Raw genomic sequence first — 71,348 nt, forward strand, 5'->3', positions numbered from 1 at the left:
CCGCTGTAACATTCACAAAATCGCTCCACTAAAACAAAATAATTCACCTGCGATCGTTCATATCAGCGCATGTTCTCTGGTATTCTGTACTTTTCTGACGTGCTTTGCCTCAGCTGAGTTAATCTGGGCTCCGGTGATTTCAACTCTGCTAGAGTACCGCACATGTGAAGATCCCTCTGGTTGATCGTTAGAAAGTAGGAAATCTAGGAAACAGTTTTTCTGGAAGACGGAGAAAACATGCAGCATGCAGGAAGGTTAGAGAGAGAAAGGGCAGGAAATTATTCAAATAAAATCAAGAAAACAAAACAAAGGGCTTGAAAAGAAAAAAAGCAGGTAGATTTATCCCCAACACACATTTTTACCAGTGAAAAGCAATCATATATAAGAATTTTAATATTTATACTAGTGATAGAATCAGATCACCCCAGAAGTCAGTCCCACATCCAGGGCCGTATTAAGGCATTTGGGGACCAAGACAAATAGGCTTGGAGCCCCCACCACCTTACTCGCCGCTCAGTTAATCTAAGATGGCAGCGTGCTGAGAGTACAGTTTGTTGTTGCATTTATTACATAAACAATCCTTCTAAAGAACTGTTTTTAACAGCAGTCCTAGCTCAGACACCACATCACCTTCCACCGGATGTGTCATGAGTTCACCAGGCATCAGATTACCAGATTCATACTGAAGTTGTTTTGTTGAAAGTAACTTAGAGTAATGCAAAAGTAGTGTAATGCCTTACATTTTAAAATCAGTAATATTGTAATGTAATGAATTACTTTAAAATGAGGGTAACAAGTAATAAATAATGCATTACAGTTTTGAAGTAACTTGCCCAACACTGGTCTTGTACCACATAATTTTTAATCTGAAGCTACATATTAAGCATTTTCAGGGCAGAGAGTTGTTCCTGTTGGTGTTTAGTGTGAGATGATAGTAAATATTCCCTTTCTTTCTCCAACAACTTTACCTGATAATCTAACTTTAGGCAAACCAGCAGCACAACAAATATTTTCAAATAAGACTCACAAACCTGAGTCAGCACCAGTCTCATCAAAGCTGGGGTTCTGTCGCCGTACTTTTGGTCTAAAAAACGTCCTTATGTCCATCTTCACTCATGCGTTTCAGGCAGAGAGTGTAGAAGAAGCCGGCTGCTGAAGGGCTTCTTCTTCAGTGGTGGAGGCTCAGGCAGGCTGTATACAAACTACTGCCAGCTGCTCCCTCTCTGTTGGACTTTGGTACTGCATGTTACTTCCGCGATTTAGATCCGGGGCTTTCCATGAAACATCCGGGGCTTCAGCCCAAGTAGCCGGGCCTAACGCCGCCCCTGCTGCTGATGCTCTTTGTTACTGAAGTCACCAGAGGAAACTAATGCATTGTTCAAGTTTTTTTTTTCTTTTTTCTTCATGCCCACAGGCAGATTTGCATGGGTGTTACAGGAAATAAGATTATTTGCTTCTAGAAACCTGCAGTGTCTGGCTACCTAATATTTATAGATTTTCTCCTAAGTATGTTTGATGTTGGAAGATAGATTGCCTTAATTTCAGCTGTAAGACATCCAGTCATCGAGAGGGTTTTCTGGTGGTTTTATTTGTAGTTCTGTGTTTGTGTTAGATGGATCTAGCACAGAGATTGGTGAGAACAAGTGAATGTATAGTTGGTCTGTGTGAGTTAGTTCTGCTCTTATTTCGCCTTTCCCGCGATCCACTGATTTCCCTCTTTCCTATTCATTTTCTCTCTGTCTTTACTTAAATTTTTATTTATTTATTTGAATCATAATTTAATACTTTTTTCTCATTTTGAAGATATTTAAAATTGTTTTTATTGAAATCGTTTTCATACGTAAACTTGTTTTTGTTTAGTTTTTGTGAAGCACCTCGTTATTTTTACCTTGAGAAAAGACTGAGACTGCACTTTTACACCACATTTGTCTCAAGCAGCACGGATTTCTCTCTCCTTTTCTGCGGGCTACCTTCTCAGTTCAGATCTTCCTTCTTAACATTTCGTTCGATAGGCACACCAATGGTGTGTTTGTTGAATGACAATAAAAACAAGTCTAAGACGTTTGTATCTTTTTATCAATCAAGTTTAGCCTGATTTTCAGCAAAACCCTTGGTTTTAGCATATGTTGACGTTTGTGTAGTTCCTCCTTTCTGCTCTGTGAGATATTTTGTCCTCATTCCTGATAAATCTTTCCATGCTGCCGTTTTACCATCAGCAAGTTTATTATGCAGCCTCTCTGGCTTATCACAGTCAACTGAGAAAGAGCAAAGGGTCAAGCATACATCCCTGTGGACCCCCTGTTTTTACAAGTTGTGACATTACATTGTCTGTTGTCTCTGACAGGAAACCTCAGATCCAGTTATAAACTTAGGTTTCCAGTCTGACCAGAGAGCAGACTCACTCCGTGATCTTTACCCAACATAGAAGTAGCACAAAGTGATCTGTATGTCACACAGAAACACAACACAGCACAACAATATTGGTGATGCTGAACGTTTCTGCTCAGTCTCTGGCTTTTTGTCAGACTCTGAACCAGGAAACTGCGGAAGGCAGAAAGTTCCTCGGCAACCAGTGACTCTGCCCCCCTAGCCAATTAGTGGCTGAAAGTTGCTGATGTTGCATTTTCTGAATGGCTCAGTATGCTACAAACCAAAGTGATGCAGGTACTGAAAAGTTGGGGAGAAAATACTGACCTGTGCTGTTGAAAAACGCTGTCCAATCAGACTGAACCCATCCAAGTCATGTTGAGTAGTGCTGTTAGAAAAGGGACTTTAGGTATTTCTACACGAGTCAGAAATTAGGAGCATTTCCAAAGTGTCTTTTGCACAAGCAGTGATGAGAATGACGGTGTTTAAAACAACAGTGTTACTAATGGAAGTTAGTTTTTTCAGTAATGATTCCGTGTGCCCCAGGACCACTGTGGCTACATTAGGGCTGCAACAACGAATCGATAAAATCGATGAAAATCGATTATTAAAAGTGTTGGCAACGAATTGCCTCATCGATTCGTTGTGTTACACAACTCTTCCAACCCCCCCACCACCACACACACACACACACACACACGCGCCTCCCGCCCACCGTTGCGCGAAGACCGGAGCAAGTCAGATCAGCGCGAGGGAGAGCCGGCAGGTGTTTGGAAGAGGAACATGGCAGAAGCAGCAAGACCCAAAAAAAGTTAAAACTTCTGAAGTTTGGGAGCATTTTCAGTTAAATCAGGCGAAGAAATTCGTTGCCTGCAACGTTTGTAGGTCAGACTTAGCATGGCATGGGAGTACTACGGTGATGATGCAGCATCTTAAACGCAAGCATGTCAGAATCATCAGCGAGGAAGGAGAGAGCTCTGTGTCCGAGTAAGTTAAAAACTTGTCAAAAGTGATTCACCCAAGCCCCGGATTATTACACAGGCTAGACATGCCCTAAGCTAGTAAAAAAAAAAAGGTCTATAAAATGGTAAGTGCGACGCTTATTAGATAAACAGGGGGGTGTCTTCCCGTAGACTCGCACTGCTGTGAACCGGTTCCGCCGTCACATTCCCGCAGAAACTGGTTGATCACACCGGGGCCAGACTACTAAAATGTGGCTTTACAACCACGATGTCCTCAGAAGCGAAAACACTTTTAAAAGGGAGGAGGGTTTCCTAACTGTTGCTGCAGGCGTGTTGTGTGAGAGTGCAGTTATATGCTGGTTAATTTATTTTTGGGTTCAGTTGCTTTCATGTGGCCTAATGTGAGTCTATTTAAAATATTCAGTTGTTGGTGTTGTTTTGGAAATGGAATTTGGGATCATTGGAATGATCAGCAGCATTTCTTGATGTGACTTTATGGCGGTTGCCCAGGGCGTCATCACAAGGAGGGCGGCATCCATTATTTTTTTGTTGAATTTGGTATTTTTTCAGTCATTTTTGGAAATAGTGATTAATTTTGATTAATTCACAGCCTATGTTTAATTACATTTAAAAATTAGTTGTTTGACACCCCCAATTATAATAAATGTCTACAGATGAGATCAAACAAGACAGATGAGAATTGCCTGAAGCTGTCTAATTTGGACCAAGCATTTTAGGTCACACATAAGTGTAGCTTAGGGTCTCTGTCTATACACCTTATCCTCCCTTGCTCATCCCCTTTCCAAGTATTCTGAAGGCTTCATTTCTGGTTTTTCATCTTTTGAAAAATAAGGCAGAAAGAGGTGTTGTCTGGCGAACCGCATGGTACAAGGTGGAGTCAACACTTTCTTACTTGCTATGCTAAAAGTTCATGTTGTGTCATAATAGGCTAACTTTATTCTTTATGATCTCCAGGGCAAAACAACAAACACTGAGCAGCTTATTATTGTCAAGCAAATCATGCACACCTCAACAAGCAGCAGTCGTCACAAATAGCAGCTGTAAGACATTTTAGGTGATAGCATGTTGTTTTTCTGCTATTGAACTATTTTATAATAACGTTGTGTTTAATAAAGTGAAGGAAGGAGAGGAAAAAAGTTTCCCTAGCAGTTTAAAAAAAATTTCCCCATGTAATCCGATTAATCGATTAATCGTGTCGAGACCCCATCCGATTCATCGATTATCCAAATAATCGTTTGTTGCAGCCCTAGGCTACATTTTAGCTCATCACCATCAGTGTGTGAATGTGTGTGTGTGAATGGGTGAATAACTGATTGTGTTGTAAAGTGCCTTGGGGGGTTATAGGACTCTAAAGGGGCTATATCCATGCCATTTACAATGTGAACCTGTGCTTGTCGTTTGAGCTTTTCTATTATGCATTTTGCAATGTTCTCATTGCAGACCTGCTGCCTGTGTTCTCTAAGGGGTGGAGCCTTGCATAAAACAACCAATGACAAGTAAGTACCAGTATCATCGATGAAATCATACAGAGCAGGCCTACTTTTTTTGTCCCAGAATGAATTTATTGTAAACATATCTGATGGTAGAAACTAAAACTCTGGACTTCCGGTGGAGCGTTCGAGAGCAATGGTAGCATAGGCTGGAGCTCCCACTAGTCCAAGGATTAAAATAACCCCCCACAACTCGCAAACCAAGAATACAAGTATAAATGAAGAAAACCACAAGAGGGGAACAATTCGAAGAGGACAAAGAGCCACCAAACCTTCTGGAGGAGCGAGTCATATAAACACTGAAAAACACAGATTGGTCTCTCTCCAGGATTATAACAACAGCTGGTCTCAACTGCTAGTAGAGAGGGCCACATTGAAGATTTCCTAAAAGCTCGAGGGCCGGTTCAGGGCGTGTCCTGCTGCTGTTCAGAGATGACATGACAGTTATGTAGTGTTGCTATTGTAGCTCAGTGAAAGGTCTGAGTGGACCAGTCCAGGGGGGTGAGGGAGGGAGGGAGCTGAGTAAGTGGGGCTCACAGTATGGCAGTGCTCTTGTATTTAAAGATCTGGTCCGGTCTGGTCCGGTGGCCCACGGGCCTCCTATTGAGTACCACTTGTAGGTTAACAATTGGATAAAAGCGTCTGCCAAATAAATAAACATAAACACTTTATCACACCCAGAATATTTTGATGGTGATGAGGATTATGACAATTTAAACAATGTTGTGTCAGTTTGTAGAAACTAGCTTTGATTAGTGTGTGTGTGTGTGTGTCTGTGTGTGCGCACGTGCGTGTGTGTGTGTGTGTGTGTGCGCGCATGCATGCATGTGCGTGTGTGTTTGTGTGTGTGTGTGTGAGTGCGTGCGTGCATGCGTGTGTGTGTGTGTGTGTGTGTACGTACATGTATGTGTGTGCATGTGTGTGCGTGTGTGTGTGCACGCGTGCATGCGTGTGCATGTGTATTTGTGTGTGTGTGTGTGTGTGTGTGTACGTACGTGTATGAATGTGTGTGTGTACGTACGTGTATGCGTGTGCATGTGTGTGTGTACGTACTTGTATGCGTGTGCATGTGTGTGTGTTCCAGGTGGGTACACGTGCTGTGTGCAGTGGCTGTACTGGAGGCGCGGTTTGTTAACATCACTAAAAGGAGTCCTGTGGATCTGAGTGGAATTCCTCTGCAGAGATTTAAATTGGTGAGCTCACACACACTACCATCAGAGGGGACTACGGTAAGCAGTTGGGTGCAATAAAACAAAAACAGGACTTGAAGGCAATTTGAAATAAGCGCCGCTCAGCATTAGCCAATAGCGTTAGACATCTGCTTACATACAGCTGTCAGTCACAGAGTGTGAGCGACTGTTTGCCGACGTATCTAAACTGATGCAGAGTTGGCGACATTTCTTTTGGACAAGTATGTCTGTATAAATAAACAGCATGGAATGAAAATTGTTTAACAGTTTATTTAGCTCAGTTGCCCAGCTAGTGGTGCACGTTCACGAACAAGAGGCTTTGCTTCCAACCAAAATAGTAAGGAGAGGTGTACATTTTTCTGCCACTACACTGACAAACACCTCCAGATTTCTGCTTTCATTTGTAATCAAACATAAATCAGCCAATGACGAGAGTAGAATAGTTCACATAATCATCACTCAGCCTTTATTTGTTATTTATAATCATGAACTAGTATGGGTTAATTTTATTATTAGTAACTGTCCAGAATGTCCCAAACTTCCCAGTGAAACCACAGATGAGTGCTGCATTTTGTTAGAGAAGAATTATTGCTGCTGTGTTTCATTCCACAGAAATGTTACTATTGTAAAAAGCGGATGAAGAAGGCCTCTGGCTGCTGTGTGCAGTGCTCTCACGGCCGCTGCCCCACTGCCTATCACCCCACCTGCGCCCAGGCTGCTGGAGTGCTGATGCAGCCAGACGAGTGGCCCTTTGTCGTCCATGTCACCTGCTGTCGACACAAAGGCCCCACTCAGACTGAGGTATGGGCCTTCTCCACCTCTGGAAACACTAAAGCTTGGTTTATGCTTGACGCATTCACTTTCCGCGCGGTGATGCGGCTCGCGGATGGAACGCGCTTCACAACTCGCAGCGTTTATGGTTCGTGCGGCTCGTCTCTGCGGTGAGCCAATATTCTCCCAAACTGTAGGGGGCAGCATGGAGCTCTACGGCAAGCATCCAACACTACACCATAGTAGAAGTAGAAATTACTGTTTACAACATGGCATTCCAGCATTTTTAACAGCGTTCTCGTCTTTTCCGACAGTGCGAGCTATTTCTCTCCAAGAATTATTAACAACATGTTGATCACGGTGATCTCTGTGAGCTGAATCATACAAATGTCTGTATTTACGAACCTCTGCCGTACTAGTTGTTGCCGGTCCGCCATGTTTTTCCGCGTCCGTCCGTCCGCGTGGTTAGAAATTTTCTGAGGTGCGCGTTGCGGAAATTCTAGGCCGTGCGGGGGCGCGGTGGAGGGGCGTGGTTGTTAAAATGACGCAAAATGACGCAACTTTTCCGCGCGGAGCCGTGCGGACCTCGCGGACGCGTCAAGCATAAACCAACCTTAAATGTCCTACTTGCAGATTTAGTTTTATTATCAAACCTGCTACTCGGAGAAGCTCTGTTTTCCTCGAAGAGCAACTGTGTTTTCTCGTACCGCAGCGTAATAAAGCAGCCATGCATGAGCTGACTGTGGGACAGAAAGTCATATGCAAGCACAAGAACGGCCGCTACTATCAGTGTGATGTGGTGCAGCTGTCTAAAGAGACCTTCTATGAAGTGAACTTTGACGATGGGTCCTTCAGTGATAACCTTTTCCCAGAAGACATTGTGGTACGTTTAACTTTTTGTCCTGAAGCAATAATGCAGTGTTACCTTTGAACAAAGACCACCAGCAAGTGTCTCAATAACCCTTTCATACTGATGCCTGACATGCTTCACTACGCATGTTCTGACAAAAAGAGGAGGAGTCACAAAGTCTTTTTCTTCTAAATCTTCTGTTAATGACTCATCCAGATGGAGACTTTTTATTCTGGTTCTGTTCTGGAGTCAGACCTGCTCCGTAGTCCATAGAAGAATGTGCTGACAGGAGAAAGGTCATTTATATTTGTGTCTTTATTAAGAATTAATACAACTGCTCTTCCACCAACGTTATCACTAGAATTCGGTGCGTGCTTTTAGTGTTTAGGACATAATGAGTGCTTGTCAGACCCATTTCTGGAGTCATGTCAGACTGTGTGGATGGGATTTTTCTGTGTTCTGCTGCCCAGAGTCGGGACTGCACCCAGCTCGGACCTCCTCCCCAGGGAGACGAGGTTCAGGTGCGGTGGACAGACGGACTGGTGTATGGGGCCAAATTTGTAGCAGCTCATGTTATTCAGATGTACCTGGTAAGTTTTGTCTCACCTTTATTAATTTAAATTGTTTTGTCCGTTGTAAATAATTTTTCCTTTATTAATCTTTCTATTTAAAGAGCAAGTCACCCCCAAATCAACTATTTTTTTCTGATAAACTATATAAATGCGTGTCTAATCATGCTGCAGACAAGTGTAGTCAACAGTTTTGCACTTTAGTGCATTTTAGTTATAATTTAAATTTTCTGCCTGAAACTGGCAGTGTTGTGCCGTTGTCAGGTAAAAACTCTTCACTGCATTTGAATTTAAATCTGCCACCGCTATTGGCTAAGAGGTATGCTATGATGTAAACTGGTACATTATGATGTCACAATGTCGTGAGTGTGTGTATTTGTTAGTGGCTCCACCCTCTCGGTCTGCTAGGCAACAGCATTTGTTGCATTTTTCAAACATGAAGTAGGAGTGGAGTATGCTTCTTGTAAGGGTTGACTTGCTCTTTAAAGTCAGCATATTATAAAACGGGGCTGCGTGATGGAGCAGTGGTTGCACTGTTGCCTAGCAGCAAGACCGCTACAGTTCCAGCTGTGTACTAACTGCATGGAGTTGGCATGTTCTCCCATGCATGGATAGGTTTTCTCTGAGCACTCAGGTTTCTTCCCACACACCAAAAATATGCATGCCTTGCTGGTTGGAGACTCTAGACTGTCTCTAGTGGTGCATTCACATCTGGGTCAGCCCGATCCGGTCTTGGTTAGGTCTGGCCGTCTCCGTGGGGCCAGGTTTTGTTCACACAGCCTTCTCAGGAACCCAGGTGGGTGGGGCACAGATGCACAGAGAAGTTCGTAGTGACCTCCTTAAATTAGTAAACAAAGGTGGCTGTGAACAGTGCTGCTTTTGCAGACTCTGACATGAAGCACACAGCTTCTCTCTCACTGAGGATGGGTTTTGCTCTCACAGCCGTCTATCCTCATGCTCCCCTTTATGGAGCTGCAGATCTGAGCTGCAGTCAGAGAAGATGTTTACCCCACTGCATCCAGACTGATAATTACTCATGCATGCAGGAAGCTGCTGCTGGCTGATTCTACCCACCAATAAGAGGCTCCCACTAGTAGGTAGGCATAAACTTCAGCCAGCTAATCGGTCTGTGGTGAGCATGTTGGGTCTGTTCCAGGCCAAGCTGACCATCAGAGAGCACAGATTACCCAGATGTCAACTCGGTTATCCTACCAGATCTAGACCAGGCTGACTCAGATTTGAACGCGCCATAGGTGTGAAGGGTTGTTTGTCCCTGTTACGGACTGGAGACCTGTCCCCCACCTCTCGCTTGAAGACCGCTGGAGTTAGAAATCAGCTCCCCGTGACACTACTGAGGAATAAGCCTAATAAATGATGGGTGGGTGGATATTTTACACCCTTTAAAGAGCAAGTCACCCCCAAATCAACTTTTATTTATACATACATGAATGTCTAATCATGCTGTAGACACGTGTAGTCAATAATTTGGCATTTTAGTGCATCATAGTTCAAACTTTAAATATTCTGCCTAAAACTGTCAGTGTTGTGCCCTCTTCAGGTAAAAACTCTACACTGCATTTGAATTTAAATCTGCCATCGCTATTGGCTTAGAGGTAGGGATGGGTACCAAATTCAGTACTTTTTAAGGTACCGACCGAATTCCACAGTACCGACCGAGCACAGATTCACTTCATTTGAAACGGTGCCTCGTTTCGGTACCCGTCCTTCATAACGAGAACTTGCCTAGACAGCTGCGCATGCGCAAGAGCGTGGTAGAAAGAACAAACGCTAAAGCTTGGGTCCACTTCACTAAATGTGATGGGTAACTAACCAGCGACAACGATCTAAGTGAGACATCCTCATCTTAATCTGCTCCGGTAGGTAAATAAAATGTTTAAGATAACGTTAGCTTGATTTGTTAGCTTCCGTTTCACTAATGGTGCGTTCGCTTTCTCCTCGGAACTCCGAAATTCCAACTGGAAGAACACGAACGCGCTCTTAAGTTTGGCTTCACTTTACTAAATGCGACAGGTGATTGAGTGAAGTTGAAACCAGTGACAACGATTTAAGTGTGAGGCATCATCGTTTAAATCTGCTCCAGCAGTTAAATAAACTGTTTAAGATAACGTTAGCTTGATATGTTAGCTTCCTATGCCACCATTGTTATCATCTAATGGTGCATTTGCTTTCTCCTCGGAAATTCTAACTTCCCAGTAAGAAAAATCAAATGAAAAGAGACGGCAAAACGAATGAAGATACACAGTAAATTTAGTTCACAGTAAAGATGTTTGCTTCAGTTTAATTATCAGCTTATAAAACTACAAGGACGATGTTAAAATACAAACAGTTGAATGTTATTTATCGTGATATATATCAAATATGGTTATATATTGAGAAAAATATATATTTAATTATAAAAGAGAATTAAAAATATTAAACACTCAAAAGTATCGAAAATTGGTACCGTTAAGTACCGGTATCGATTCGTAGGTACCGGGAATTAGTACCGGATCGATTCAAATGTCAAAGGTACCCATCCCTACTTAGAGGTACATTATGTTGTCACAATGTTGCTGTGAACCTGTGTATGTGTGTGTATTTGTTAGCGGCTCCACCCTCTCCGTCTGCCAGACAATAGCATTTGTTAGATTTTTCAAACAGGAAGTGGGAGTGGAGTAAGACTCTGCTAGGGGGTGACTTGCTCTTTAAGGTTTGCTGTGGACAGTTAAATGTTCCTTCAAATAATCCTTTACTCAACAGCTGACCTCAGACACTAAACCGTTCTCATTTTGTTTGAGTCTATCTAGGTGTCTTTGATTTATATACATTTAGACTTTCCTTCTGCAAATGTTTCACCAGAGAAACAGTAATGCTTAATGGTTGTTTACAGTTTATGCTTTTTTACTTTACAATGACCCCTGTTCAGACCAGCGGTCTTTGAACCAGGAATCCGGAGTTTTTTGTCAGCGTCAGAAAAATGTATGGCACCTTAAGCCACTCTCCCTACTTTGTTACTATGGCTGGAAGTTTGCCATTCATTCGTTAATGGGCACCTCCTGCTGGGCAACAGAGCTAAAACACAAAAGCCCTTTTTACAAGACACACCATGCCGGCAAATCAGCGTAGTACTACTGCAACGGTATGTCTATAAACGCGCCATGCCGGCATTGCGTTGCGCGAAATTTGCAGCATTCGTTCCGCCTCGCTTGGTAGTAATATTGCGGTATCGGTCTGTCGTGTGCGCCCTGGCGCAACAGAGGCAGATGCCATGATGACCTGGGGAGTTATTGCTGAGCTTCGGCTGGCAAATTGATTGAAAATGAAAGTAAACACAGGCAATGAGGTTTGCTTTTTGAACAAAATCAGCTGAGATGGCAAACTGGAGCACCGCAGCTCTCCATGAGCCTTAGAGCTGAAGCTCAGATCACCAGAGACTGCACAGGGACTGATGGGGACAGACACCTTTAGGAGCGGCTTGTTAAAAAAAACTTAACGATCACGGCTTCTATCGCAATAAAAGCAAGTTATGTCTAAGATAAACGGAAGTCTGCGGCAGCGCAGAGACCGCCCCCATACCCCCTTTATGCCGCCATCACCTAATCTTTTATAAAATTGCCACGATTGCGCCACATCACCGCCACGGTCTGATCTTATAAACGACCTTTATCCTCCCCAGGGAGCCGCGGCAAATCCCGTTTTGCAAACGCTCTGGTCCTGTAAAAACAGCTTTAGTTATACAGTTATTATTTTCACATTATGCTTTTTATTCATATACATTCTCAATACTTGTCCATAAGAAATGTTGCCAGCTCTGCGTCATCAGGTACTTCTGCAAACGCACGTGTGCGCTGTGATTGACATCTGTACGTAAGCCGTACGTCTTGTCTAACCCTACTGGCTAATGCTGTGTGGCACACAATTCAAACTGCATGGGGCTCTATGGGATAGGGGGTGGGCTTACCAAAATAAAAAGATAGTTTTATTCCAATTTGTCAACAGCACCAACATTCACCTCTAAGCAAAATAAAAGGAGTGCAAAAAATATTTAGCAGATTTTGTGGAAAAAGTCAGACAATATGAGCGTTTACATTGTTGACTGAGAGAGTACAAAGACGCTTAGAAAACTTTATTTGTGGACGGAAATGACAGTAAACGTGGGTCTGGAGGTGGCGACTGTATGAAGAGGTGGAGGAGAATGAGGGAGTCTCTGAACTACATAAACACAATTTAAACACCCAGTAATAAAAACTATTATTGACCAGAGACGTGACTGCAGTGGTGGCCCCCAGAACAATGCTCTGCCCTTTGTGGTCCTCCTGCAGTGAGTTGCTTTGTAACACGCCCCAGGCAACAGTGAGGTCTGAAAAGACAACATCTCCCATCAACCTGCAGATGGAGATGCATAAATCAAACTATCACTCTTACAGAACTCTAAAGAAATCATACACTATTCCGTCGAGGGCAAAACTCCGGATTGCTGCTTTAATTGAAGTTCCTACAGTCACACAACTAGCACTGGGGTCATGTTGGAAGTCTGTGGTGACTAGAGGTGGGAAAAATGATCGATTCTAAGATGCATCGCGATTCAGCCGTGCATGATTCCGCATCGATGCAGCAACGTGACATAATGAGATTTTCTCCCTATGTCTATGTCTATGCGAGGACAATAAAGTTTTGAGGTTTTATAATTACTTCTGGAGGCAGAGTTGCAATGACATGCGCACTGCATTGTCCTAGCAGCAATTTAAAACAGAAATGGCGGACAGGGATACAGGGCCAACATTACCAGTAATCAAAGATTTACCCGTTACATTTAAATCGGTTGTCTGGGCTAATTTCAGTTTTGGGATCCTGGATGTGAAAGAATCACTTAACACAGTATTTGTTTACTGTTTTTAAGTTCAGTAATATTCTATCTTAAAGCTGCTCTACCGAAAACATTATTTCTTATTTTATTTAAAGAGCACGTCACCCCCAAATAAACTTTTTTTTGCTGATAAACTAAATAAACGAGTGTCTAATCGTGCTGCAGACACGTGTCGTCAATAATTTGGCACTTCAGTGCATCTTAGTTAAAATTTAAATATTCTGCCTTAAAACTGGCAGTGTTGTGCCGTTGTCAGGTAAAAACTCTGCACTGTATTTTAATTTAAATCTGCCACCACTATTGGCTAAGAAGTATGCTATGATGTAAACTGGTACATTATGATGTCACAATGCTGTCATGAGCCTGAGTGTGTGTGTATTTGTTAGCGGCTCCGCCCTCTCGGTCTGCCAGGCAACAGCATGTGTTGCATTTTTCAAACATGGAGTGGAGTTAGACTCTGGTAGGGGTTGACTTGCTCTTTAAGTAATTATAGGCGGCACACTTTAAAAATGATTGCTCATTATAGTGAATAGATGAATGTTCTGTTTTTCAGGGATATCGAAATCAAAAAGAAATTGAAAACTATTCTGCTTTTATTAAGTAATGAAAAGTTTTGTGTGAAGAATCGTGATGCATTTCAGACTCAAATCGAATCTTTAGGCAGATAATCGGAATCGGATCGAATCGTGAGGCAGGTAGAGATGCACACCACTAGTGGTGACTGAACCATTTCTAACAGTAAATGCTGCTTTTATATCAGTTAACTATTCAAAAGGTGATGCACACATTATAACTCAGCTTAGCAGATGCACAGATCATCTCTGTTTATGTGTTACTCCTGTTCGTTGCTAAAATGCAGGTGGAATTTGAAGATGGGTCACAGCTAACTACCAAGAGAGATGATGTCTACACTCTGGATGAAGAACTCCCCAAGAGAGTCAAATCCAGACTGGTGTGTGCATCCTAACTTCCCACTCCCTCCTAAACACTCTGTTTAACCTGACCTTCATCTAACAAGCTTCATCAGCTGTGTAAATGCTGTTATTGTGTCTCACCTATAAACACTCATCTTGTCTCCACAGTCCAAAGCGTCAGACATGAGATTTGATGGGATTTTTGAAGAAAACGAGATTATCCAGGAGTCTAAGAGACAAAGAGTGATCAACTCGCGTTACAGGGGGGATTACATTGAGCCTGTGATTTACAGAGCCATCATGGAGTGAACACTCTGTCTCCGCACTAGCAGCACTGATAGACTGAACTGTGCTACAGCACCTTAACTGAGCAGCCAGCCTCAGAGTGTAGCGCCACAGGACTTCTTAAAGGAACAGCAGTGGGCTCTTCTCCTTTTTACTTTCACACGTCTCTCCATCAAAAGGAGTCCATTAGCCTTTCTTTTTGTTTTGTCGGTAAAACATTTTCTATGTAGTTTGCTTCAAATGACTCAGCAGAATTTATGGTAGCCGACTCCCAGCCCCCTCAGCGCCCCCATCCTCTAAAAGGATGCACTGGTCCAGGTGAAACGTTGCCTGTCACCATGGAGATCAGCATCAGCTGCCCCGTGACCCTGAACAGGAACCGGAGGATGAAGAAGGTGGTAGAGTGGATGGATGGAATCGACTGAACTATATTCTCCGGTTGTCTGAAACCAGTGTCTCTTCACTAAACATTTCCAGATCTTAGCCTAACTTTAAATAATTGATCAGCTTTATTTTAGCTGCATTGCTCCAGGTGTTTTGCTGCTGATCTCTGATACCTAAATTGAAGTTTCCCCCCCTATCTTTAATTCAGACCTAAGTTTTATGTTGCTGTTTTTAGCAAAGGTGTTGGGTTTGGTTATAGACTCTGTCAGCCATGCATCTAACATTGTTTACCTGTGTTTTTATATTGTCATGAAGGAACATGCTTAGTTTCATATTTATTCAGCTGCAGAAATCCTCAGCCTCTCTGAACAGAATGAAACATCTGGTTCCACAAGAGTTTTCTCATATGACTTTAATTATTCACATTGTGTGTGCATGCATGCGTGAGTGTGCGAGAGAGATAAAGAGGAGGCAATGCTCCATTCGTGATTAGCTCAGTTAGCACATCCAACATGTTCCAGGAGAGAAAAAGGCAGAAAAGCTAAAATGATACAACCGAGCTCCGTCTCTGTGGCTCAGTGGGCCTTCCGTTTATCGGCTGACGTTTGCCTGCCTCTCTCTCGGTGTGTTGCACTTACTTTACCTCTCAGTTGTTTTTCCTTTTAAAATCAAACATGTTAAATAGCTTCCATGTTAACCACCGCCAGCAATAACATTTTTCTCAAACAAGCTGAGCGAGCAGACGGCCACTCTAGCTGCACATTAACACGAAAACACATGTTTATATGTATGAAACCTGATTTATGTAAACATCTGGCTGCTGGCCTTGACCCAGAATAGTCCAGCATTAATGTTGGATTGGAGTGCGTCCAACTGTTCTGTCCTATTTTTAGATAAAGCTTGGCCTGTAATAAAGTATATTGTTAATGTAGTTTTAGATTTTGCTAAATGTTTATATGATTTTTTCGTGTCCGACATTTTATTCTTGTCCATTTTCTTCCTCTGCACTCTTGTAAGTTATTTTTGGAGACCAGTTTAGTTGAACTCATTCCAGCATTAAGTGGAATATTGAAGTTTCTTGTTTGTTTTTTCTTTAAACAAAGGAGCGATCCAGTTGGATCCAGTGAATATTTTAAACATTTTGCCTGAACATGATGTGTTACTTCAGTCAAATCTTCTAATTTGGTTAAAAAAAACAGAGTTTTCTGTAAAAGTGTTGGGTTGGATGTGCTTTAGAGAACAAAAACAAGGATATTTTGTTGATTTGGTGTCTTTAAGTTTACCCTGTGAAGCACGCGCGCACACATGTGTATGCTGCCTGATAAATCAGGCTTCAGAGCTGATTTGTAGTTTTTTTCTTTAATAGTTCTGTACAGATTCTGGATGCTAAATTAGAAAAACCTTCCAGAACATAAAAATGCTTCCCAGAAACATTTATCATTGTGCTGATGCTGATGAAGCTCCGTTTGTTGGATTGTTGATGCTCAGAAGGACACTAAGATAAATAAAGGAAGACATCTGTAGGGAGCTACCAGCCTCCGATTGTCTCTTGTTTTGTGTAAATTAAAAAATGAAAACACTGGCAGCTATTTTTCTAAACAAAGCAACTGGTAGATTTTTTTTTACACTGCAATTTTTCTTCTGTAACGCAGCTTCGGTACCTGAGGATCTGTGCTTTATCTAACCAGGATGTTTTTGTTACCTTTAAAATGTATTCGTTTTTCAAGCCGTTTTAAATGTTTTCCCAGTTTTTATGTAAAAAGGGGTCATTTTTAGCAATTACTGAAAAACAGCAGAAACGTTTAGATTTAATTGAACCATGAATGAGATGAGAAAACTCCGCGGACATTCTGCCTTTTCCTAACTTAAATGCAGCAGTAAAGAGTTATTTGTGAGGATGGCATTTTAACGTTTGTATGAATATTTTTGAAGGCTGCTGGGAATTTTTACACAAAATTCTTTACCAAGGTTTAGTTGAACTGAACGGACTGGAGCTTTACCAGTGGTGGATGAACAAGCTGAAGCTTATTTTATTAGCTTTTTGTGCTTTAAGTGAATGTTAATCTATGCTGGAGAAATTAAACATTATTTTCTTTTTAAATAATCTCTCATCCCTGCTCGTAGACTCCGCTTCAGTCTGTCCAGAGGCTCATGGGTTCTACCGGTGGATATAATCTACACTTTAAGGAAGGCTGTGCCATTTGTTGCTTTTATGAACCAGATCCCTTCACTGACCTGAGTGAGTCCTTTACATGTTCCTGTTTAATCCGTCCTACCCAGCAGTGCTGTAAGACCTGAAAGTCTGCAGTGTCATAATGACTCAGATTTTAATTTTCTTACCAGCTGTCAGTCGTCTAAATTAGCTTGCTGCACTTTTATTTAGACAAAAGTAGTGGTAGTGATGTTTATTTGACATGGACACAGCAATTACATTGTACGAACCAGATGCATTGTTTAGTGTGTTAGCACACGTGCTAATTTGCAACACTTATCCATAGAACCTTTCTAAAAAGTAGAGTACATTTAAATAAAATACAAAGAGACCAACAATAAATCAAACAGAAAACAGATTAAAATTGCAAACAATTTTCAATAAAAAAGAATAAAAAGAATAAAACAAGGCAATTTGAGCAGCAATGTAAGACTTTAAAACTATTAAAGTAATGTTTGACGTCTTCTGTGCTGCGGTTGGTAATTTGTAAAGAAACTAACAGAATATCTAAAGTTCAGAAGCCCTGCTTTCATGATTTGGTTTCATCATAAGACTAACAGACCTGTGAAGGGACGGGGTATTTTTCTATTTGGTTTTTTTCTGTTTTGTAAATGATGTTTGGCGTATCTTTACAGAACCCTATGTAATGTAAATGTCCTGTAGTCTAATGTAAACTGTTGATCTTGTACTGGCATCCTGAAACAAATAAAATAATTTTTAGCTTATTTGTTTTTCATTGAGTTTGTGTTGATTTTTTTCTCCCAGAAAGTGTCAAACTAACCATCCCGTACATGTAGCTACGTCTTTAGCTACTGTTGCGGTTTGTCTAGATTGCTAGAACACTGCTGCTAGCATACCTAACATTTGGAAAATAAAGATCGTAATTTTATCTCTGAGCTTTCTTTTTTCATTGTTAGCACAACATCATTTTGTTTGTGTATTTTAAACTAGATTTTAAAATCTGTTCTGTGTTGGCACATTGATTTTATTGTTTTATGTTCTTGCTGATCTTGCTCCTGTAAAGCACATTGATTTGCTTCTGTGTATGATTTGTGCTATCTAAATAAAGCTGTCTTGCCTAGATTTCTAGGTTCTAAAACTGCTGAGCAGCTCAGTAAATGATTGATGGTTTGATCTGCACAAAACGTGATTCTGTATTGTGTCTAGAAGATATTTGCAAATCCATCCATTTTCATCCGCTTATCCAGAGTCGGGTCGCGGGGGCAGTAGCTTAAGTCGAGAGGCCCAGACTTCCCTCTCCCCAGTGTAGAGGATAAATGTTGTGCTTTTAAGCTTAAATTACCTCTACTTATGACCCATAAGCTGTGATATTCTTTATAAATGTAGAATATCAACCTGCTTGGTATTTGGATGTTTAATCAGAAGATTCTAGGATTCTTTGCTTTTTCAGGGATCAAACACTTATTCTCAATTCAGACAGAGTCAGGTTTATAAAAGAAATGAAATGTATTCTCTAAACAAATAAAAACATGACAAGTTAAATAAGGCATCTGTGATGGATGAATCTTAAGTGGATGTGATGTCATGTATGGTGATTTAATGGTGTGTGTTTATCAGAACCTTGTATCTGGAAGAAATGAGTTCTGGGTGTTCAAAGAATACCCAACATGGGGGAGGGGGGGTGACCGTAAGGTACCGAAGTTGTAGAAAAGACCGCAGTACAACTAGGTCAGACCAGACTCGTCTCCCGGATCACACCAGATAGATTAAATCGTTTGCGTCTAGAACAGCTGTTTCTGAATAGCTGAAGGAACTGTTTTGCAGTGTCAGCTGTAGACAGCTTTTAGCTTGTCGAAAGCTGTGTGTTAAAGAGGGTTCGCTCCGGACGGCCTGTCCGTAGTTTTCTCTAGAACTGACTCACCGTCCAGTGAGCTCTGTTTTATTATTTTCATATTATGATTTCTTGGCCAACCGGGACGTGCCATGTTAAGGGGTGTTCACAAGCAAACCTCAGAAAGTCACGCCTCTTTCAGATACAGGATGTTCTGATTTGTGGCTAAGAAAATATCTATGTGTCATGACATTTAACTTAACGTAAATTTATCTCTAATGAACCTTGTGTCTGAGTGTGGATTATGATTCACTTGTTACATCTAAAATTACTGATCATAATATCAAAATGTTTCATTTCAACCACAGTAATTTAAGCACAGATTAATCAAAACATTATTGATCATTTCATATGGCATTTGTTTATTTCATTTCACGCTTGATTGACCCATATGAGCTGAAAATAGTCACTTTATTCAGAGGCATGAGGAATCCTGTTGAAGTGATTAGGGAAGCTTAGGCCTTGAAACGGGAACAATTTGATGACACTATGTTATCATGTGTTCCGAGCTGCAGAGAGGCCAGGACTCCAGCTGATGGAATGGCAGGATCCGGCAGATTAAAGGCAATAAATGTAGACTCCTGTCTCCATATGACCAGATACTGAAGGGGTCAAACTGTACATGAAAAACTGACCATTTGTGGACGTTACGCCAGCCACTTGGGCCAACTTCTCCGGGGAAATCCTAAGGTATTCCCTGGCCAGGTGAGAACCATAGTCCCTCCACCGTGTCCTGGGTCTAACTTTAGGCCTCTTCCCAGTTGGACGTGCCCAGAAAACCTCACCAGGGAGGCATCCTGACCAGATGCCCGAGCCACCTCAACTGGCTCCTCTCGATGTGGAGGACCAGCAAATCTACTCCGTGCCCCTCCCGGATGACCGAGCTTCTCACCCTATCTCTAAGGGAGAGCCCAGCCACTCTGTGGAGAAAACTCATTTCGGGCACTTGTATCTATGATCTCGTTCTTTCTGTTACTAGCCAAAGCTCATGATCATAGGTGAGGGCAGGAACGTAGATCGACCGGTAAATTGAGAGCTTCACCTTCTGATTCAGCTCTCTCATCACCATGACAGACCGGTACAACGCTTGCATCACTGCAGACGCAGCACCAATCCGCCTATCGATCTCACGCTCCAGTTTTCCCTCACTTGTGAACAAGGTCCCGACACACTTAAACTCCTCCACTTGGGGCAGGACCTCATCCCTGACACGGAGAAGGCATTCTACCCTTCTCTGAATCAAGACCATGGTCTCAGATTTAGAGGAGCTGATTCTCATCCCAGCTGCTTCACACTCGGCTGCGAACCGCTCCAGCGAAAGCTGAAGATCACGTTCTGATGAAGCCAACAGGACCACATCATCTGCAAAAAGCAGAGACCTGATCCTCAGGCCACCAAAACGGATGCCTTCCACACCTTGGCAGGGCCTAGAAATCCTGTCCATAAAGGTTATGAACAGAATCGGTGACAAAGGGCAGCCTTGGCGGAGTCCAACTCTCACTGGGAACGAGCCCGACTTACTGCCGGCAGTGCGGACCAAGCTCTGACACTGGTCATACAGGGACCTAACAGCCCGTATCAGAGGGCCTGGTACCCCATAGTCCCGGAGTACCCCCCACAGGGCCCCCCGAGGGACGCGGTCAAATGCCTTCTCCAAATCCACAAAACACATGTAGACTGGTTGGGCAAATTCCCACGCTCCCTCCAGGATCCCCCTAAGGGTATAGAACTGGTCCAGTGTTCCATGGCTAGGACGAAAACCACATTGTTCCTCCTGGATCTGAGGTTCAATGATCTGACAGACCCTCCTCTCCAGAACCCCTGAATAGACCTTACCAGGAATGCTCAGGAGTGTGATCCCCTGTAGTTGGAACACACCCTGCGGTCCCCATTTTTAAATAAGGGGACAATCACCCCGGTCTGCCAGTCCAGTGGGACTGCCCCCGATGTCCACGTGATATTGCAGAGCTGCATCAGCCAACACAGCCCCACAACATCCAGAGGAACTCCGAGCGGATCTCATCCACCCCTGGAACCTTGCTACAGAGGAGCTTTTTAATCACCTCAGTGACCTCAGCACCAGAGATTTGAGAGGCCAAGTCAAAGCCCCCAGACTCTGCTTCCTCACTGGAAGATATGACGGTGGAATTGAGGAGGTCTTCGAAGTATTCTGCCCACCGATCCACAACGTCCTGAGTGGAGGTCAGCAGCACACCGTCCCCACTATAAATAGTGTTGGTAGCGCACTGCTTCCCCCCCCCCCCCCCCCCCCCCCCCCGAGGCGCCGGATGGTGGACCAGAATGTCCTCAAAGCCATACGGAAGTCTTGCTCCATGGTCTCACCGAACTCCTCCCAAGCCCGGGTTTTTGCCACGGCGACCACCCGAGCCGTGTTCCGCTTGGACTGCCGGTACCCGTCAGCTGCCTCTTGAGTCCCACAGACCAAAAAGACCTGATAGGACTCTTTCTTCAGCTTGACAGCATCCCTAACCACCAGTGTCCACCAGCGGGTTCGGGGGTTGCCACCACGACAGGCACCAACGATCCTGCGACCACAGCTCCGGTCGGCCGCCTCAACAATGGAGGCATGGAACAGGGTCCATTCAGACTCAATGTCCCCTGTCTCCCCGGAACATTTTGGAAGTTCTGTCGGAGGTGGGAATTGAAGCTCCTTCTGACAGGAGACTCTGCCAGACATTCCCAGTAGACCCTCGCGATATGTTTGGGCCTGCCTGGCCTGACCAGCATCCTCCCCAGCATCTGAGCCAACTCACCACCAGGTAGTGGTCAGTTGACAGCTCTGCCCCCTCTTCACCCGAGTGTCCAAGACATGCGCCCGCCGGTCAGATGAAACAACAACAAAGTCGATCATTGAGCTGCAGCCTAAGGTATCCTGGTGCCAGGAGCACATGTGGACACATTTATGTCTGAACATGGTGTTCATTATGGACAATCCATGACTGGCACAGAAGTCCAGTAACAAAACACCACTCGAATTCAGATCGGGGGACCGTTCCTCCCAACCACACCTCTCCGGGTCTCACTGTCGTTGCACGTGAGCGTTAAATTCCCCCCCGCAGAACGAGGGACTCACCGGAAGGAGAGCTCTCCAGCACCCCCTCCGAGGTCTCCAAAAAGGGTGAGTAGTCTGAACTGTAGTTTGGTGAACAAGCACAGACCACAGTCAGAACCCGTCCCCCCACACGTAGGCAGAGGGAGGCTACCCTCTCATTCACCTGAGTAGAGACCTTAACATCAATACAACTCCCACACGGCCAATAACTCATCGGGGGGGGGGGGGGGGGGGGGTGTATTCATAGATAGGTTCTGCTCGTTAAGTAACAATGCCCAGCAACAGATCATAAGATGGAACCTCTCCTATTCCACTAAGATTTTCATCAAATGAGAAGCAAAACGTCTTCAAGAAACCAAACAAGTCCAGTTACCTTCATTCGACCCCCTTTGGATTACCATGACCTGGACTGAGAACCTTCACCAGCACACGAGACCTTAACTTGTTCAAGTCGGTCAGAATCAATCCGGCAGGTTTTAGTCTAATTTTTTGGTATTTATTTTTCCAAATGAAACTGAAATTATTTCTAGTCATTTCTTATTTTTTTTAAATAAATAGCGGAGTAATTGAACAGATATTGGAAAAGCAACTGATAATCAATTTATTGATTTCTCCAAAGCCAGCTATTTAGAATTAGAATGACTTGACTGCTTTCTATAAATCTGAATAACACCTAATAAACCAACCTGTTATTTGAGTGTTCCATAAAAAATCCAAAGGTGTGTGTGTGTGTGTGTGTGTGTGTGTGTGTGTGTGTGTGTGTGTGTGTGTGTGTGTGTGTGTGTGTGTGTGTGTGTGTGTTATACAAATGTAGATCAGAAGCTGTATAGAGGTAAAAATATAATTTTTAATAATAGTTTATCTCACAGACGTATATTGGCTAACATTTTTAGTGTACAGTGCCTTGTTTGGTTGTAATGCCTTGTGAATGCGCTTTATAAATAAAATTGGATTGGATTGGATATTGGTTTATCTTCTTATGCTGTGATAGACTTTTTGAGCTCACACTCCAGCACAGTAGGTGGCGGAAACGCACCTAGAAGTTAGATGCCACCCGCCAATAAACACGAAGAAGAAGAAGCAGAAGAAGACTTTTTGAGCTTCCGGACTTGCCGTAGTGTTGTTCGCGCGAGTTTTGGATTTGGTCTCCTGAAGCTTGAAGCTTCAAGATGCTTCTAACCCCGGAGAGAGCTTGCTGAGATTCGTTCCTGGATGTCTTTCAGTGCTCGTCGTCAACACTTTTCCTGGAATTTCGACTAGGAAACGTTTGGCGAACGGGTGTTCTTTCAGACAAGTTGCTAAAGCCAGCGATTGATTAGCAACATGTGAAACCTTTACAGCTTAGAAAATTCCAGAAAATGGTAAAAACTCACACAACTAACTCACGTGGTTTTAGGTTTTAGGGGTTAAACGTTAGTCTACTGAAAGCGTTTTAACTGAATGTCTGTTTGCAGAGGAGGAGTTTTGCTCCCAGTCAGGTTGCTAAACGGAAGCTAACAGGAGACTCTAGTGAGAACGATGATTGGACTACAACAGCTGTAAGTACCGACCTGTTTGTTCGGTGCTGGTTCGGCGGAGTTACTCTGAGACCCGTTTGTCTCACACCACAGCACCAATTTATTGACGAGAACGTTGAGAGTCTTTGTGGTTTTAATGCTGTTTTAATCAGGAGAAGAGGAGAAAAGGAGATGAGAAGGGGGGAAGCCAGAGTTTGCCCTGCAGGACGCCTCTGGCCCAGTTGAACACCTGTGCAGGTGTTCTGGATGTCAACAGACATGTGAGTACTGCTGATCTCCTGACCATCTTGTTCCCGAATGTCGTATTAAACCACACTCACCTGCTAAAATCTTTCCTGCAGGAGGCCTTTATTAGAAGTATTCTGTCCAAGCCTTTTAAAGTTCCTATCCCCAACTACACAGGTAGGTTTTCCTCTCAGTGAGGCCTTTGTTTCCTGTTCCTGACCTTAACCTCTTGACATCCTTTGTTCCCAGGCTCTCTGGGAATCAGAGCTCTTGGTCTGAAACGAGCAGGCGTCAGGAAAGCTCTCCATGATCCATTTGCAGAAGATGCGTTGGTTCTTTATGAACCTCCAGTTCTGAGCACCCACGAACTGATCAAAGCTGAAAAGTAGGTTAAAAAAACTAATTTCTTGTTCTAAACAGAGATACAAAACACAAGCTCAACAGTGAAAAGCATATCAGCTTTCAGAAATATGCATCTATTTAAAAAATGTGTTTTTCTGTTGTCTTTTGCAGAGAAAAGCTTCCAGTTCATGTTGTTGTGGATCCAGTTTTAGGAAAAGTGCTCAGACCCCATCAGAGAGAGGTACTTACAAATGTGTTTTCATACTAGCTCAAAAGAATAAAAAAAACAGTTTTACATAATAACCTCACAGTTCAGTTGTGAAGCAACACAATCTAACAATAGGATGAATGAACTCTCACCGACACTGGGCCAGAGGTTTAGTTCAGAAACCTCTGGCCCAGTGTCGGTATAAACATTTACCGGTTGTAAATACTAAATCCCATCATTTTGGAAGACTAAAGATTAATTCTGATCAGATCGATGAGCTAACGGCTAGTCTAATTATGAACAAGACTAATGTGGGTTACTGCCCTGAGGGCCCCTCCTAAAACCCCTCCAGTGTCAAAAGTTTCACGGTTCATCATGTGATCCCTATTTTAAAAACTTAACTGTTGTCCTGTGTCTTTAGGGCAGGGGTGTCAAATATGCGGCCCGCGGGCCGAATCCGGCCCGCAAGCGGGTTAAATCCGGCCCCCGAGATGGTTGTGTAAAATTTTATTTTCATACTTTACAATGTAGAGTGAAAATAAACTTATTGTGAGAAAGTTTTCTCTGTAATGAGTATAAATAAAAGAAAGCTGCGCTCAAGGCTCACACAAGAACTTGAATCCCACCCTGAAGTTGGCTGCCACTCAGGATGTGACTTGATATTGATGTTCTGGTGAAAGCTAAAAGATGTTAAGTAAAATGAGTCGAATATATTTTAAGTGCTGCATGAAACTGATCTTGCCATGTGATCTGTAAGCTTTGAATCACTAAGGAATGTTTTTTTTTTTTTTTTTTTTTTTTTTTCAAATTTTCAAGTACACTTCAGGTGTTGTACTTGTACTATTTTGGATACACTGTCCTCAGGCTCCAGCCTTGTTTTATATTGATTGTATAAAACAAAGAAAACAATCTGAAGTTTTTATTTAATTTACCGGTCCGGCCCACTTGGGACTAGATTTCCCTCCATGTGGCCCCTGAGCTAAAATGAGTTTGACACCCCTGCTCTAGGGTTAAGGTAACACCACCTGAGTTGATGAGCTTTGACTAAGATTTTAATTTCATTAGAACTCATTGGTAATATTGCTTATTAATGAGCTTTTTGGGCTTGAATTGAACCATCTTTCAAACATCTTCAACTTGCTCATATTTGTTTAACAGCTGACGACCCAGAATCAGGGTATCCGCGGGTCCTTAAAAAGTCTTAAAAAGACTTAAATTAGCTTTTCCAAATTTAAGGTCTTAAAAGTCCTTAAAAATGACAAATAATCCTTAAATACAGCTTTCAAAGGTCTTAAATTACCAAAGAACCAATAAACAAGATTCTTTTATTTCTATAAAATTTTCCTGAATTTGTAGTTGGTCTTCATTAATTATTTGTGTATGACATTGGCATAAGCAGAACCGTACACATTGGTTGGTTGTGAAAGGGGGCTATTTTTAGATGAGCACATTAGCTGGTTAAGCTAGTGGGAGCTTGCACCATGGGGAAATGCATGTTTATTGGTAACTGGATGGCTAATCCCACGTTCGCGACGTGGTTAGCACCGGTTCCAGGCAATAGCTGGAAATTATAGCTTAAATTTAATTTTAAAAATGGCTTAAATTTGGTCAAAGTGGCCTTAAAAAAGGTCTTAAACGTCTTAAATTTGGCTCCCTTAAACCTGCAGATACCCTGCAGAATGCAGTGTGACATGATGGAATTAAATGTTTTTTTAATAATAGAAAATCATCATTAATCATCTGGTATTATGGTTAAACTTTCAGCATCGAGTCTGGCAGCCATTATGTCTCCATGACCCAATAAACCTCCTAACCTTTAGACCTAGTTTGCTTTTAATGACAGATTGTTTGTTCTTTAAGAGTAAAATGATGTTTTTTTTGTGTCAAGGGGGTGAAGTTTCTGTGGGAGTGCGTGACGGGCCGGCGGGTCCCAGGCTCGTACGGCTGCATCATGGCTGATGAGATGGGCCTGGGGAAGACCTTACAGTGCATCACCCTCATGTGGACCTTGCTGCGGCAAAGCCCTGACGCCAAGCCTGAGATAGACAAAGTCATTGTGGTTTCACCTTCTAGTCTGGTTCGCAACTGGTATAACGAAGTGGGAAAGTGGCTGGGAGGACGTCTGTCACCAGTGGCCATTGATGGAGGCTCAAAGGATGAGATCGATAGGCAGCTGGGTAATTATTCAGCAGGACTTACTGCATCTCATGGTGAAGCCCTGACGGCTTCTTCTGCTGATAATCGTTGACGTTAGAATTGTGGTTAGAGGGGGTGCCAGAGGTCAGTGCTACGGGGTGGCATTAGTGTGTTAAGCCTGGTTTATGCTTCTCCGTCAGCTCCGCAAGGGACAGACACGCACGGATTGACGGAAGCGTTTTGCTCTTTTACTTCTCCGTCTCCTGGAGAGTGTTGCAAAGCAATTCCCCGGCAGGACCACAGAGGGCGTAGCGCTGTTCTGTGGTATCCTGTCATGTATCGGTCCAAGATAGTGTGTTTTTATTATGTTTTTTGTGTACATAAGAGACTTTTAACACGGACATATTTGTCTCTCATTCTCCTCCACCTCTTCATGCGCTCCCCACCTCTAAACCCACGTTTCCTGTCATTTCCGCCCACAAATAAAACGCTTGCTGCGCATCTTTTCACTCCTCCAGTCACGGGGGGATGAAACGTTCATATTTTTAGAGTTTTTTCGCGAGGTATTCTTCAAGCTTCTCTGTGTCTGCCGCTAGTTATCCTCGGCTCTCTTTGCAATGGCGGCGCTGTAAACAACAGCGGCGTCCTGACCAATCACAAGCTTGCGTAATCCGTCTCGTTCGACGGATGTTTAAAAAAGTGGGCTCGACTCCGTACGTACTTGCGTGCCTGCCGGAGCCCTACGCAAGGACGGATAATGGCGTTGCGTGTCTCCGCACTGACGCAGACGGAGAAGCATAAATCAGGCTTTAGTCGGTTCATTTCAGCTTCATTTGGAGATTTTCATCCATTTTTGTCAGTTTGTTTATTTCTGCTTACTCAATTCAATTCAAAAATACTTTATTGATCCCAGAGGGAAATTGATTGCTGTAGTAGCTCAGAATAATAATAATAATCAAGTCATCAAAGAGTTATTGTATGGCTGTTGGCAGGAAGGATCTCCAGTAGCGGTCAGTGTTGCAGCCAAACTGAAGAAGCCTCTGACTGAAGACACTCTTCCGTTGTCGGACAGTCTTGTGAAGAGAATGCTCAGGGTTGTCCATCATTTTCTTGATTCTCTGGAGAATCCTTCTTTGCATTATCTCCTCCAGCGGTTCTGAAACTGCCGAAACTCTGGCTGAGTCCTTGAAAGGGCTTGGAGTTCCTCCATCTTGTTGACCAGTGATCTCACATTGCCCATTATGTTCGATGGAAGAGATGGTTTGAATTTCCTCTTTCTCTGTCTCCGTTTTGCTCCCGCTCTGCACCCACGCTTCTTGCGTTTTAGCTCATTTGGGATTTGTGGCTTCAGTTGAGGTATTATTTCAGCCTTTCCAATGTTAATCAGCTGCTCCCGATTGTAAACCAGCTTGTTGCCATGGTTACGCATCATAACAAACGCTCAAAAAGTGAAAAAAAGCTAAAAAAAAGTAGCATTAAAAATCCTCCAAGCTTCACAGCACCAGAAACAGAAAAGTAAAATGTCCAAAAATACAGTTTTTCTTGAGAAACTAGAAGAAAAATGCCCAAGAAAAGGCAAAACTTACATATAGTCAACAGAGCTACTCCAACATGCAGCCGCCCAGAGCAGCGCAGTTCTGGAAAAAGTTACTCGTTGGACATTTGGTGTTGTTTCCACCCGTCTTCAATTAAAACACACACACACCTGCTGTCAAAACACCTGGTTTGACAGTCATCTGATGCATACTCATGTAAAATGTGTTTGGTCTGCTTCATAAATAGCTACATATGTCAGAAGTTCTCAAACTGGTAATTTAATGTTATTTTTTTTATCGTTTCTAGTGAACTTCATCTCTCAGCACGGTCTAAGAGTGCCAACTCCAATTCTGATTGTTTCATATGAGACGTTTCGACTGCATGCTGATGTCCTTCACAAAGGCAAAGTGGGCCTTATTATCTGTGATGAGGTATTTCACCTTTTTACTACGGCTCACACACATGAAAAACATTTTTAGGGGTTGGTGTTTGAGTACTGACCAGGTCCTATTTTAGGGCCATCGGCTAAAGAACTCTGACAACCAGACGTACCAGGCTCTGAATGCCATGACTGCGCAGAGGAGAGTGTTAATATCAGGCACTCCCATCCAGAATGACCTCCTGGAGTACTTCAGCCTCATCCACTTTGTTAACGCTGGAATCCTGGGTAAGCAGCTACACCAAATCTTTTAGAAAGCCACATTTATTTTAATTCATATTTCCTGGGATTATTCCTAAATCACTTGAGACGTCCCACCTCGTTTCTGATGCTTGTTTGTTTTCGCCCCTCGATGGCAGGCACAGCCCAGGAATTTAAAAAGCGGTTTGAACTTCCCATCCTGAAGGGCCGGGATGCAGACGCCAGCGATAAAGACCGACAGGCTGGAGAAGTAAAGCTCAGGGAGCTCATCAGCATCGTCAACAGGTGAGCCGATAGACACACACTGTCAGAAGGAAATATTTAATCTTTTTAAAATAAGATAAGATAAGATAGAACTTTATTAATCCCACGGGTGAGTTCCTTTGGGAAATTCGGTTTCCAAAAAAAGCAGCACAACACCGACAGAAGTTACAGAGCGTCAGAAAATGTTATATAATAATAAAAAATAGAAATAAAGATAAAAATACAATTGAATGGCACCTTCCAGATATCAAAGTCCTTAGCACCGTTGACTATTAAACCAAAATTTGACTTTAATTTGACATAAACTGTAAGCATTTATTGTTGAGAAATAAAGAGTTGTGATTTTATTTTCCCAGCATCCCTAAACACAAACCTAATAGAAAGTTTGGACTCGGAATGTATTTGAAATATCTGTGTAACTGATGTGTGTTGTTCATCAACAGGTGTCTGATAAGGAGGACGTCGAACATCTTATCCAAGTATCTTCCTGTGAAAATTGAACAGGTTGTGTGCTGCAGGTAAGACGACGGCTTAGACTTCCTAAAGTCAAACGTGGAATATTTCATTCCCTTTAAAAGAATGGGTTAAGGCAAAAATAACAAATGTACAGCATTTATTTTTCATTCATTAGTTTTATGTGTTAGACATTTTGACACTATTTGTATTTTGCACTTATTAGAACAAAAACAAAGAAGAGAGCACAGGTGTCTGCTGTTCAGTCTGAATAACCCCCGGGTCCATCAGTCCCGGCTCTGGTTTGGTCTTATGCCGGGGACACACCGGCTGCGGAAGCGCCGCGAAAATGGGACCGCCTTCATTCGGCGCCCTTGTTAAGCTATTCTATAGACCACATGGGCCGCCGAAGCGCCGCGAATCGCCTCGCGCCGTGCAGCTATCATTTCGGCGTCGGCTCTATTTTTTTCGCGAGCCGCGGGTGAATCGCGTCAATTCTGGCAGGAAGTCAAACCTAGACATAAGAGGAAGGCCGGTAAATTTAACAAAATAAAACATTTCAAAATAAAATTCCGCAATAGTCAAACGTGTTCATAATCAGACACTGCAGAAAAACCACACGAACACACACACACATCGAACTTGTGTGCGTGTGTGACCACGTGAAGGGGTATGTGGTTTTGGGTGTCTTCACCGGAGCAAACAGGACAGAGAGGCACAAAGTCTGAGGCAAGCAGTTAAGATGGATGACTTTAAATCAATTATGGAAGTTGAGAAACACAAGGAGCTGTACGACCCCCGAAAAACACGATTATTTACGTACCCATGTCGGAGGAAACTGCTACAGCTGCAGAATTGGAGCGGGTTCCAAGAGATTCAACTGGCAAAAACAACTGGTTCATACCATAGACACACACACACACACACACACACAGACAGACAGACAGACAGACAGACAGACAGACAGACAGACAGGAAAAGAGCTGAGAAAAGGCAGAGAGGAAATGGAGGACACCAAGTGTTTAAAAGAAAGACTACAGCTGAGCCGAGGCGCGCCTCGACTGGGGCGCGTCTGATCTGAACTGAGGAGCGGCGATCAGCGGCCGAATTTCGTGAGCGATTCGCTTCGCGGCGCTTCCGCGGCCGGTGTGTCCCCGGCATTAGTCGGTTTCTGCTGTGGTTTTTTGAGTCGCAGAATGGGCTGAATTCACTTTTCCCCTCATCATTCTACGCACAACACTCCAGAATGGCAACACGAATAAAGTTTGCTTCATACGATTTTTGCGACTGTAAAAATAAAATTAAAAACTGATCATGTAGAAACTGGTCTTCAGTCTGCGCCATTCAAATTTAAAAAACACATATTCCAAAATATTTTACCTCATTAAGATTTTAATAAACAATTACAAACATCACATAAAGCTTAAAAACAGACAAACTGGTCCTCCCAGCAGATCTGTGCACCACTGAGGAGTTACTAGGTAGTCGTTCTTACTTTCATTTATAATTTGAGAGGTGTAACTTTTACCTGTGAGACAATCCTTGCATACACTGTGATGTCAGTGGAAAGTGTTGGCATTGCCATTGAGAGTGTGTGGTTCCCAACAGGCTGACTTCTCTGCAGACAGAGCTCTATAAACGCTTTCTGAAGCAGGCCAAACCCATTGAGACGTTACAGGAGGGAAAAATAAGTGTTTCCTCGCTGTCCTCCATCACATCACTCAAGAAGCTGTGCAACCGTAAGTGCTTCTATAGGAGCCTGCATGTTTATATGAAACATCTGTTATAATATTATTTTATGCTGTGTTTGGCCCTTTTTTAGTCAGAGGTTTTAATGTTGGTACCTGTGAAATTTCCTAGCAGATGTCAGGTGTTTAAAAATTATTTGATCAACGGACTCCAGAGATGAGGGTTTTATCCCCGTTCCTTATGTACTTTTATGTTCATTTAAAAACCAAGTCACAGAGGCATCATTTCCTCTTGATTTGTGAAAGATTCGGTCTTGATGTTGACTCAAACCAGCAGTGGTGGAAAGAGTACTAAAATTTCCTACTTGAGTACAAGTACTAATACTTTGATTTGTTTTACTCAAGTACAAGTATTTGCCAAAACTCAAGTAAAAGTAAAAAGTATCATAAATAAATTGTACTCAAAGTTACTTAGTTACTTTTTGTTAGAGTAAGGATGGCTACACCTAAGTAGTGCAAAATCACAAGGCTAACTCAAAACACACACACACACACACACTTCTATTTATGTGCTTGTGTGGACCTCCGTTGACTTCAATTCATTTTAGTGACTCCACTATGCCTAACTCATATCCTAACCTTAACCCATGTTGTTCTATTCCTAACCTTAACCTAAACTCACCTCCAAACCTCAAAAACCTAGTTTTAGGATAGTTATTAACATTGTGTGGACCAGCAAAATGTCCAAACGTTACAGGTTAAAGGTAAACGTTTGTCCACTTAAACAAACATATAAAGACAAGTAGACACACACACACACACACACACACACACACACACACACACACACACACACACACACACACACACACACACACACACACACAGAGCATTATTTTAGAATACTTAAAATAGCTAATTTGCTGCATTGAACTGCTTTTGTAATAATTTAATCTCTTATTCTTGAGTAAAATAAAGAAACTGGCTAAATCGTCACATATCTGTGGCATCAAAAAGCAACTTCTGAGTTCATACACACACAGGTAGGAGGCACATAATGTTTACAACTGAATTAGCTCCAGTATTAAGTGTTTGCACACACAAAATGTTTAAACTCAGAGGCTGCAGGTCTCCCGCTTTATGAGCAGACCACGCTGGGAATCCGCTTGTTGTGAGCGCTAAAAGTTCTTTTGCCGCTGCCGTGAGAAGCAATTGGGGAAACGCATTTCAAAGACGGAACCGAATCCGGCTACTGAGCAGAATATTGACCAAGCCCCCACAATGCACCTCTAAAATTGAGGCAAACCCGGAAATGGAATAAATTGCAATTCCAGTCTCATCCACTGGGGGCTGGTGTCAGAAGCGAGCAAATCCTCATTGACTCCCATGTTAAAAATACCAATTTCACAGCAGAAATAAACATGTTTACAGCCTGGTACCAAAACATGTTTTTGGTTTAAATGATCTAGTTTACACTCATGACAACTCTGAGGGGGGTGAATTTTTTTTCTCACTCTTCTGTTTTAAGTGTATTAAAAGCCTAAAATTCTGTATAATTAATGAGCATCAGACCCACGTGACCACAGAGCTAGCTCCGTGGAAAGGCCTCAGTAGAGCCTCGGTCTGGCTTGGAAACTGCTCCGGGATTTTGAGTCTCTGTGTGAGTGTATTCTTTTTTGGATATTTTTTGTGCAATTGTTGGACAAAATGACTTGCTGTGGCATTAATTGCACTAATAGAGCATCCAAGGAGTCTCCACTTCATTTTTTTCGGTAAGTAAAATTATATTTATGTATTTTAGGTCACTGCCGAGCTGAGCTTAGATTTTAACATGTACTGTTTAACCATGAAATTTAAATGTAGTAGGGTAAAACCCAGTGCATTTAACATAATAATGCACTTTAGAAAATGGGTTGAAATATAACATGTTGGTGGAGCTGGGTTCTGACTATCGGCTTGTGGAGCTCTCGGGAGACCGATGTTTTCCACCTGTTTCTCCCCTGGCTTCGCGGCTTCTGTTTGATGCGCGGGCTGCCGGCTTGTGGAGCTCTGGGATGGAAACCTTTCCACTCGGTTCTCCCCAGCGGCAGCTCTGCACATCTCAGATCGCAGCGGCGCTTGTCTGCTGTGCGGCTGCCAGCTTGAGGAGGTCTCGGAGACCTCTGTGTTCCACCCGGTTTTACCCAGCGGTCAGCCCGGCGTATCTCTGACTCAGAAGCTCTGGTGTTGTGCACAGTTAACTCTGGTTGTAGCTAGGTAGCTACCTCCTGTAGCTTAGCTCCCACCTCCGCGTTAGCTTTGGGTTAGCCAGGGTTAGCTTCAGGTTAGCTTGTAGCTAGTTCGACCGGGTGTCGTCAGTTGATCCCAGCCTTACAGCCACACCCTCAGCTCCTCCTCTCTTCCCTTTTGTGGAATTGTCTGGGCTTGACGGAACCTGTGACACGGTCAAAATGGCGGTGGTGGCCACCTCCCATTTGGCCTCATAAACGTGATATTGGAGTTTATGGAAAGCAGATATTTATGTCGATGATATTGACATAACACCAGTGTACAAAGGTGCAGGGTTTAACCAACAGGAGAGGGACGGAGGGAGGGGATAAACAGCGAGTGCATCAGACGGCCCGGGCTGATGTTTTTGAGCAGAACTACGGGGAAAATTTGGCAGTTTAACGTCCTCATTATACAAAGTACACCCAGAACCCCACAGGTGAGACGAGACACTCATGCAGTCTCTTTCTGTGATATTTTAAATTTATTACCAAGCCTATAATTTATTTTACTCCATAATGGATATGATTGAAAGTAGTGAAGTACAATTCTTGAATAAACAACATAAAGTAAAAGTACAGACTTTTAAAAACGGCTTCAAAAGCATAAATACACAAAAACGCTACTCGATTACAGTATCGCGAGTAAATGCAATTCGTTACTTTCCACCTCTGCTAACCAGTTAACACTAAGAAGCTGTGTGTTAAAAGTGTTAAAACCTTCTTTTTTTTACAGAGAGTAACACCAACAAGCCAGACCCACAGTTAAACCTCTGCTTTATCCAGAGTTTGTTTGAAATGTGTTTGCAGATATAAACTCAGTCTCTGGTTGTTGTGTCTCACTGAGCTCTGTGCTCTGCTGCAGACCCGGCTCTCATCTATGACAAGTGTGTGGAAGGTGAGGAGGGCTTTGACGGGGCTCTGGATCTGTTTCCTCCTGGCTACAGCACCAAAGACTTGCAGCCTCAGCTCTCTGGTGAGAAAACATGTCTGTACAGCTATGATGATGTTAAGTATTTGTGAGTCAGATACAATAGATAAGTCTCCCACGCCTGTCTCCTGCATTAGCTTCTGATAGAAAACAGGCGGTGAAACTCTAGGATTGGAAAAGCCTGCAGATCTACGTCACACTGTTACTTAACATTCATGGACTCACCCATCTTGACTCACGACGAGGAAGGCGGTTGTTGTTTTTAACGTCCAGAAAACAACAGAGAACGCCTCTACTAGTAGAAGCTAACTGTTAGCGTTAGCAACTCCACCACACAGCAGAACTCCTTCAGATTTGTTTTATTTGTGGCGATAAAACATCAGTGTTGTGTGGCAAATTGGAGTCAGTGGTAGAGTCACTTTAATGTTAGCCAATCAGAAGAGAGATGTTGACATATCAGGAAATAAGACTCCAAATCCTGTCATCTGAAGCTACTTTCTGCTTTAGCAGAATTCTTAGTGCTGAAACAGGCCAAACAGAGCACCACCCACCCGTGAATTGAACGGTGTGTACACATTTCTCTTGTTTATCTTGATCTATAAGAAACTGAGCCACATGAGGGAATGCCAGACTCCTCCCACTGACACACCTCCATTTAAATAAACTGACAGATGCCAGCATGTCCTGCAGGTGTGATTCTTATCTCTGTGTGATCAGAAACCAGATTTATGAACACGAGGATGAAAAAACAATTTCAGGAACTTGAGTTGGAGATGCATGTAGCTGAAACAGAAACATTAAGGACCAAGGTTTTTTCAATACATCTGTAGTGGTCTCAAGTATAAATCTATGCCTTGTGAGTCGATCTTTGTGGGGGACAACGCTCTGATTCTCCTGTTTAATGAACAAGAAATGAGTGAGAGCAAAGGTGAGCAGAGGATGGCAGGAATTTTTTATTTCTTTTTCCTGTACGTTTTTTGATCCCTTGGACAATCTTTTCTCTGCATTTGACCCATCTTTACATTGGTAAAGAATTGTGTCACGCCTGGGGGGCAACTTGGGGTTCAGCAAGGATGCTTCAGCACATGGCCTGCTGGGACGGGTGATCGATCCCGTGACTTTTGGAACATGGGGCATCCGCTCTGCCCATACAATCAGTCTATTTGGAGTCCTATTTCCTGATATTTAGCCATCTCTCCTCTGATTGGCGAACAGCAGTACAACTCTTACGTTGACTGGTTGCTCTGCAACATTGATGTTTTATCTTCACTAATAACACAAGCCTGAAGGAGTTCTGCTGTGTGGTGGAATTGCTAATGCTAACGGTTAGCTTCTGCTAGCCGAGATGTTCTTTGCAGTTTCCTGGACTCTACAACAACAACCGTCCCCGTCGTGAGTAAAGACGTGTGAGTCCATGAGGTTACAGTGTGACGTAGATCTTAACTGCTTCTTATGACGCAAGCGTATCCCCGTCTATTAGGGATGAGTACCGAATTTGGTACTTTTTAAGGTACCGACCGAATTCCATAGTACCGACCGAGCACCGATTCACGTCATTTCAAACGGTGCCTCGTTTCGGTACCCGTCCTTCATAACGAGAACTTGCCAAGACAGCTGCGCATGCGCAAGAGCGTTATGTCGTTGCTCGCTGCGAGCCAGTTGTAAACAGAGCAGCACGGTAGAAAGAACGCACGCTAAAGCTTGGGTCCACTTCACTAAATGTGATGGATAACTGGGTGATGATGAAACCAGCGACAACAATCTAAGTGAGACATCCTCATCTGCTCCGGTAGGTAAATAAAATGTTTAAGATAACGTTAGCTTGATATGTTAGCTTCCGTTTCGCTAATGGTGCGTTCGCTTTCTCCTCGGAACCCCGAATCTCCCGACTAGAAGAACATGAACGCGCTCTAAAGTTTGGCTTCACTTTACTAAATGCAACGGGTAACTGGGTGAAGATGAAACCAGCAACAACGATCTAAGTGAGACATCCTCATCTTAATCTGCTCCGGTAGGTAAATATAATTATCTTGATATGTTAGCTTCCGTTTCGCTAATGGTGCGTTTGCTTTCTCCTCGGAACTCCGAATTCCCGACTAGAAGAACATGAACGTGCTCTAAAGTTTGGCTTCACTTTACTAAATGTGACGGGTAACTGGGTGAAGACGAAACCAGTGACAACGATCTAAGTGTGAGGCATCATCGTTTTAATCTGCTCCAGCAGTCAAATAAACTGTTTAAGATAACGTTAGCTTGATATGTTGGCTTCCATTGCCACCGTTGTTATCAGCTAATGGTGCGTTCGCTTTCTCCTCGGAAATTCTAACTTCCCAGTAGGAAAAGTCAAATGAAAAACGATGGCAAAAGGAATGAAGATACACAGTAAATTTAGTTCACAGTAAAGATGTTTGCTTCAGTTTAATTATCAGCTTATAAAACTACAAGGACAATGTTAAAATACAAACAGTTGAATGTTATTTATCGTGATATTTATCAAATATTGTTATATATTGAGAAAAATATATATTTAATTATAAAAGAGAATTAAAATAATAAACACCCCAAAGTATCGAAAATTGGTACAATTAAGTACCGGTATCGATTCCTAGGTACCGGGAATTAGTACCAAATCGATTCAAATGTCAAAGGTACCCATCCCTACTTTCAGCGGCTAAAGCAGGAAATTAGTGTAGAAAACGATTTTCACGTTAAGCTTGCCTGTTAAAACTTGGAGTGATTGATCATATTAAAAAAACAAACAAATATAAACTGTTTCTCAGTGTACTTGGTCTTTAAACACAGTTTGGTACGATGTGGTTAGAGTGAGCAGCATCAAAGCTGTAGTAGCAGCAGGTCATTCAAATCGGATCATATTATCACAACAAGTAGTTCTTTTATCAGAATCAGGTTTAAGGTGAGACTGGAACATTAAGCTCTGGTTCATTTACATGACTACAATAAATACAGACTCACTCTGGAGGGTGGAAGAAATCTGAGCCACTCTGACTTGAACTTAAAACTGGATGTCTGAAGTGACCTGTAGTGATGATTTTTGGAGGCACCCACACTAAAATCAACATGACAACATAAAACAGCAGATTATTAAATCAAATTGGTATGAGAAATAAAATAAAAAGGCATTTATTGGGATGAATCGGACCGCCTGCCGCTAAGCGCTCACCTCCATTGGGATTGTTTTAGAAACCTTAAAGCTGCTGATGATTTGGTCTCCATTGGTGGTTTTAAACAGGGGTCCACAGGGGCCTGGGCCCCTATAGAACCGGCCCTGGCCCCTATGCGCTGCCTCGGAGACGGGAACTAATGCGCTGCAGCGTTTTAAATGGAGCCTTTAGAGCGCAGCACACTCTGTGGACAGAACTGTTTACCTGGTGGATTTTTGAATAAAAGATTAAAAATGGTTTAAATGGGACCCAAAGAAATTCTTGAACGACTAACGGAAAAGACGCTAAGAGACGAAGGCAAGCAATACAGTTTATTTTCCTGACATCGATGAATTTCCTTTGGCAAAATTGTGCACAAGCACAAAATTAGTCTTATGGCGACGACAAAATAGAATTTTGATATTGCCCTAATTTTTCCTTTTTTTTTTCTTGCGCCCCCATGAAAAAATACTTGCCCCACTGTGGCCCCCCTGGAAAATTTGGCCTAGAACCGCCCCTGTTGGTCTCATGTGGGTCCAGAAACTCTTCTGGGACTCTGAACCCAGTAATAAGGCCAGAGCTGCTGTTGGATGTTCTGATCCACTTTGCTCATGCTTTACTACACTCTCATCTAACTCAACACCTGGGTGTAATAATGGTTCATCATGTGTGTCGGGTCTGAACAAGAACATTTTCACATCATGAACAGCAGCCACCAAGTGTCTCCAACAGACATAACTGTAGAAACACGAAGGAGTTGGTGTGGAGCGGAGAACATTTCTGTGATAGTTCATTATTAAAACATCGAAAGTTTAAGTAAAGAGCAGAGTCAAGTTTTTAGTCTATGCATGTTTCCTCCATGAGGTCCCTGGTGTTTGTGTCTGACGCTGTGATGCGATGGTTCTAGATTCAGAAGGGGGGCAGTGTAATGATTGTGCTTGCTGCTGCAGGTAAAATGCTAGTCCTGGATTACATTCTGGCAATGACTCGGTCCACTACCAGTGACAAGGTGGTGCTGGTCTCCAACTACACTCAAACTCTGGACCTCTTTGAAAAGTTGTGCAGAAACAGAAGGTAACCTTGATCCAGTCTGTGTATTTAAAGAACTTTTAGTTCAGATGAGCAGCATCCTTCCAATTTCTCTTTTCCAGGTACCTCTATGTTAGACTGGATGGAACAATGTCCATCAAGAAAAGAGCCAAAATTGTAGAAAGATTCAACAGTCCACATGTGAGAATGAAATCTAATTAGAAATGGCTGCTGTAGCCTTTAGAAGTCCTTTCTGATTACCGTTTGTTTCCCAGAACCCTGAGTTCATTTTCATGCTGAGCAGCAAAGCTGGAGGATGTGGTCTCAATCTGATTGGTGCAAATCGCCTGGTGATGTTTGATCCCGACTGGAATCCGGCCAATGACGAGCAGGCCATGGCTCGGGTGTGGAGAGACGGCCAGAAGAAGACCTGCTACATCTACAGGCTGCTCTCGGTCGGTCAAACACACGTCATTAAAAGCAGACAGTTATATTTTACATATTTTCCACCACTATGAATGAGCTCCGTGACCTGACATTAGGGTGGTGTAAACAGTCGTTCTGCAGAGGTTTGATGTGTTTCTTGTGCCAGACGGGGACCATTGAGGAGAAGATCCTGCAGAGGCAGGCCCATAAGAAAGCTCTGAGCAGCTGTGTGGTGGATGAGGAACAGGACGTGGAGCGTCACTTCTCTCTGGGAGAACTCCGAGAACTTTTTACTCTCAACGAAGAGACTACCAGTGACACACATGAGAAGTAGGAAACGTTTTTTGTTTTTAAAAAAATCCAATAATACTTCAGGAAAGAAAAAGGGTTTTGGTTTGAGCGGATTGCTGTTATGAAACCAGGTTATTTTATTCAACAGAGCTCTATTTAGGTGTTTCAGTGGTACAGGTGGGGATAATGTCATGATCATTCTGACGTCCAGGATAAATCTGAGGATATAACACAGGGGTGTCAAACTCACACGGGGCCGAAATGAAACTCTGGGACGGAGTCGAGGGGCAAACTTAATATTTTTTGAAAAAGTGACGGCAAATTTGCACATTTTCTTTATCAACATGCATGCAATTTTGAACCTTTAAATTTGGAAACAAACTTATTTCTGCGTTAACACTGAATGTGGAATAACCAAATTACACACGAGCAAGTCAGTTTTAAATGAAAGGCATCAGTGGTATTCATTACTTGTGGTATAATCAGCATTTTTAAAATCTTTTAAATCTTTTCTCACGGGCCAAAAACAAAATAAAATATCATTTTATCTTAAATGAAAATGCAACATCTCACCTGTTAACTTTCATGTTTTGGAGCAGAAAAAGAGCATAAAACCAACATATTTAAAGCTCAGTTTGCTCCACTGGTTTACTGTGATGCTCACCTGTTCCAGCCAGATACCTGCATCATGGGGTTGATCTGAGCTGAGGAGGAGACTCCTGTTGTTTTGTTCATCTTCATCATAATAACGACAACATTAGATGACAACAGGTGCTCACATAGGTTTGTGCTGATGAACGTGTCTGAGCAGCTTGACCACGTTGTTGTGTGTCGGGGAGGAAACACAACCACAGAGTCGTGCTGGTTTGAGCGTGTCGCTGCTCGCTGGAGTTATATCAGCTCTGTTCATGAAGTTAGTTGGAAAACTTTCTCTTTCAGTCGTGAACACATTACTGAGCGGCTAGAATCTCCGTTTCTGGGCTTCAACGTCAGAAAATAGCTGAGTGAACTCAGCGCTGAGTGAGAGGACTGTAGTTTGTCCGAGACAGCGGAGCTGCAGACACCGGCAGCAGACGCTGGAAAAAACACAAAGGAGGGGGCGCGTCGGCTCCGCGCTGACGCCGCAAAGCATCATGGGAGTTGAAGTCTTTGCGGTAAAATCGTCCAGCGGGCCAGTTTTAATATATTTTTGATATTTATCTTGCGGGCCACATAAAAATGCCTCGCGGGCCGCATCTGGCCCGCGGGCCTTGAGTCTGACATATGTGATATAACAGAATATGTTGATTTTCATTCATTATTTTTTGGGCAGTAATAGGAATATCCTATGAAATTTATTCTGTATTCTATTCATTCCATATTTATCCTAAAAAGTGTAATAAGTGAATAATGATTCAACAAATCAGTCGCCACAGAATTCAAGATGAAATGAATTTTATTTAACTTTCACAAATAAAACAAATCAGCAGTAGGTCTGTCAGCTGTAGTTTAAGGCTTTAAACGCCTTCAGCAGCACATCATTAGTCTTATCTGTTGGACCTGTCTCTTGTGTCGCTAGGTTTCGCTGTCGTCGCTGTGTGAATGCCAGAGAGGTACGGGCCCCTGCAGAAGATTCTGATTGTACCAGTGACCTTTCCCAGTGGAACCACAGCTTTGACAAAAAGGGCCTGAAGGACCAAGTACTGAAGGCGTCCTGGGATGCTGCTGTCTCCTTCGTCTTTCACCAGCGCTCTCACGAGGACCGGCGGATGGTGGTGTAGCAGCAGGAGCCCAAATGGCTGTATAGCTATATCTTCTTTGTATACCTTTATTTATGTCTGTAAATATAGAAGCTTTTGTTTGTTTAAATAAAATTGGAAGAAAAAAAAAAAAACGTTTTATCTGCCCAGAGACTTTGTGTAAATACTTGTAGGAAGCTGCTGTTTTGAGGGTCGGGAGATCCGTCCGTTCCCTCCTCTCCAGCTTCAAAACCAAATATTATCTCATTGAGCTGTTCTCCCCGTCATCTATCACCTTCTGTTACTTGTAGTGTGTCTTAATTCTCACTTTTACACATGCAGACATAAATTAGTGCTTTTGTATTTACTCTTTGAAAAGGGACCACTCCACTAAGCTTTCCACCAGCTTCCTGTTCTCCATCTCTAACAGCAGTTTGTCTCTCGTCGCCACTGAGCCATGCTGAAAGCTGGATGGTGTTGGAGCATTATATAATTACCGGCTTTCTATTAAGCTGGCAGGGATAACCGTGACAACCACTGGACCAGATGTGGCCAAGGTGTAAACCAGGGGTCACCGAGTCAAGACCTCGAGGGCTACCGTCCTCGCTCCAACATAGCTGATTTTAAAAAATGACTACCAGACTTATGGTGGTAAGAAGGATTAGTCATTGGTTTCAGGTGTGTTTGAAAAGGTCAAACTGGTAGTCTGTGATGACTGGAGTTGGTGACCCCGTTATAAAGTAAAACGGAACCATTACAAGCTGATACTGATTCATCACCATCTTGCCCCACACATTGAGCCGTAACAGGGGATTTTCTACTTTATTGTGGGCCTGCTAGAAAAGGAGGGGAAATGCAGGAAGCTTTGGATGTTTTTTTCCAACAGAAAAGGTCAGTAATCGTTTGTTCCTAATCGTTGGACAGCTAGTGATGTGTCGGTTGCAAACGAGCCGGCTCTTTGAAGTGAACGACGGGAGCCGGCTCGTCATTGGCAGCCCCCCCCCCCCCCCCCCCCCCCGCCTTGGTGAAAGCTACAGGCGATTGGTCAACATGTGTAACTGTGTGTCCAGACTGTCCACGCACAGAGCAGTAGGGGCGGGGAAGAGGGAGGATCATACTCAGACAGACACACAGCAGAGCACATGCGGGTGGAGGGAGACGAGAGGGAATGAGGAGGAGGAAAAAGCCGAGCGAGAGAGAGGAGAGTGCGATGAAGACGGTGAGAAAATGAGCGCTAGCAGTCAGAAAGTGGAGATTTCTTAAAGTGTTCCGTTATTAAATCCATAGAAATGATAAATATTTGATATATAGCTTTTTTTTACATTAGTAAATTATTTTACATATAGTTTAGCATTATTTTGGTTATAAATGTACTCTACGCAACAGAAAATCTGAGGAGCCACTTGGGAGCCAAAAGAACCGGCTCTCTAGAAAGAGCCGGAATTCCCATCACTATGGACAGCACCGTGCACTCCGGTCCAGTAGGTGGCGATGACGCACCTTTACATTGGTTCTCAGTGGGAGGCTGGTAGACAGCAACATTAAATCGACTTCATTAGGCTTGATTCCGACCGGTACCGGTTAAGATGCCGGTGTCAGAGACGGATGGGAGCCTGAGGGAGCGATGTTTCCAGGCTGTCGGGAGGCATTTCGCCGCTTTGGGGACAGAGGCGGTTCTCGGTAAGAGCACCGTAGGCTAACGGCTCTTGTGTCGTTGGTATTGAGCGCGTTTCTCACCTAGCTGCCGTGTTTCTCCAGCTCTTCCGTCACGTCTCATCTCGGACCTCCTGCCCTACCTGACCGTGTGTCAGCTGGACCAGGTGCAGCCGGTCCTGAACCGGAGAGGTACGGTCCGTCCACACGAACGGTCTCCGAGCTGGGAAAGTCTCGTTCACCGTCAAGTGTTTTGTGTTTTAGGGATTTCCACCTTCCCTGGTTGGTTTAAGATCTTGCAAGATTTGTCCGGCTTCACTACGGTAGGTTTGACCCCTTTTCAGTCTCATAAATCAGCAGGATGTGTTTCTAACTCTGCTGTTGCGTTTCAGGCACTAAAGTTCAACACAGAAGAAAAGGCGAAGCAGGAAGTGATGAGATTTCTTTTTATACTCGTGTTTTATGGCTTTAGAAACCGCTACATCACGAGACACGGCACACATTTGAAGAGCAGGTCTTTCTTGTTGGCTGCTGCTAGTTGCATCGAAGAGGTTTTAGTCCTGGATATTACCAACAGGTGCCTTAATTCTTTAACTTGCGATCAGAGAGCTCTTATAACTCTGTTGGAGAAGAATGTTAGGAGGGTCGGTTGCTCTTTGGCGGACCTGGCAGGGACAGAGGCACCGGCTGTACTGTACACCCTCCATCGGCTGTTCGACCATGGGGCAGCTACAAAGCTTTGCATGAATATGGACTCTCCCACTGTGCTGGCCTGGCTCCTACATGGACGGGGAACCCAGTATGTCAACCCAAAGATGAAGAAGCCAAACCAGATCTGTTGCACTTCAGAAACATCTTCAGCCAATGAACAAGTAGCCAGTCTCCATCCTCATACAGAGGCTTCAGATGCTGAAGAGGATCACCGTACTCCAAGCAAACGCCCCAGGTTGGACAACATGGTACTGGGGGATTCTGGAGACTTGGTCTTTACTGTGGATCCACGTGTTCTCTGTCAGACCTTTGGTTGCTCTGCTGCTCCTTCAGCTGAAGTCTGTTCCAGGGGTCAGATTGAATGTCTGGAGATCAGATCTTGTACACCTGATTCCCTCAAAGTCCTGAGTCCAGCTCTACCCACATTTTTCTGCCTTCGCTCTCTAACTCTTCTGAACTCCTGTAAGTTTATTTCTGATTGATCTTTGGGGCAGCTCAAGGGCTCACACAAACCCATTTCAACAGTCTGAATCTTTGTCCTTCGCAGCTTTAGATACGAACCAGGAGCTTTTCTCTGCTGATGTGAGAATTTTAAAAAATAATTTCATTTTTCAGGGGGAACACCCTCATCCCCAGCCACCACCACCCCAACAAAACAAGCAAAAAAACAAACAAACAAAAAAAAAACAACAAACGAATAAAGTGGCTGTGGTGACCTATGACCCCTATAGGGTCGATGTATTACCCTGGTTCTGAATCTGTCTGACAGGAATGATTGCAAGGCCCTCCTGAGTCAGATGTGTTGGATAGGAAGCGTTCTCAAAAAGAGTCAGACTGATACTTCTTATTACATTTTAGAGGGAAGTCTGGGTCAAGAAGTGGTCCAGTGAAGGAAATCTGGTACTGTTTATAAAAAAAATATGCTCCACGTTTCCAAACATTGCTTTTAACAAGCATGTGTGCCCTTTTAAATTTAGTTTCTTCAAGGCCTCTAATCTTGCATGCACTGCAGCTAAAGTTGCTCCAGAATTATTTAGTCTTCCTAACTCAGTAGACCTCAGACTAGTCCATCATTGTAGGTTTAGATGGGTTAGTCTGTAGTAGAGCTGCTGAAGACCAGAGTAAAATTTAAACATTAGTGATCATTGCAGTGATGAGTCCTCTTTGAGTTCAGCCATCACAACTTTGTAATGTTTCTGTGCGTTTCATCATTTTATCATTGGAACCAGGTGTGAACGGAGGACAGAACGAGGCCATCAGATCCATGATGCGGATGCAGCTCTCTCTGACTATACTGTATGGTTCATAGAAGTCCATGCAGCTTTTTGCGAGGTTGATAGTGATGAATTTGTGGTATAGGCAGCCTAAGATCATAGGAATTGACTGGATTTAAGGTTCCAGATCATGCTATTTTAAACCTACGAGGGCAAAGGTAGGCACAATATACAATATACTACCATCGGCACTATTGAGATGTTAGTTTATCTTGAGTTATTTTCATCAGCTTGAATGTATACCTGGAAATGAAACCATTCGTTTCAGTGTAGCTCTGCCCACACCTGCATTAACAAAATCACACATACGTCAGCATCTTAGGCGAGCCTGTTGTTGTTGTATTGTCCTTGGTAGTCCAATTGTTAAAGAGTTGGCCTTTCGTCTTGTTTTGTCATCTGCTGACGCCAGTTCAACTCCTGATGTCGGCAGTAATTTATTTAGCCAGCTGAAGCAGATTTCATGTTTTCATATTTTCATATTTGTTTTGTTTTGTTCCTTCTCATTATTTTCTGAAATGTACTGATAAACATTAGACTTTCATATATATTAGATTCATTACACACAACTAAAGGAATGACGATGACAATGTGGAATGACCTTCCAAGCACTACCAGAACTGCGGCGTCCTTTTCAATTTTCAAGAAACTCCTGAAGACCCATCTTCTAAACTAGCACCCTCCCTGCACCCGTCCCCCCTCTCTACCGTCCACTCCTTTGTTCCCTCCTCTCCATGACTGATGTCAAGTTGTTGTTATTGTTGTTGTTAGCCTCAAGGGCAACATGCCAATTATCACTTGTAAGTTGCTTTGGACAAAGCGTCTGCTAAATACATAAACAAACATAAACATAAGTAGTTCAAGCCTTTTATTGTTTCTAATATTGGTGATTTTGGCGTACAGCTCATGAAAACCCAAAATTCCTATCAAAAAATTAGCATATTTCTTCTGACCAATGAAAGAAAAGTGTTTAATACAAAAAAAAAGTCAACCTTCAAATAATTATGTTCAGTTATGCACTCAACACTTGGTCGGGAATCTTTTTGCAGAAATGACTGCTTCAATGCAGCGTGGCATGGAGGCAATCAGCCTTTGGGTGTGAGGTGTTATGGAGGCCCAGGATGCTTCGATAGCGGCCTTAAGCTCATCCAGAGTGTTGGGTCTTGCGTCTCTCAACTTTCTCTTCACAATATCCCACAGGTTCTCTATGGGGTTTAGGTCAGGAGAGTTGGCAGGCCAACTGAGCACAGTAATACCATGGTCAGTAAACCATTTACCAGTGGTGTTGGCACTGTGAGCAGGTGCCAGGTCGTGCTGAAAAATGAAATCTTCATCTCCATAAAGCTTTTCAGCAGACGGAAGCATGAAGTGCTCCAAAATCTCCTGATAGCTAGCTGCATTGACCCTGCCCTTGATAAAACCCAGTGGACCAACACCAGCAGCTGACATGGCACCCCAGACCATCACTGACTGTGGGTACTTGACACTGGACTTCAGGCATTTTGGCATTTCCCTCTGCCCAGTCTTCCTCCAGACTCTGGCACCTTTATTTCCGAATGACTTGCAAAATTTGCTTTCCTCCAAAAAAGTACCTTGGATCACTGAGCAACAGTCCAGTGCTGCTTCTCTGTAGCCCAAGTCAGGCGCTTCTGCCGCTGTTTCTGGTTCAAAAGTGGCTTGACCTGGGAATGCAGCACCTGTAGCCCATTTCCTGTACACGTTGGCTCTGGATGTTTCTACTCCAGATTCAGTCCACTGCTTCCGCAGGTCCCCCAAGGTCTGGAATCGGTCCTTCTCCACAATCTTCCTCAGGGTCCAGTCACCTCTTCTCATTGTGCAGCGTTTCCTTCCCACAGACTTCCCACTGAGGTGCCTTGATACAGCACTCTGGGAACAGCCTATTTGTTCAGAAATTTCTTTCTGTGTCTTACCCTCTTGCTTGAGGGTGTCAATGATGGGCTTCTGGACAGCAGTCAGGTCGGCAGTCTTACCCATGATTGCAGTTTTGAGTAATGAACCAGGCTGGGAGTTTTTAAAAGCCTCTGGAATCTTTTGCAGGTGTTTAGAGTTAATTAGTTGATTCAGATGATTAGGTTAATAGCTCGTTTAGAGAACCTTTTCATGATATGCAAATTTTTTGAGATAGGAATTTTTGGTTTTCATGAGCTGTATGCCAAAATCATCAATATTAGAAGCAATAAAAGGCTCGAACTACTTCAGTTGTGTGTAATGAATCTAATATATATGAAAGTCTAATGTTCAGTTTCACTTTTATGTATAATTGGGTGTGTGTTTTTTATTAGCATTTCTATTACTCATAATCTAGTTAAAGCATATCTTATCAATCAATCAAAATCATTATAAATGACACTAGAATAGGCACAAGTCTTATGGAGGACTTATTTACTAACTTGGGTCAGACACAGACAAGGAAGTGCTGAAGCTGGGTGAAGACACTTGTAAAATTTAATGATGAATTTTTGATCTGACTTCTGAGCAGTGAACAGGTAAGTGGACATTCTTCACATGGGAAGTCCCACTTTCACCAACTGCAGACCTGCAGCTATATATCATTTTTTTGGCCCTAAAGTCTATGCCACCCTATGCCTGCAACTAAGAGAAAGTGGGCATTAGTGACCTACTTCCAGGGGAGGTGGGTTTCAGGTCCCAAGACCAGCTTCAGGGGGAGGAGCAGGGCCTGACGATGCACTTTGTTTGCATTGAGGCTTCTGCAGGCTTTTCAAAATAAAACTCAAAATTAGCTGTTTAGACAGGAAAGTGCATGAATATAGCCAAAAAGGTTGGGGGGGGGTATTTTTCACGAGGATAACATTACATGGTAAAAATATGTTGAAATGTAGATTTTCTTGGATAGGACCCCTAAAGAACTGATCAGGTTGGGCCTGTTTTTGGCTGCAATGGGAGAATGTTTGTTTTCCCCTTCAGATGTTGATATGGTGGTGATGTTGACGTTTGAAAGGGGATGGCTTAAAATTAAATACAGTGGTTACCAGCCACCAATTGCGGAAGTTGTCCCACTTAAAAAGACGAGAAATCTGTAATTTTCATATACAATCCAGGAGATTCCATTGTATGATTTTTAAAGAATCTATTTGTAAAATGGTGCAGAAAATAAGTGTTTAATACATACAAACAAGCAAGAATTCTGACCCTCACACACCTGTTATTTCTTCTTGAAGAAGCTCTTGTAACCTCTACTCATTACCTGCATTAATAGCACCTGTTTGAGTTTGTTATATAAGACACCTGCCCACACATTTAAACAGTCAGACTCCCAACAGGAAAGCAGCTCAATGAGAAGGAATCAACTGTTGAAATGATATAAAAAAATTGCATAAGTACAAGATCAATGATAATCTCCCCTCAAACTGGGGCTCCATGTAAGATCTGACATGTTGGGGTTAAAATGATCTTGAGAAGTGTGAAGAAACTGCCCAGAACTACATGGTGGTGGTGGGGCAGTAAGGTTACTTCTGGTATCACACTAAGTCATCATGGATTAAAATCTTGCAGTGCTCAAAGTCCCCCTGCTTAAGCCAGCTCATCTAAAATGTGTAATGCAATGTGGTCCGGTGAGATCAAAATAAAACTCTTTGGTATAAATGGGTTTTGGCACAGGAGTTAAGTGCTTGCCCCTAATCAGAAGGGTACAGGTTTGAGCCCCGCTCAGTCTGCTGCTGTCATTTGTGTCCTTGGGCAAGACATTTAACCCACCTTGCCTGCTGGTGGTGGTCGGAGGGACCGGTGGTGCCAGTGTTAAGCCGGGCGTACACTGTGCGACTTTTTCACTCGTAGCACTCAGCTTCAGCTCAAACTGTACGACTTCCTCGCAGAGCAGATCTCACGAGTCATGCGCTCACACTGCACGACCCAGTTCTCGGATGCGACCTGACTGCTCACACTGTACGTCTGGTAGCAACACATCGGCCCTAAAAATATGCTAAAAATAGCTGTTTTTACACAACACGTAATTTGCCTGTTGTCCTTCGGGAGTGCTGCAGGAGGACACACAGGGAATTATGGGGGTTGGATGAGAAAAACGAAATAAAGAAAGTAAATCTGTGTTTTGTGATCAGTTTAATCTGACATGAACACAACAAACACGGTTTCTTGACAATCTTTGTGAGTAAAAAAACGTGTAGAAATAGTGGGCGAGTGGTCTTGATGCATGATTGCGCATGCGCCGTGAGCGGTTCTGATACATTTTGGGCTGCAGCTGCTCGCAGCGCCGCTTCAACAGTGCGATACCCTCACGAGGGATGAGCGAAATATTAAACACGCCAGAAGTCCGTGCAAGCTCACGATTGCTGATCGGTAGCTGGTCACATGGTGTTAATCGCCTCTCGTAACCCCCCTGTACACTACACGACGCTCGGCGCAAAACTCGCCCCGATCTCGTGGATTCTCGCACGAGTGTAAAATCGGCTCAAAAAAGTGAAAAAGTCGCACAGTGGACGCCCGGCTTTAGACAGACTGGTCTTTGTCAGTGCGCCCCAGGGCAGCTGTGGCTACAATGTAGCTCATTACCACCAGGGTGTGGATGGGTGAATGACTATGTTGTGAAGCGCCTTGGGGGGTTCCAGGACTCTACCGCTATCTCAAATACAGGCCATTTATCATTTAAATAGGGGGAAGAATTCTGAGTTGCATCCCTAGAACACCAAACCCACTGTAAACATGGGGTGGAAATGTTAGGCTTTGGGGCAGCTTTTCTTCTAAGGGAGCAGGACGACTGATTAAGGAAAGTATGAATGGGGCCATCATGTATTGTGAGATTTTGGGCAAAGCCTTCTATCCATGAAAGCACCTAAGATTAGGCATAGCTAGAGCTGCCAGCATGACAATGATCCCAAACACACACCCCAGACATGGGAGTACTACGTAAAAAGCAGACATAACATACAATGTGATTTTCCTGGATTTTTTTTACATCCTGTCTCTCTTAGTTGAAACAAACCTATAATGAAAGTTACAGGCCTCTTTACAGGGGGCAACTTGTACAATTGATGGCTACTAAATATTTGTTGGCCCACTGTATTTGGTAATAATGCAACGGATCTGTCATTTATTCTAGAGAACACCTCTGAACTAGCCTGGCAAGCCAGACTAAATAAATGTATTATTTAGAGAGTTGTGATTGGCTAGCCAGAGTCCTGGTAGGAGCTGCAGAGGTTCCAATGGAGCATGCTCAGACCAATCTTTGCAAAGCAAGAATTTGGTCTAGTTCACTAGGCTACCTCTGAACGGCCTTATTGTGAAAGTTAATTTTCATCAATGATCCATTTACAGCTATATTAAAAGAGAATGATGTGTTGGATGTGGCGGCAGCCCTGAAGAAGCTCTCTGACAGCTCCTGCAGCAGCCTTACTGAGCTGAGCATCGGTGTCCTGCCATCCATCGAGCTAATGATTAATATAGTGGAATCCTTCCCCAGACTGACGTCCCTCAGCGTGGAGATCCAAAAGGCCTTCTGGCTACCACCAGACATCTTTCATCCTCCCTTGTCTGCTGAGTCAGGTGATGTGAAATAAAAGGAAAGCGTGAGATTCAAACTCACATTTCCTCCTTTGAGCGACCTACCTCATTTCCCTCTTGAATTGATTGAAAAGAGAAATTTTGTAAATATTTGAAATTCATCTTGTTTATTTCTGTTTATGACAGCAAGTCATTACTATAGTAGAATTTTAAAGTAGGAAGATGCTTTTGGGAACAAAATCATGTAGATAAACCTTGACTAATGCTATATTCTTTTCATTAAAAAAAATTAGGTAACGCTTCCTTTTACAGTCCCCTAATTACTAAGTACTTACATGGTAATTACATAGTAAGTTAAAGTGTATTGTTGTTTCAGAGTTTTTAAGCGGTTATTACCATGTAACTGAGGTTCAATTCTGGTTTTTGTTTTATTAATCATTCCCAGTAAATAATGTTTTGCACAATAATTACACTTTTTTACAATTATACACTTTAGTTACACAATAAAACACTTTGACTTACTATGTAATTACCATGTAAGTACTTAGTAATTAGGGCACTGTAAAAGGAAGCATTACCAAAAATTACAATCCATTAAAACGTGACAGAAAATGTAACAAAGTGATTAAGGACCGAATTAGTAAAGTTGGTTAATGAAAGTGAACCTGGTTTGTTTTGTTTTGAGCAGAGCTGCCTTTGGAGAAGCTAACAGTCAAGATAAGTGACGACCAGACAGATGTCCGCTTCATCACGTCTCTGTTGAGTCGCTCCCCACATCTCACCGTGCTTCACGTAGTTGGATTGAGACCTACTGGTTCCACTCAAAGACAGCTCCTCTCTGCGATCTCAGGTAAGATCCCCTGCCTTAAACTGGGTCTGTGGCTTATGAACCATGCAAACATAAACATTACCAGTGGACCAAATTATACTCATGAAATGAACTAGTGATTCACCGATATGAAATTTTTGCGCCGATACCGATATCCTATATTAATATCACTGTTATGGCAGATAACTGATGTTTGCCGATACCGATATACTATGCTTCTAAAATCCGCAGATTTTGTGTAGAATGAAAATGATTAAAGCTGAATTTACGTTATTATTTACACACACCACACACATTTATGCTTCTGAGATTATTACAATCACTGTCACATGACTAAACAAATACACACCTTCAGCCCGGTTTAATTGATCGGGCCGATACTGATATGTTAAAAAATGACTAATATCGGCCAATACTGATTATAATGCCAATATATTGTGCATCTCTGAAATTAACCGTTATAAAGGCCACATTCTACATATATTTTCTCATTTGTGTACCTGAAATTTAACATTCAGACTTTAGTTTTGGGAGAAACTGCAGAATTTACTACAAATTAACTGGTTTCAGTTTATTTTTATGGCATTAATTCAGAGCAAACATCATCTTATCCTAGGAGCTCTTGTTATTTACAGGAAAGACAACTAAAGTTATCCTTAAAGATTTTCTAATACAACACAGTCTGATTATTAGGGTTTGTAAATTTAAACACTTTTATTTTTTAACAAAGTGTTAAATGATCACATCATGGGTACTTTTCAGAGTCAAATCGCCACTTACGGTTCCTCGACTTTGAGGACATGAAACTGTGTGGCTGTCTCCCTGAGATCCTAAACCTACTGAGAGCCTGCAAGCTGGAAGGTAAAACACTTGAAGAAAAGCAATTTAGCTGCAATTTGTTTAGAAAATGTAGAGAAAGTTGACTTCTTTGCCATTTCCTATTCATTTTTAAACCAGATAACGTTTTAGTCTGTGGAGTCCAGACAGAGTCAGCAGGTAGCTGTGAGGACACGACTGTCTTGTGCTAACTGAATGCTTGGAGTTTGTGTCTTCCTGCTCTGAATCCTGTCTCAGCTGAACTCTTTTCCTTAGAGCTGCGGCTGGGTGACTGTCGTCTTCTTGAGAACTGCGTTAACCAAGAAGAGAGTGTGCAGCAACTGGTGGCTGCTTTGAAGATGGTGCCTTCTCTCTGCAAACTAAGTCTGGCACAAAATCGCCTTTGTAAGCTGTTTTCATCTTCATCTTTCACTATCCAAACTACTTCTGGACAATGGACACGGGCTAACCCAGTTGACATGTCCTCCTTAGGTCCTTCATGATGTTTTTTGTCTGAGCTTCGATCATTTTTAGAAGACTTGTTTGTAATTAACCATGAAAATTGATCTAATGGTGACTTCGGATCCATTATCATCTTATTAGACATCTATTAGATCCCAGGTATCTGGTATCTAGAACCCTGGACCTAAAGATGGTGGACTTGATGTTGGGGTTTGTTCTCCACTCTGCGACTATGAGAAACCATAGTTCAGGTTATATTAACAGGATTCAAATATAAACTGTAGATCTAGATTTTATCGTAGCGTCATGTTAAATGATGACCCGCACTTGTATAGCACCTCTCAGAGTAAGGACTCCAAAGCGCTTTACACTACAGTGTATCATTCATCCATTCACACACTCATTCACACACTGATGGTGATGAGCTACGATGTAGCCACAGCTGCCCTGGGGCGCACTGACAGAGGCGAGGCTGCCGAGCACAGGCGCCACCGGTCCATCCGACCACCACCAGCAGGCAAAGGGGGTTAAGTGTCTTGCCCAAGGACACAACAGCAGAATTCTGTCCGGAGCCGGGATCGAACCTGCAACCTTCCGATTACTGGACAACCCGCTCAACCTGCTGAGCTACTGCTGCCCCAAAAAAGAGCACATTGCTGGTTAGAGCCTCCTTCGAGCAGTGTTTAGAGAAACATAGCAGGAACTCGTTCAAAAAATGTGCACATACACACATATAATTTAGGCTTTGGAAGTCATTTTTGTGTGAAAAATGTTTTTTCTTTCAAACCAGATGTGACCTGCTGGCTTGATCCAGAGGAAACTTTAAATGTTTATAATTATACTAATGATGGACCACAACCATCCAGTTATGAGCCTGCTGCTTGCCCCAGAGAACCGAGACAAGCCAGAGAGAGAAACGATGGCCAAAGAGAGATTTAGCTACTGTGTCAGGAGGTTCTGTGGAGCGAGCAGGTGTCTCAGTGAGTGAACGATGCTAGCTAGCTAGCCAGCTTAAGCTTGTGTCAAGTCAAGTTTTCTTTATGCCGGACTCTTAGTCCATTTCACAGAAGTAAAAAAAAAAACATTGTACAAATAAAATGAAATGAGCACAATATGATACTCAGACAAAGTAATCATGAGAACAAGAGATGATAACGTAGTGTGAAAATAAAGTATAAATTATTATAACTGTCTGTAATCTAAAAAAGAAGACTGTTATGATAATTTCTACATCTTTGACTGGTAACGTCTTGCATTGACACAGGTACTGGTTAGATTTAAAACAATCACGTTTTAAGAATTGTTCAGCCTACAACCTCAACAACTGCGCTAACATCACAATATCGCACAAATTACTGTCATGTACCAGAAAATTCAAATATTATTGGTCATTATGAATAATATTGATTCTTAACAATAATAAACTAATGAGCGTCTGTCAGCTGTTTCATACTCGTTAATATCCGTTCACGTAACGTAGTGTAGAGTTAGCATACGTATGTATTTTGGGTGCTTTACACTACATTTGACCAATAAGATGTGAATTTCTATATAAATATGGAAATCCAATCTGATTGGTCTTTGAATGTTTAACCAGAAGAATTAGAATTCTTTGTTTATTCAGGGATCATAAGACACTTCGTATTAATTCAGACAGAGTCAAGTTTATAAAAAGTAAGAAATTTATTTTCTAAACAATTAAAAACATGACAATTAGGAAACACTATGTGATGAATGAATCTAAGTGGATGGAATGTGAGGTGTGGTGATGTGTGAGTGTGATGTTATCAGAACCCTCGTATCTGGAGAAACTGAGTTTTGAGTGGGAGTGAATTTAGTCTGCTGTAAACTATAAGTGATGGTTTATAAATCCACATCAGACACAATCTGTCATGTCTACATACCCTCTCAAAGACCCTCGTGGTAGACCCGGAATGTGTTGAAGTCATTGGACCCCAAAGGCACCGAAGTCCGTAGAAGAAACCGCAGTGCCACTAGACCGGTCTTAGAGTTGTCTCCGGGTCACAACAGGTAGTTATTTGTGTCTATGGAAGGGCTCTTAAGGAGTCGGAGTTGGTTAGCTTTATTCTGAAGGAACCGTTTGCGATCAGCTGTAGCGTGCAATGGGTTTTGACAGCTTGTCAAAAGATGAGATGGGAGAAGAGTTTTCCTCCGGTGGCCAGTCCAGAGTTAGGCTCAACCGACTCACTAGGAAGTGAGTTCTGTTTTAGTAATTGCCGTGTTTTGACTTGCTGACAAATCACAATCTTACATGTAAAGGGGTTTTGCCAACAAACCTCAGAAACCACACCTCGCATAGATACAGGAGCTCTGATTTGTGGAACAGAAAGCAATGTGTCATGAGATTAGTTCAACCTTGTCATCGTCATGTGTGTGAGTGTGTGAGCTGTCAGTAGATAGTGATACACTTGTTAAATCAAACTTTACTGATCATAACATAATAATATTCATTTCAACTTCAGTAATTTAAGCACAGATTAATCAAAACATTGTTATTATTCTTCAGCCATTAGCCATTATTATTCATTCAACCATATGATTGTTTACGTATTTCATTGCAGCATCCAGTATTCCTTATTATAATGGTTCATTCTTATAAAAGTTCATTCTTCTTGTTCTGTGAAGCAAAGCAGATAAAGATAAGAGGAAACTTGAGAGGGACCTTGGTCCAGCAACTGTATCTTTCTTGCAGATTAAAGGTTCCAGTTAAGACTTTTGACCCCATATGACCGGATACTGAAGAGGTCACACTGTAGGTGAAAAACTGACCATTTTTGGACGCTACAGTAGCTTAGCTCTTAGAGAGAAGGAAAGACACCCGTCATCTTGTTCAGGGCAGGTAGTTCCGACCTGGGTCCGCTCTAGAAATCGGCTTCCCTGGCCTGCTAGGGAGTTTTAAAAGCTCCCCATCCTCTTCTGGACCTCATCGTGGACCTCCCTGACCTGGTTCTGACGGTGATCCGGGCTCTAGGAGCCTTCAGGTGTTTTTCAAAACTCCGCCATGGGGAGGATGGTAGGCCTGTTGAACTCCCATCACATCACTGGGATAGTAATCATCCGGTCTGAAGTGCACACCACGAAATGACCTTCTTTTCAGCAACACAAAACACACCAGGCATGGAAGATCGTGCCTTTCATTCTCTTATTTGGAAACTCATGGACTCGATGTCCAGACATGCTGGAGTTTGTACAGCCACTACACAATAGTTTACCATTTTTAAGAAAAATGGAAGCAATGCAAACCTAGTGAACACACACTGACTCGATAACATGACCTCTCTACCTTAAAATTACCTACTTGCCACACTGAGCTTCAGGCAGGACTAGCTTATAACTCCCCCTCGTTACATCAGAGGTTAAGAAATCCACAATAAGCGTTTCAAATAGTATTTTTTGGACAGCATTTTATATAAAATCAAAATACAATTTAACCTGCAATTTGCTCTTTAACATTACTCGTGGTCAGCCAAGTCCACAGCAGCCAGACACAAGTTTCTTGATTTAAAGGTTGAATATGGAACATGGCCACTCTGGCGATATCTAGTGTTTAGAGGTGGTAGTGCAACAACAGCAAACATTTTCCGGTTGGGGTGTTTATTCACTGCTGACAAGTTAAGTAACCAGTCAGCACCATGTCCCGTGACAAATCATACAGGGTAAGAACTAATTTCCACTAATATTATTAATTATATGGATTTTAGCCAACACGTCACACAGCCAACTCACAACCGGGGCACACCCTAGATTTGGTCATCACGCATAGCCTGTCTACCCGTGTGCTCTCTGTTGTTGATTTGGCTGTCTCTGACCACTATTGCGTGTTTTTTAAAATCACCGGTTTCACCCAGCGGGAGACCTCTGTGAGAACTGTCAGGAAACGTCATCTAACGCCTGAAGTGGCTACAGGTTTTATTGATACCTTAGAAAAGATACCTCCTATTGCTTTACCTGCTCCCTGTGATTTTATAGTGAACAATTTTAACAGCAGGCTTCAGTCCACCCTTGACCGTATGGCCCTACAACAATTTAAAAAGATACAGCCTAGACTTACATTCCCATGGAGAAACAAAGCTCTCAGAACACAAAAGAGGAACTGCAGGGTGGCAGAGAGAAAATGGAGAAAAAACTAAATCACTATAAACTATCAGATATACAGAGAAACTCTTAAGTCGTACAACAACGCAGTAAGGAACTAAAGTATGCATACTTCTCCAAAATCATCTCATAAAATAAAAAGAATCCATAAATCCTGTTTACCACTATCAATAAAGTTTTTAACAAAAACGCTGATGCATCTCAGGAAACACCGTCAAACTCTCTCTGTGAGGAGTTTGCAGACACCTTCAGAGGGAAGGTACACACAATCAGATGCAACATTTTATCCTCTCACAGTGACATGGTTTTATCGAAATCTGAGTGTGTACCTTTACCAGAGGAAACACTAGATAGTTTTGTCCTGGTTGAGGCTGAAACTCTAGATAAAGTTTTCTCTTCAGTAAGGCCCACCACATGTCTTTTAGATCCAGTTCCTACTTAGTTTTTTAAGCCATTTTGTGAATATTTTAGAGATGAGATTTTAACCACGATGAACTGTTCTCTTCAAACAGGGGTCTTTCCTGCTGCCTTTAAACGGGCAGTGGTGAGGCCCCTGTTGAAGAAGAGAAACTTAGATTTTAGTGATTTTAACAACTTCAGACCGATATCTAACTTACCATTCTTAAGTAAAAATTTAGAAAAGCTTGTTTTAATACAGCTTAATGATTTTATTATTGCACATAATGTCCTAGAGAAATTTCAGTCTGGTTTTAGAGTAAACCACAGCACTGAGACGGCCCTGTTAAGAGTTTTGAATGACGTAAGAATAAATTATGATGCAGAGAAAGTGACGGTTCTGGTTCTACTGGATTTAAGCGCTGCCTTTGACACAGTGGACCACAACATTCTTTTAAACCAGTTAAAACACATCAGCATCTCTGGTGCTGTCCATAAATGGTTTACTTCGTATCTCACAGACAGGACTTTTATGGTAAGTCTAGATACCTTCTGTTCTAAGACCCGTGAGATTACTTGTGGTGTGCCCCAGGGTTCGATTTTAGGCCCAGTGCTTTTTAATCTTCCACTTGGTGGTGTCGTCGGGCGACACGAGTGCAATTTCACAGTTATGCAGATGATACACAGTTGTGCATCTTTATGTCTCCTGATGACGCACAACCATTGGATGCCCTTTTTAATTGTATTTCGGATATTGAATCCTGGATGTCAGAAAACTTTCTCCAGCTTAACCGGGACAAAACCGAAGTTTTAGTCATCGTTCCTGAGACCTAGAGAGAGAAACCTTTTCCAAAGCTACAGTCACTAACTATTAATTCGTCTTCTCAAGTGAAGAACCTGGGTGTTATTTTTGACTCTGAGCTAACTTTTATTCCCCACATTAAGAATATTGCAAAAATTGGTTTTTATCACCTGGAAAACATCGCCAGAGTCCGCCCCTTTCTCTCTCTGGCCGATACAGAGGCACTGATGCATGCTTTTATCACCAGTGGAATTGATTACTGTAATGCCCTGTTTTCTGGTCTTCCCAAAAAGAGTACCTCAGGTTTACAACTCCTACAAAATTCAGCAGCTCGTGTCCTGACTAAGACCAGGAGGCAGGAGCACAGTACACCTCTCTTAAACAAGCTGCATTGGCTTCCTGTACATTTCAGGATCAATTTTAAGTTTTTTTTAATGGTTTTTAAATGTCTTAATGGTCTTGGGCCTTCTTATCTCTCAGAACTGCTTCATAAATACGAGCCTTCGCGGTCCCTGCGCTCCTCTGGCAGCCATCTCCTCATCATTCCAAAAGTCAGGACACACTCCCAAGGCGAGGCATCCTTCCAGTTTTATGGCCCTCGCCTCTGGAACAGTCTGCCAGGGGACCTCAGGGCTGTAGAGAGTGTTCTTGTTTTTTAAAGCTAGGCTCAAGACTCACTTTTTTAGTATAGCTTTTAAGTGATTTTGATCTAGTTTAGCCTGTTTTTACCATCTTTTATATATGTTATCAGTGTTTTATTACTTACTCTTTTAATTAAATAACACATTTTCTTACATATTTATTTTTACTTGTAATAATTTTTTTTAACCAGTCTTAATACTTTGTTGTACAATATTTTATAAGCGTAATTATATGTTTTCTACTTGGTTATCTTTTATCACTGTGTTTTATTTAGATTTTTATTTATCAGCTGTTTATGCTTAATTTGTTTCTTAACTTGCTGTATAGTCACTGACACTAGTCAGTGACTTGATGCAATTTGCTGGGTTCCTTATATAGGAAACATTATTTCTGATTGGCTTAATGAGCTGACCTGAATTGGAATGTTTATTATGTGAAGTGCCTTGAGACGATTCTTGTCGTGATTTGGCGCTATATAAATAAACTTGAATTGAATTGAATAGTCTCATTAGTAAACTAGTGTTTCCTCTGTGGGGGCTGGCTGCCCCGGGGGCACCGGTGGGCTGTGGCGGCCGAGGTGCTTCCATGTCTACTCTTGCCAAGACTATTGCTGCCCATCTTGGTGCTCCCGGTGCAGTTGGCTCCTTTGATGACGTTTTCGTCTTCTTTGTACCTACTACATCTACACTCAGCCAGCTGCCCTTACTCTATTACGCGCACGTGTGTGTGTGTGTGTGTGTGTGTGTGTGTGTGTGTGTGTGTGTGTGTGTGTGCAGGAGTTTGCATCTGCTTGGGACGGGATTGAGGGTGGGAGGAGGGAGATACAAAGGGGATCTCTTATGTGAATCTGTGTGGGAGGGGTGGGGAACCGACTGCTGTCTGGTTGTTTTTAATATTGTAAAGCGCTTTGAGCTGCATTTGAATGAAAAGCGCTTCGTAAATACATTTAGATTTGATTTTACAACAACATTTACGTTAGAACATCTCATGGTCTCAGAATCAGCTGCTCGACTTGTCAAGTCTGCCATTTTAGTCACAGCCTTAACGAGCGGACCTTTTAGCACCACAGTGCCCCCTAGTGGCTGGTAGATGTAAACGTAAACCCTAGTGTCGTACCGACAACATTAAACTTTATTTGCTTTTTGGAATATAGTTTTTAAAGGAAAAACTGTACATTCATTCTGCACACCTCTAAACACCATGTGTCGGTGTTATTAATAAAAATTACAGCTTTTTTAAAATGTTCCATATTCCACCTTGGGTGGATGGATGGATGGATTGATATTCCACCTTTACCGCAGTTTTTTTATGTTGCTAATTGCTTACCTGAAATAAAGGCTGGAGTTTCTCCAGTTCAGATATCCATTGTGAGGGAATTATATATAAATGTCAATTATATGAATTCACCTTTATTGAATAGATGTTTTTTTTAGCAGATTTGAAGGGAAACTGCCAAAATGTTTTAAAGATCTAAACAGAAATTGGTCCAGTTTCATAGCATTTGTGTTGTTCTCAAAAGAGTTGATCTCATGATGTGAAGTAATCTATTTTCCTGTTTCAACAGCCAAAAGTGTGTGTGTTCTGGCACACCTGTTTTCTGGATCCTCCCAGAGCCCAATAAAGCATCTGGATATCAGGTGAAAGCTGGATCCTCTCATGTTTATTTTTTTGTCTGCAGTGTGAAAATTCTAATTTACAGTTGACACTAATGCAGGAGAACGTCATTCATCTTGAACTACTGACGGAACTAAAGCCTTTTAGTCTCTGAGGGAGTTCAGTTTCATTTAGAGTACAAGCTCAGCCTTTAGATGATTGTCTGAATGTGGTGTCCTTTTTGTTCTCAACAGCTCCAACTTCATCCTGCCTGCTGATATGCTGGAGTTTGCTAAGAGACTGAGAAGTCTGTCCCCCCTGCAGGGACTGACTCTTGACCTCAGGAAGAACCCAGCTGATCGAGACCTTGACACATGGAACAAAGCACTGCAGAGGCTCCGTCCTTTCAGGCTTATTCTAGACAATGGGTGGAAGTCCACTGACACAATGCTGGACCATGTGAGCAATATGTGAAACCTAAAGACTTGACCATGACGACAGGCTGACCAGACCTAGGATTGATTTAGTTTTGTCTGGGACAGTTCACGTTGATTCGGTTACCAAGTCTAGTTGGATTAGTTTGGACCTGAAGACAAAAAAGCCTGATGGGAGGTTGTTCTGCTTATTAATTAGTCAGATTTTTGTTTTATTGTCCAGTTCAGGTTGTTGTCCTCTGGCTCTGCCAAGGAAATAAAAGATCAGTCAGTTTGACGGTTGAATCATTTATTACCCCAACATCAGTTACACTTTCAAAGCTTTTGCTCAGACTGAAAGAGTGACAGAAGACATTAAAAACAGAATTCAGAAACATAGATGAACAACAACAAGGTGAATAATAGCTCCCAGCAGCTCTATTCGTCATGGAATCAACCACCAGTCTTCATTAGTACAAACCAGTTAGAGAAAAACAGTCAGGGATCATCAAAAAATAAAAGAATTTAGATTTTTAAAGCTACTCATAAACAGTTTTATTATAAATTCAGATTGTATTTCTGGTTCATGAACAAAACAGCTGAATTGTCTGGTCTGTTTATGACAAACACACCTGCCCATCTCTGACTGTTTACTCACTCAACACTCAGTATTTGTACCTCGTGAAGATGTCTGTTATGAATGGAGAAAAAACTGGAAGGATGAGCAGAAGTGATCATTTATATTGCATCATACACAGATTCTGAGCAAAAAGAACAACTTGATTCTATAACGGCCAAAACTGTTGGCAGCCAAGAATGAACAAAATCTCCCTGAAGGTCACACAACATGGTTCAAGAGTTTCCATGTCATCAATTATTTTCTGTTACTCTTAAATAGTTTTCCACTGAAACTTATAAACAGACAGCAAAGTTTAAATTAATAAAACAAATATTATACTTTGACTCTTTTTTTTTATAAAGGTAAACAGTCCATTATCACACAGATGTGAGTGGCTGCACAGTGCGACAACATGCTTCCATCTTCTGCCCAACTCGTTTCTCGCAGCTCTCAGAATTAGGACCATGGACGTAATTTTGGGGGGGGGGACAGGGGGGACATGTCCCCCCCCCCCCCCCCCCACTTTTTCCAAAGTCAAGTTTTGATCCCTGCACTTTTTACCATCCAAAAACAATATTACGCTATATTGAATTGACACTGGTTGAGCTCTAGGACCAAGCAGAAAACAACAGTTTGTGTTGAAGCCGGTTTCCCATTAGAGCATACTGTAAAGATCCCCCCACCCACCCAACCCCCGTGTCCCCCCCCCCACTTCTAAAGTGAAAATTACGTCCATGATTAGGACGAACCATGCACACCCAGCCCACATACTGAATATTGGCAAGCCAAAGATGTAGATAATGGCTGTTGCCACCTGACACATGACAACTAAATTATGTTTAATGAATAGAAGCATAGCTTGTGGTCGCTAACTAAGCTGTGTTATAGGTATGTGTGTGTGTTTGAGAGCTGCCATAACAGTGAATGCAGTGAGAAATCATGCCTTATTGGACTGGGATTTGTTTTACAACTAGCAAGGTCAATATGGCTGTTCATTATTTTTTAGATGCACATTTATGACCATTTCTGCTTTGACATCACTGTTGTTTTTTTAAAGGTTCATAACTGTCAAATTTACCTGTGGTACCTTGCACCAGATGAAATGGCCTAACAAGCTGTGATTTTTATTTATTTTTTTAATTTTCTCCAAAGTGATAAAAGATTCTGACAGACTAAAAGTGAGTTTCGGCACAGAAGTCTCTTGCCTTTGGTATAGATTTTATTACATTTATTCTGGCGTATGTTATAACCTCTATTTTTAGTGGGGGTTGAGGGAGGATGTTAATTTTGAGGTGTACAGTGACACCAACCCTTACAGGGTGAAGTGTGGTCTTTGGTCCTTACCTCAGGGACACTGGTTCCACTAACAAGGAAACCTATTTTAGATCTGGTGCCACATGAACCCGGCTGATCCATCTCTAGCAAATCCTTTGGGAATGGGGGAATTCCTCTGTCAGGAAATCCTGGTAGCCATGTCAGCAGCCAGTAGTCATTCCTAGAAACTGGTGAAGAATGCTCGTAGGGCTCATCCCTCTGAGCCTTTAACAGGTGACCTCTGTCCTAGAGCACTTGGAGGTGATTTTACTAGCATGAGCCATCCAAGCCCTTGACTGGATGGACTACTATTATAGTGAGCCTTTGTGATAACAGAAAATGGGCCTTGGAGCCTATGAAAAACGCCTTATTGCTTTCAGGGTAAAAGTATAGGCTTTCTCTTAAATCCTGCATTTCTTATTTGCATCCTGTCAAGATCCCACAGCCATTCGTCTACTGAGCCGTGCTCCTTCTATAATCAAAGAGAAGTTTTCTACTTTTGCAGGATTTGAGGACTTGCCTTTATCTGACACAGGAAACAATGGCTGTCTAACAGCCCAGGTTAGACTAGTCTGACCCTCCCTAAAGCAGGGCCCTAGCTGTTCTGAGTATAAACTTACCCTGCTTCTAGAGTCTTCTAGTGTTATGGTGACCTTTAACCCTTTTATAGTTGACCTAAGGGCCATCTGTCCCCCTCTTGTGCCAAAGCTCTGGCTGTTTTATTGATTGGACACACCATGTAACACATGGGGACATTCCATTCAGCAGGTCTAACTCAAACTGCAGGAGCAGCTGGGTTTATCTGGAGAATCCTTCATGTATACGAAGGATGGAGAGATCATCTGGACACTCCTCTTCCTTTGGGCTTTCAACACCACCTAAGATGTTGATTGGTCTTTACTGAATGACTCATTCTCTATTCTATCCCATTTTGAAATGGCTAGTTTTTATACTTTAAAAACTAAAAAAACTTTAGTCTTTTAATACTATACCTAGTTCTACTCTTTTATTCACGTCTAACTTGATTTTATTGTACTTTCTTATTTTAAGCTATGTGACATGTTATATATTTATGTTGTACAGAACTTTGACTTTACAGATTTTGAAGCACTTAATAACCGAACTAGAACTATATCGGCCGTGCTGCGTGGATGAGGGGAATGTGGGATGGTGTGAATCTGGGTTACAAAGTACAGCAGATCTCCAGCTGGGATAAACCTACAAAACAGTTATAAACTGTCACAAAATGAAGGTAATTGAGGAGGTAATCCAGCAGATGATCTTTGAGGTCCTCAGAAACAAATGCAAATGGATGAAACTTTAGTGATAAGTGCAGCATTATGTTAGGACTCCTAATCAATAAATAACCATCATACAGTGAGACACTGAAGTGGTATTGGGTGTGCTCTCTTCCATCTTGAACAGAGTGATAAACTAATGATGGCTTTTGATTTATTTGTGTAGCTAGAGTGGTTTGATGGCCTGTGGGGATCCTCCGTAGTAAATGCCTTGGTAGTGCTAGTAGAACATAAAATGGGCCATATGTCTTAGAAGGACCTGATTTGTGCAGCAGACACGAGAAAACCTTTCCATATCCAAGATAACCAAGTGGGTTATCTGAAAGAATAAAATCGTCTCCAAGATAATACCTCACTGAGAGCTAGTAAAACTGGCTGCCACTCACACATATGTGATATTGAATATTTTACCCTAATAAAAAAACGTAACACTTTTTGCTTCATGTGTTTGTCTGGATGGATTTTTAGGGTTGAGGCTATCAAACCTTTACTGATAAGGTTTATCCAACTGTGTACATTCATACTCCGACCCAAAGTTAGAGTACCGTCTGAGCATCAAACCACACGTAAAGCTTCTTCAGCCTTCAAACTAGAAAGCAGTCAGACACTAGTAGACATGGTTACACGGTGTGCTGGAAAACACAGTCTTTTCTAAGTAGAATTCACATATACGTCCCGTTTGATCTTACTTTTGTTCTAAGGTGGGGGGCCTTTAGGGATCCAAGCCCACAGAGGCAATGGGAACCGTGTTGTTCTTGTTTTTCATCTAATAAAAGTCCCACTGGAGCCTAATTCACTAAGAACATGGAGTTCATTTACAAAGGGCCCATAAAAGTACTCCTGCAGAAGGTGCAGTTTTGGTCTTTTAACAAACTAAACACGCTATTAATCACTTTACATCAGCATGATCAACACTGATGAATGTCAATTCAAATGTGTGCCTCAAAAATGTAAACTTTTCATTTAAAATCACAAGCAGTACATAACACATGTAAGTAAAGCCTTCCCGAGTAGCTGCACGTAACCTCAGCAGTTTCAAAACACGAAGAAGTGCTTCAACGTGTAAATCTGATTGGCCAGATGGACATGTGCAAAAAAAGAAACATGTTCTGGTATAACTTCATTCAATATGGGAATTATATGACAGCGTATGGGAAAACTAAGGTTGTCATTTTAAATAAAATCTCATGAATCTAAATTCCACTTTTGAATTCAGTGATTAATCTCATGGATGATCCCAAAAATGACCTGTACTGAATTTATTATAGGTCCATTAGAGTTAAATATTAGTATCTCTGCACCAGAAAGTGGCAGGTAATCCAGAATTATGTAAATAATAATTTCTCTAGTAGAGCATAGTGTAAAGACTGCACCAGACATTGGAACTGCCATTTCTTCATGTTCTTTATTATGGAAGCTAGATTTTCAATACAAAGCTTGGCAAAGGTTGTCCACTAGGGGGCACTAAAAGGCGACAACCAAATTTCTCATCAATGGCATTTTGTAGGTGGAGGAAGTCTAGAGTGGAATTATCGGAGTTTCTGCTCATGAGTTAGACTCATGTTAATGCTGCTCTTAGTCTTCCTCGTTTCTGTATTTACTTTTTTTTATCAGTCACTTACATGAACACAGCGGTTCCTTATGTGACGTGTACACATAAACACACACACACACTGAAACGTAACATGTCAGTCTGTGGGGTGCAAATAACCGAGCGAACAAGCTGCTAACGCAACAAAACCCACAAGAGTTTCAGAAAATAAATTCACATTAAAAACCATCTGGTCTCTGCTGCAGAACTTGGCTTTCTAACAGGCAGTTCTGAGTGTTTGGCTCACAATCGGCCTTTGAGTTGTGTTGTGGTGAATAAATCAGACTGGCACAGCTAATTTCAAACAGTCAAGTGTCCACATGTGGGAAAACACACACACACACACACACACACACACACACACACACACACACACACACACACACACACACACACACACACACACACACACACACACACACACACACGCCTGTGCAATAACAAAAACACTTGAGCCTACAATACAATATTTCAAGAAGGCATTAAGGACATCTCAAATAAATATGAATAAATTAAGTCTTATAAATGTGTTAAAACACAGATTCTGTTTAAAGAAACATAATAAACAACAGTACTTGTTCATAGACAAAGTATGAATGGATGTAGGAAATGTACAGAGATTTTAAACAAAGACAGACACAGCTGACGAGACATTCACAAATCATCGGAGCCATTAGGCCCACGGGCTCTGTGGAGATGTCTGGGCCTTCAGTAGGAGCTGTCACTTCCCACTGGAGCCGTATGGACACACCGTGCTGTGTTCACACACAAATGGACAGAATTTTTGGCAGTGCTGCTGTCATCCTTCATGATAGACAGCCACAGTGGCTGAACAGCACCAGGTGATGTGGCAGAGTGGGAAGATATGTCAATGTAGAGCAAGCTGTGCTGCTCTATGGGAAGTCTGAATAAGTCCCAGTGTCAGCAGAGAAGTCACAGCCTCATTTCCTCTAGTTCCGCCTAACAAGGACAAACCGAACACCTTTAAACCAGCAGTTCATGGTTTGGCTGGGTTTCATCAAACCACCCTTTCTACTTAAGTTCAGCTTTACAAAATGATCCATTTGTCCTGATGTGTCCAGATAATGTTGTGGTACCACAGCCGTGCTTACTGCAGGTCTCGCTGTTCAGTGAGGAGCTGAACTCTGGTTTGATGGAGTAAATATGTCACATGACACTTTACGAACAGAGGCCGAGACCTCAATGCTCTGACTGGAGAGCACCGACACCCGTTTCAGGAGGATGGTCAGTCAGTCTGCGTACCAGTGGACATCTGCTATGAGGGACTGATGCAATGAGAAGCTATTACAAGACAAAAAGGTTAGCAAAAGCTATGTCGGAAAAGCGGTGAAGCAATGAGTCGGGGCACTGAGCAGCAGAGGAAGCTCCACTAGGCTCAGAGAGAAGAGCCAGCTGTGGAGACCTCGGAGCCAGAAGAACCAAACTCCTGGCTCAGAGGTCTCTTCTTGTTGATGTTCACGCATTTTGCAGACGCCTTTATTCAAAGCAACTTACAAACCAGCTTAGCTTGGGTGAATGTTCTATCCAGCAGCTGCAGCCGGGCTTTAGGAGAATACCCAAACAATAAAACCGCTTAGCTTAGCCAGTGTCATCCAAAGATAAGAGTACGATTGGCACGGTTTTGTTCACCAAACAAGGATGAAGTATTTTTAAGGCCATGAGGAATTTTCAAACCTCAGACGTTTGACTAAATTTACTCAAGGTTGCTCAGGCGAGCAGGAAACCTAATGGTGACCCCGGTAAGACCGTTTATCAACAGTACTATCACACGGGCTCTGCAGTAGAAAGCAGGGCACAGGGGGTTCTGGAGGGCGGAGGTCAAAATGCAGCTGGTTTGATGTTCTTCACTGCTGTACCACCACCTGTCCTCGTGTCTGCTGGCAGTCAACAGCTCAGCACCGATCTACCGGTTGGTCAGTTTATGTCCACATGGGGCCCGTCTCACACAGCTCAATGTTGCCAAAGCCATAAACCAGCTGATTCTGAGCTCTTAGGTCCGACTAAGATGAGAAGGTGTTTTAAATTTTTTCATTTTATAAACCTAGTGCCAGCAGGAACAGCTTGTGATGGATGAGACAGGATGTTTGATAAACATGCGTTTGGTTTGTTCTTCTTGTGTACTGCAGAGGCTGGAGTCCTCGAAGCGTGTGCACGTGGCAACGCTCGTGTGCGTAAGCAGAGGGACAGTGTCACATCAATCTTTTTGGGTTTAAAACAAAGGGATGGTGAAGCTGATGTACTGATGAGCTCTCTGCTAGTATCTTCATGCTAAATGTGTGTACTGTAATAATGTAAGTGAAGGCACACACAGTACGGTTCAGTCCAAACCACTTCAACACCTAGTTCTACTCAAAAACACTGAGCGGCTGCAGTCAGACGGAGGGAGTTTCTGTTTTGTAAAGTCAACATGTGGCCGCAACAATGTGCTGTGGGGGGGTGCAGGGGTCAGTGATGGAGCGGGTTAAAGGGAGGCCGAGGGGCCAACTAGAAGGACTTAGCTAGGTGTGGAGGGTTGGGGGTGCTATAGGATCCCGTCCATGAAGCTAGTGTCCAGCCGCTGAATCAGCACCCGGATGAAGGACATTTCCTTGCGGGTGTTCTCAAAGATCACTCTGGGGTCGTCGGACTGACAGCGCAGACAGTTGGGAGCCATGACCATGGCCAGGTTGTTCACATCCATCTTGGTGATGGGCACGTTGGCTGGCTGGGCGAATACCTAAACACACAACACAAATCTCTGTCACTGTTGGGTTATGAACAGTTACGTTTTATTTTTAACAGCAGTTGGATTTTAGACAGGAATGTGAGATTTTAGCTTAGCCTAAAAAATCACCTTCATGTTTCATTTGGAGCTGCTAGGTTAGCATTAGCTAGCCTGGCCAGACATGCCAATGCTTCCTTCTGTGTAGAACAGACCAAGGGCGAGTCTGGGAGGCCAGGCTAAGCATTAGCATAGACAGGACCAGGACTTCTACATAGAAATGATTGTTATTCAGGACAGTTTATCGGGTGCTGTTATTTTATCTACTCATTCATGTTTCAGGTTTTAGAAGTTTGTTTTCCTGAAGAACAGAAGTGGAATGCCTTGCAGTGATTGTTGTGGCTTTGGCTGAAAGACGTCTGTGTGGTGCACAACACAGGACTCTGATGATGTTGAGAGCCTGTGAACCATGCTGCCTTTCTCACAACTCCTTTTCTGTTTTAGAAAACGACCTGTATTGTTGTACTGCTGCAGAAGGCATGTGGAACCAAAAAGAGGTCTCCCTGCTGTTGTTCTGGTCGTCAGTTCTGCTGTAGTTGTTTAGCTCTGCGGCTGTGTATGGGACCGGTTCAGACCAGACTTCTCCAGAATGCAGATGGTTGATCTCAAAGGTTTCTGGTGGTGCTCTGATGGATATCCTTTTTACCATCTATACTGCGGACTTCTCCTATAACTCTTCTCAGTGCTTCTTGCAGAAGTTCTCTGATGACTCTGCGATTGTGGGTCTCATCAAGGATGGGGATGACAAGGAGTACAGGAGACTGACTCAGGATTTTGTGGACTGGTGCCAGTTGAACTATCTACAGATTAATGCCAGCAAAACTAAGGAGCTGGTGGTAGACTTTCGTAGGCATAAGCATTCCTCACTTCAACCATTGAGCATACAGGGCATGGACATTGAGACTGTGGACAGTTGCAGGTATCTTGGGGTCCATTTGAACAATAAACTGGACTGGACTCATAATTCGGATGCCCTGTACAGAAAAGGGCCGAGTAGGCTGTACCTACTACGGAGACTGAGGTCATTTGGAGTTGTGGGCCCTCTCCTGAAGACCTTATATGACTCTGTGGTGGCCTCTGCCATCTTTTATGGTGTGGTCTGCTGGGGCAGCAGCATCCCTGCGGGGGATAGGAAGAGGCTGAACAGACTGATCCGCAGGGCCAGTTCTGTTCTAGGGTGCCCCCTGGACCCTGTGGAGGTGGTTAGTGACAGGAGAATGACAGCTAAATTGTCATCCCTGTTGGATAATATCTCCCATCCCATGCAGGTGACTTTGACAGCTATGAGCAGCTCCTTTAGTGGGAGACTGCGGCACCCGAGGTGTGGGACAGAGAGATTCCGGAGGTCTGTCCTCCCCACTGCTGTCAGACTCTACAACAAATCTGTTGGATGAAGTGTACTCTGTATTTCTAAGTTGTATATAGTATGGTTATTTTTTACTCCATTCTTAAGGTATAAATTATCTATTGTATTGAGTTTATTTTATCTCATTACGATCGAACTTATTGTATTTTAGTGTTTTCTCCCTCTGCTGCATAACTTTTACTTTACTTTTACTTTGGCTGTAAACGAAACAAATTTCCCACTTGTGGGACTAATAAAGGTTATCTTATCTTATCTTATATCCTCTGGTTTCAAATGGAAGTAACCACAATGTGAACTTAATCGGGATTTGTGTGGTTGACCGCTGCATCTAACATCCTCAGCAGATTTAAAATCCAGTCTGATTTGAGATCTTTGTCTGAAACGGACCCCACTGGTGTAGTACAAAGGAAAACTGCCTCATTGAGCTCAGTCTTGGTTCAATGTCTGACCCATGACATGCAGAAGAGCTACTATCTGTGTATTCAGTGGAATTTTCATTCCAAAGTGGGATTATGAAAACATGAATTGTGGACTCCCTGATCTCTGGATTGTTTTGTTAGTGTAGTACACCTGCTACCTGTTGGGTCCACACATACATACACACACCTTTCCAATCCATTCAGTAACGCAGCTTCATTCACAGACAGCATAGATACAACGATCCGACGCAGCCGCGGAGCTCCCCCGTCTCTTGCAGCATTGCCCTTTATAAGCAGCCGGCTAGCGGCTAATTGTTAATGGCCACCCATCGTTCACTGGCGGGCTCCCTGCAGCTCTTCCCCTTCAATTCAATTCAAGTTTATTTATATAGCGCCAAATCACGACAAGAGTCGTCCCAAGGCACTTCACATAATAAACATTCCAATTCAGGTCAGTTCATTAAGCCAATCAGAAATAATGTTTCCTATATAAGGAACCCAGCAAATTGCATTACTTTACAGCAATCCTCATACCAAGCAAGCATAAAGCGACAGTGGAGAGGAAAACTCCCTTTTAACAGGAAGAAACCTCCAGAGAATCTTGGCTCAGTATAAGCAGCCATCCTCCACGACTCACTGGGGATCGAGAAGACAGAGCAGACACACATACACACACACACAAACACACACGCGCACACACACACACACACACACACACACGCACACACACCCTTGTGGGCCCCACCATAGTTAAGCTAAGTTTCTGACGTGTGTTACCTGTAAAAAGCGGATGAGGTAGCAGAGCACCAGCTTGTTGATGTGTGGCAAGCCCAAAACCACACCGATAGCTGCCTCTGGGTTGTCGTAGCTATTGATACACTCCTCGTAGAACTCGTGAGGGATCAGCGGCTCTTCAAGCTCCCTGTACCAGAGTTTCAGCAGAGAAGCTGGGGACACAGTGGAGGATATCAACTTACAGACAATTCATTGAGGGGCTGCCAGATCAAACGAGTTTCATTAAACCATGAAAGTAAAAAAAGCCAGAGTCTGACAAATATGGACTCTTGTTTCTGTATTTTTGGTCCACAGTACCAAAGGTTTTCTAATGTGCAAATGATTGAAATGTCTCCAATCAAAACAGAAATAGAATAAAAACAGTTAAAGAAATGTAAAACAGGACAACGTTCTATAAGAAAGAGTTGTTCATCATCTGCTTCATCCTAAAATCCTGAAGTAACATCATGTTGCTTCTGCTACTTTAAACAGCCACGCCCCCTTTACAAGTAGATGTGCTTTCAGTCTAGAGCCCGTTCCACTGCGCCCTACACCCTTCTGTGGAGTGCACTTTGAGGAGGTGCACAGTGTGACTTTGAGTGCGTAGTAGCCAAGTGTGCTGAATTGGGACTGTTGATTGAACGAGATGCATTCCAGGAAGCCAATCACCGTTTGGGCTACTTTAAAAAAAATCTCTATTAACAATTTTCAAACAAACAATTATTTGACAAAACTTTGAATTCATTGCTATAGCATGAAATCTTACTCTAAAATATCCAGAGCATGAATAAACATCACTAATCATCTTAAATGAACGTCTTTCATTTGAAAAGACATGTTTTCAGAAAAGGCATTTGAGCTATTGCTCTGCCTTCTTCTTAAAATTCCCACGCAGCGCTGGTGATAGGGGATACCCTCAGCCAAAGTGTGCGTTGATGCGTACTTGGCCAAAGTGCAGATCAAAGGTGCAAAAGGGGCGCAGTCATCTTCCGCACTTGAGAATCAGGACACCCTACGCACTTGCACCCCTGGCCAGGATTGCACAATTGAAGGGTGCAAGGGTGGAAGTGGGAGTATTGGGATTGGGCCTAGCTAAAGCCTGCTCTACACCGATTACAGTACGGAGGCAGGCCGGTTTCCGTACAGCTAGTGAACGAACTGCCATTCACATCAACAAAAAATGGCCCTTCAGACGGCCTGGTCAGGTGGAGACATGAGCACATTGTGAGGTTAATCTAGTTCTTGTAGTGGAAACATGCCTATTGATGTTTGATCAGTGCTAAAGCCAGGACTTTACTTGTTTTGGATCCAAATAAGGACATAAAGACTCCTGAAGCTGCTGCGTA

General features: G+C 42.7%; 4 protein-coding genes across 5 annotated transcripts in view; 3 read left to right on the top strand and 1 right to left on the bottom strand.

The window, feature by feature from the left end:
- kdm4aa (lysine (K)-specific demethylase 4A, genome duplicate a) overlaps window positions 1–14,536 on the top strand; it is a 40,882-nt gene extending 26,346 nt beyond the window's left edge. For both annotated transcript variants that reach the window (XM_015962248.3, XM_015962249.3), the window contains exons 16-22: window positions 4,791–4,846; window positions 5,925–6,033; window positions 6,643–6,831; window positions 7,514–7,684; window positions 8,122–8,241; window positions 13,947–14,039; window positions 14,170–14,536. In XM_015962248.3, coding sequence (XP_015817734.1) covers window positions 4,791–4,846; window positions 5,925–6,033; window positions 6,643–6,831; window positions 7,514–7,684; window positions 8,122–8,241; window positions 13,947–14,039; window positions 14,170–14,310 — 879 coding nt within the window. In that variant the 3' untranslated portion in view covers window positions 14,311–14,536. The remainder of the gene's footprint in view (window positions 1–4,790; window positions 4,847–5,924; window positions 6,034–6,642; window positions 6,832–7,513; window positions 7,685–8,121; window positions 8,242–13,946; window positions 14,040–14,169) is intronic.
- Window positions 14,537–22,993: 8,457 nt separating this feature from the next.
- Window positions 22,994–40,776, top strand: rad54l (RAD54 like). Its single transcript, XM_015962250.3, has 18 exons — window positions 22,994–23,168; window positions 23,262–23,345; window positions 23,477–23,584; window positions 23,666–23,726; window positions 23,799–23,934; window positions 24,063–24,132; window positions 25,988–26,276; window positions 28,078–28,202; window positions 28,288–28,438; window positions 28,570–28,696; window positions 29,119–29,193; window positions 30,737–30,867; window positions 33,949–34,059; window positions 38,126–38,249; window positions 38,327–38,405; window positions 38,480–38,659; window positions 38,797–38,960; window positions 40,480–40,776. Exons 1-18 carry the CDS (start codon window positions 23,166–23,168, stop codon window positions 40,679–40,681), a joined length of 2,220 nt encoding a protein of 739 aa, XP_015817736.1. The 5' UTR covers window positions 22,994–23,165; the 3' UTR covers window positions 40,682–40,776.
- Window positions 40,777–42,111: 1,335 nt separating this feature from the next.
- On the top strand, window positions 42,112–60,137 carry lrrc41 (leucine rich repeat containing 41). Its single transcript, XM_015962251.3, has 10 exons — window positions 42,112–42,319; window positions 42,398–42,484; window positions 42,557–42,615; window positions 42,685–43,465; window positions 49,585–49,812; window positions 50,459–50,620; window positions 51,362–51,460; window positions 51,692–51,820; window positions 59,398–59,470; window positions 59,681–60,137. Exons 1-10 carry the CDS (start codon window positions 42,226–42,228, stop codon window positions 59,898–59,900), a joined length of 1,932 nt encoding a protein of 643 aa, XP_015817737.1. The 5' UTR covers window positions 42,112–42,225; the 3' UTR covers window positions 59,901–60,137.
- Window positions 60,138–67,057: 6,920 nt separating this feature from the next.
- Window positions 67,058–71,348, bottom strand: part of arhgap39 (Rho GTPase activating protein 39) — a 32,821-nt gene continuing 28,530 nt past the window's right edge. The window contains exons 10-11 of the mRNA XM_015962252.3: window positions 70,006–70,175; window positions 67,058–67,398 (exon numbers count right to left, since the gene is read on the bottom strand). Coding sequence (XP_015817738.1) covers window positions 67,204–67,398; window positions 70,006–70,175 — 365 coding nt within the window. The 3' untranslated portion in view covers window positions 67,058–67,203. The remainder of the gene's footprint in view (window positions 67,399–70,005; window positions 70,176–71,348) is intronic.

This window comes from Nothobranchius furzeri, chromosome 16, assembly GCF_043380555.1.
Source record: "Nothobranchius furzeri strain GRZ-AD chromosome 16, NfurGRZ-RIMD1, whole genome shotgun sequence".
NCBI lineage: Eukaryota > Metazoa > Chordata > Actinopteri > Cyprinodontiformes > Nothobranchiidae > Nothobranchius > Nothobranchius furzeri.

What these genes read in the sequence shown, in the direction of transcription:
- rad54l (XM_015962250.3), top strand. An exon ending in TTCTGGATGTCAACAGACAT is followed by an intron (nt 23,585 to 23,665) that starts GTGAGTACTGCT and finishes TCTTTCCTGCAG; the next exon opens with GAGGCCTTTATTAGAAGTAT. An exon ending in TCCTATCCCCAACTACACAG is followed by an intron (nt 23,727 to 23,798) that starts GTAGGTTTTCCT and finishes CTTTGTTCCCAG; the next exon opens with GCTCTCTGGGAATCAGAGCT.
- lrrc41 (XM_015962251.3), top strand. Translation starts at nt 42,226, where the DNA reads ATGCCGGTGTCAGAGACGGATGGGAGCCTGAGGGAGCGATGTTTCCAG. An exon ending in GCCGGTCCTGAACCGGAGAG is followed by an intron (nt 42,485 to 42,556) that starts GTACGGTCCGTC and finishes TTTGTGTTTTAG; the next exon opens with GGATTTCCACCTTCCCTGGT. An exon ending in TCTAACTCTTCTGAACTCCT is followed by an intron (nt 43,466 to 49,584) that starts GTAAGTTTATTT and finishes ATCCATTTACAG; the next exon opens with CTATATTAAAAGAGAATGAT.